Source organism: Vigna angularis, chromosome 9 (genome assembly GCF_016808095.1).
Source record: "Vigna angularis cultivar LongXiaoDou No.4 chromosome 9, ASM1680809v1, whole genome shotgun sequence".
In the NCBI taxonomy this organism is placed as follows: domain Eukaryota; kingdom Viridiplantae; phylum Streptophyta; class Magnoliopsida; order Fabales; family Fabaceae; genus Vigna; species Vigna angularis.
Window position 1 is genome coordinate 14,620,973 of NC_068978.1, and position 72,089 is coordinate 14,693,061.

Genomic DNA, 72,089 nt, shown 5'->3' on the forward strand with positions numbered 1-72,089 from the left:
AGTTTACACCAATATGGAAGATTAAATAATATTGATCGCTTATTCCAAATGTTTTTGTCAACGTTGTTTTATTTATGTTTTCCGAAGACAACATCAATGTTCCTCACCTAGGCATATACTTCTTCCCCATTACGTGGTCCGCATACTACATCATCCTCAGGACTTCCATTAAACGCTTTTTTCAATCTACGGTAAGGGTGATTTCGAGGAAGGAATCTTCGATGTCTTGTGTACACAGTTTTCTGCCCATGCTTCAGTTGAAGATAGCTGGTATTTTCTTCACAAATTGGACATGCAAAATGACCTTTAACACTATAACCACTCAAGTTCCCATATGCTGGGAAATCATTTATGGTGCAAAACAACATTGCACGCAGACGAAATTTTTCTTCCCACAACATTTTTAAATCGTCAATTAACGGTTTTAGATAAACATCAATGTCATTTCCAGGTTGTTTAGGACCCGATATCATCATAGACAACATCACGTATTTTCTCTTCATGCACAACATAGGAAGTTGCCATAAGGATTCATACCATCAGTAGCAAGTGCAAGTCTTAAGTTTCTCGGCTCTGCACTAAATTCGGGAAATGTGCCTGATGATAGATTTATGAACACCAAAAAACGGCGCCACAAACTTGTTTAATAATCCGCAAGTGTGACTGAATCGTATCAAGTAATAAAACTAGGTAAGACCAAGTATCATTTTCCCAAACGACTCACGGCCTAGTTAGTTATCGGATTTGTTGATTATTTAAGACTTGTGAACGATTGATTGTAGGTTTTTAATGCAAAGGACAGTAATTAAATATGTATGCATGAATGTGATCAATGGCAAAAAGAGTAAAACAAACACGGAATTAATTATATGGATGAGTATGTTGTTGGGGTTATCAATTTCATCTTATCCACTCTCATATACTTTAGGAATTCATCAATCTTTTCATCAATGTTAATGCCACTCTCTAAATTACCTTGTCAAGAAGGCCTATCCTTAATTACGAGTTCATACAATTCCTAGCATTCCTAGTAATTAGTTCTAAAGTGCAGGAGCTTAAAGGCAACCAATATGCTATTGGGACAAATTCCCCGGATCTAGACTTCTCCGTACGTTCCCATATCGACAAAATCAATGATCATAGCAATGAATGAGTTAAACAAAGCAAGCATTAAGCAAAGAGGAAAAACCCTAACTAATGATGAAAGAAAGCATGTATCTTAAAATAAGATGTTAAAACATTAATTCCATATATGAGAGTTTCACAAGACTACATTGATTCCCCAACAACAATACAAGATTTAGTTCACCATATTCATGGTGAAACTAGATGAATAATAATGAAAGAATGGAAGATAAAACCCTAGAAAGATGAAAAGGGAGCCTGAGCATCCAAGATCTTCCTTCAAAGGGGTGGAAAAGAGAATGTTTGCTTCGTCCTAGCCAAAGATACAAACCCTAGGAACACCTAAAGCTTATACACTATTCGTAAAATTACAGAAAATTAGGCCCAAGCCCAAAATAGTGTCGCTCAGCGGTAAGTGCGTGAGTTGATTCTTCCCCCTCAACGGCATTTTCACCCCTTAGGAGCCAACGTGAGTTTCTGAGTGCCGCTTAGCGGTAAACTGCCGCTGAGCGGTAATTGCGGCTTCTCCTTTTGCACTTTTTGATGTCTTTTCTGATTCTATTTCTATCCTTCTTTACTTCTTTCACCAAATTCACCTTAAAACCTGCATAAAACACTGAAATCAAGCATAAACCTGTCCAGCTCTCTTATTTCTAAAAATATAACCAAAAGCATGATTTCAAGCTAGTTTCTAAGTGTTAAAGGTTGCTTTTAGTATCAAATTTAAGCATGAAACTAACAGTTTTTAAACTGTTATCAGTGCCGTCAATGTTCTTCCATTGTGGGGAATTAGCTGGGTGTCGAAGAAGATTATCACATTTTCTTCCATCAATGTGCCACATAAGATTCTTCGCATCTTCTTTAGCAGAAAACAATCGTTTCAGCCTAGGTACTATAGGTAAATACCACATGACCTTAGCCGGTGGACCTTCACTGTGTTCATCGTTATTTCCATCAACTTTCTTCTTAAATCGTGACGAACCACACGTCGGACACACCTTCATTGAAGCACAATGATCTCTATAAAATACACAGCCATTGGGGCATGCATGTATCTTTTGGTATTCCAAACCCATTGGACATATAATTTTCTTCGCGTCGTAATTACGCATAGGTAACGTGTTATTTTCTGGTAGCATCTCCTTCAGCAACTCCAACAATTCCGTGAAACTTTTATTAGTCCATCCGTTTCTTGCTTTCAAACAAACAATTTCAAAGTAGCCGATAACCTTGTAAAATTGATGCATGCTGGATACAACTCTTGCTCCTAATTGTTCTTAAGACTATCGTATAAATGAGCTCTTTCAAAATTTTCTTCGCCAACGTCACATACCATTTCGTCTAAATGATCACCCATCCATTCGTCCATGTAATCCGAACCTCTTAAAGTTGTTGGGTTATATAATACTTCCCCATGCCAAGTCCAAACTGTATAACTTCTCATTATTCCATAGATGAACAGATGATCACGGATGTTGTCCAAGACTTCATATACTTGATTGAGACAACAAACACAAGGGCAAAAATATGCCCTGTTCATTGGTTTTGCGTGTTCTTTAACATATTATATGAACTTAGAAACCCCTCTGTCATACTCTTCACTAATACAACGCTGATGAATCCAGCTTCGATCCATACTACTAAACCAAACGAAAAGAATCCACGGTAAAAAAAAACTAACTTACGTAGAGAAACAAAAATAAATACCTATCATACGTTGAAGGAAAAAAATAAACTATCGTAGTATACATACACCAACACAATATATCTATCATTATACATATATCTTACGTCCAGAATCGACAAACACAAACACATATATCATACGTAAGAGATATTGAAGGAAAAAAAATTGAAACTTGAAATGGTGTCACTGGAGAAGATGAGGAAGTTCGTTGACAACGAACTTACATAAATATCATACGTTAAAGAAAAAAAAAACTATCATAGTATCGTTATACATATAGATATCATACGTCCAGAATTCAAAAACACAACACAAACACAAGCACATTGATGGACAAATTTATGAACACCAAAATATGATGTCACAAACTTGTTTTACAATCGGCAAGTATGACCGAATCATTTCAAGTAATAAACTTGGTAAGACCAAGTATCGTTCTCCCAAAGGACTCACGGCCTAGTTTAGTTATGTGATTTGTTGATTAGCTAAAACTTAAGAACAAAATAATTGGATTTTATATGCAAAAGACGAAAATAAACATGTATGCATGAGGGTGATCAATGGCTAAAGCAAAATACAAACACTTTCAATGGAATATATGGATGAGTATGTTGTTGGGGGTCAATTTCATCTTATCCACTCTCATATATTTTAGGAATTCAACATTCAAGTCATCATTGTTAATGCCACTCTCTAAATTACCTTGTCAAGAAGGCCTATCCCCAATTACGAGTTCATACAATTCCTAGCATTCCTAATAATTAGTTCTTTTAGCACAGGAGCTTAACGACAACCAATATACTATTGGGAGTAATTCCCCGGATCTAGACTTCCCCGTACGTTTCCGTATCGACAAAATCAATAATCATGCATTGAATGAGTTAAACAAAGCAAGCCTTGAGCAAAGAGGAAAAACCCTAACTAATGATGAAAGAAAGCATAAGTCTTAGGTTAAGATGCAAGCATAAATTCCATATATGAGAGCTTCAAAAGATTACATTGATTCCCCAACAAACATACAAGGTTTAGTTCACCATATTCATGGTGAACCTAGATGAACAATAATGAAATAATGAAAGATAAAACCCTAAAAAGGTGAAGAGGTAGCCTGAGCATCCAAGATCCTCCTTCAAAGGGGTGGAAGAGAGAGTGTTTGCTTCGTCCCAGCCAAAGATACAAACCCTAGGAAACCCTAAAGCTTATATACTATTCGTAAATTACAGAAAATTAGGCCCAAGCCCAAAAATAGTGCCGCTCAGCGGTGAGTGCGTGAGCTCGGTTCTTCCCCTCAGCGGACCTCCCGTGAGCTTCTAAGTGCCGCTCAGCGGTAAACTACCGCTGAGCGGTAGTTGCGGCTTCTCCATTTGCACTTTTTAATGTCTTTTCTGATTCCATCTCTCTCCTTCTTCACTTCTTTCACTAAATTCACCTTAAAACCTGCACAAAAACACTGAAATCAAGCATAAACCTGTCCAGCTCTCTTATTTCTGAAAATATGAGTAAAAGCATGATTTCAAGCTAGTTTCTAAGTATAAAGGTTGCTTTTAGTATCAATTTTAAGCATGAAAATAACAATTTTTCAACTGTTATCACACATACATCATACGTAAGAGTATTTTAGGAAAAAAAACATACTTCAAATGGTGTCACTTGAGAAGATGATGAACTTCGCTATCCTCGTACGAAAAACAGCCTAAAGATAAACGAAAAACAATCGGTCAACCTTAGAAATGAGAACCAAATGACATTACAAATACAGAAACGACTTAAAACGACCTTCTTTCTTTATCGTAGTCATCCACTAAGAAGAAAGTTCAAGCAGAAATGGAAGCGCGAACAAACAGTGAAACTGTGTTTTGTTTTTACATTCACAAGTACAATTTGACGTTATGTTTAAAAAACAATGTCGAACTCCCAAACCAATTGACGTTTTATCTTAAAATAGCGCGCCTTTTTATTAAATTTTTTCCTATAATTTGGAAAAGTTACATCGAATTTCTAGGGGCTTGGACGTAGTATTGGAAGCCAAAATTTAAAGTTTCTACCTTTTTATTTCTTTTTAGTTTATTGTTTTAAAAAGTGAGCATTAATACAACGTTAGTTTTGTTGGAATGGACGTTTTGTGCCATACTTCCGGATCTTTTTTCTTTTCTGCTTTGCAATAGAACGTCGTAGGCTGCTGGGCTGGGACGTGAAGGGAATTGAAGTACTTGGCAGCATTAATTGTGTGCTTAATTGAACGGCGTATTCGATGGGGATTTGACGTTTTTTTCTGCCACTCTTATGATTTTTTTTCTTAAAAATCAGACATGAAATTTTATTTTTTCTTCTTCCTTAATCGATTCAAGTTAGCAGAGTAATGAAATTTGCACTTTTAATCCAGTGATCAGTTTTTTATCAATATCAGAACTGCATAATCTTCTCTTCTGAACTAGATTGAGGGTTAGTCCACATACAATGCAATCTTCATTCACAATTCACATATCGTTTACTAAAATAAATCTTCATTTCATTTTAAAATAAAACCGGAGCAGTGCCTAAAACCAGAGGTCACTTAATGGCACGATTACAAAATATAAAAAATAAAATGCACATAGAAAAGTAGTCCCTATTCTTACGAAGAATATTACATTCAATCTTCATCAGTTGACTCATCATCAAAATCTTCAGTTTCAAAGCCAATGCAATTCTTGTTTCCCTTCTTCTCCCATCTCAAAAGAGTATCTTCAACTCTCTCATTCCTTTCAGACTTCTTCCTAAATTGATCAACAACATATTTCTCAAAATCAATTTGTGGAATGAAGGCAGTATGATCTGTAGTAGGAGTAGGTGTACTTCCAATAGTTAGATCATCTCTGAAGAACCATCCATTCACAGTCCTTTCCAGCCCAATAGAAAACAGACTTAGTATACCAATTTCTTGTGACTTGTTGCACACAAGTCTGACTTCTTGAGATACATCTACTCCTTGGAGTAAAAGCACCTGGCTGATAAATACACCACATGGCAATTGGTGTGCATATTGATTTCCTGCAGCGATCATGTGTTCTTTGAGTACCGCAACCCAATTGGTTGGGATTCTAGTCTTGATAGCATTCAACAGAAATACATCTTCTGTTGACATTTTGTCTTAGACATATCTTCCAGGCAGTAGTAGCCAAGTTAGGACATAAGCAATCATTTTCTCCTCCTTGTTTAAGCCATCATGTAGGTACTGCTTATCCACCCTGTACCTTCGTGGATATCTTAAGCAGTTTATATAGATAGCTCTCTTTGTTAGCCATCTATTTGACTCAGAATCGCGGACATGAGAATCCAAACCTTCAGCTTTCAGTCCTCTAATATCTAACCAAACATTATCGTCAATAGTAATGTTAACACCTTTGACCCTTGAGTGAATGACCCCATTTACAACCCTTAGGTTTGTGTAGAAAACCTCTACCAAATCTGGATAGCAATCTCCATTCATCTTGACAAAATCAGTAAGCCCTTGATATGCAATCCATTCTTGAAAATGGAACTCTTCTTTCTTAAACATTTGTAGGGCCAGATACTTGTGAGGAACTACATATTTTATAACTCTCCAGTATAAAAACTTTCCTCGGATCTCTTCATCACTTATCCATCCAGATGGGTTTGCGTTTCTTGTAACCCGGGCAACCTTCTCTCTTCTTGTAGATGATGAAGAATCCATGTCTGGATAGAATTCTTGGAACCTCTTTCACAATCTAGTAGTTTTTAATTTCTCAACTTTGAAGCTTAAAATATCCAATGGTTACGTCGAATTTTACTAGGCTTTGACGTACTAATGGTCAACAAGAAGACAAAGAGTTTCACAAAAGACAAAGGCTACTGATGAGTCGTTATTTCTTGAATTATATTTAGTTTATTGCACTTAAATAAACCAGGGAATTGTGTTTAATTGTCTGTTATTTCCCCGTTTTCCGAATTCTGCTTAATTTGGTCAGAAATTCGTAATTGTGCTAATTTGGGTTTTCTGAGCTGATTAAGTGCATTTCTGGTTGCAGGGAAGTTGTGGAAACATCATCTGGAGCATTGGGATATGGCGTGACACACTCAAAGGCTCAACATTTAGTCATTTAGATTCTAATTAAAGTTGTAATTTCGTTTTCTAGAAGCCCTTAATTAGAATTAGGTGTTTTGGACCCTTTTAGGGGCAATTTTGTAAAAAAACCCATTTGTAGGACATGTGCCTTTTAGGTTAGGGTTTTTATTTTATTGTATGGACCCCACCCTTATTAAAAGGATAGCACACTGCCTAGGTCAGCCGCCACTTGATATTTTTCTCGGTTTTGAGTTCTTGAGTCCGAGAATGGCAATGAAAGAAAAACCTTCTCATTTTCTAACGTTTTTTAATTTCTCATGGAATGAAAAATGGCTTTAGCACTTTGCACTGAAGATTTATTTTATTCCAGCACACATTTTTCTTTTCATTGGAACACTCGGTCAAAGAGAATGAAGCGGTGATGCATAGTGTATGAGCTTCAGGCTGATTCATTTAGCAAGCAAGTGGTGTCATGTCCTGATATAGAGCAGCTCATTTAACTTCCTTTAGGCAAGGTGTATTTTAGTTTGCTGGAAGCTGGCACACGGTCACATCAAGGGAGTTAGTTTTCTTTTAAATTAGGGAGAGGTGTTGATTCATTTTAATGTCCAGCAATGTCACGTGAAGAAGAGAGAAGAGCATGAAATGAAAGGTGTTTTTAATTTACAGTTGGTGTGCACGGTTATCGAGAAATGAAGAAGAGAATGGTGATTAACATTGCTGGAATGAACAAGCACAGATTGACTTTGCCTTTAGGTAGCGTGCACACTTTGTTGGAAGGAGAGGGAAAGTGCATTTAATTTAGTTTTGGTAGCAGCAGCACGTTGGGAGTAGTGTGGTGTCACGGAGGAGGTCTTCCATGTTTTGGGAACATTTTTCTTTACCCTGTTACATTGAGATGAAATGGAAAAACACATTTTCTTTTTCTCTTTTAGTACGTTATGAAAGTGGGGGCCGTGAGGAGTTGGACAAAGAGTAGAAACGGGACAGCAGGGGGCTGGCAAATCCAGCAGGGGGCTGGAACGTGAAGAGGAGCACGACACTCGGCACAATGGAAGGATACGGTTGAATGTTGTGGTGTACACACTAGGTTCCAATTTTATTTTCTTGTTTGATGTACTAAATTCATGCACAATTTAAATTCCCAGTTTGGTTTAATTTCCTGTTACTAAAATTCCAGAGCTGTTTACTGTTTTTATTTTGCTGCTGTAATTTAATTTTTGCTGTAATTTAATTTCTGTTGTTGTTTTTCTGCAATTTAATTTCTACTGTTGTTTTTACTGTGTTGTTGATTATTTCACTTTAAATCATTCACTGTAATTTTGTTCTCTGTATTTTGCTGCTGTAATTCTGATTCTGTTTTCATATTTGAAATTTACTGTTTTCTGTTTTTACTGTTTATTGTATTTTCGTTTTCTGTATTTTTGTTTTCTGTTCCAGATTTGTTTTTACTGTTTCATATTGCTGTATTTTCGTTTTTACTGTACCAATTTATTTTTCACTGTTTTAATTTCGTTTTACTGTACTGAAATTTACTTCACCGTGTTTAATTCGGTTTTAGTTAAATTCCAGTTCATTTTAATTTAATTTAAGTTTTCTCCGCAACCAAAAACACTTTCAAACCCCCCCCCTCCCCCACTACGTGTTTGATCTAAGTCTCGAACCACATTTGGTCCTTGAGAGACGACCTAGGAGTCACTTCCTAGCACTATACTGCATTCTTTAATGCACATCAAATTTGATGGGCCGCGATAGCCCGCATCAGCTACGTCCTATTATGCGGATACACGACGCTTTCCTCTTCATTCCTCGCGCCTCTTTTTTCCTTTTTACAACCTCTCATAACATAACCTCCCAGTACCATTATATTTTAATATAAGCTTTACATTTTAAGATAAGCTCCCATTAGAAATGCAATGTTACCGATATTCGATGTTTTCTTCTTCAGCCTCCCACCCTTTTCTATGATTTTTTTCCTTTATAAACCTCCCGTAACCCATTATTACCTTTATATTTTAAGATAAGATTCAATATTATTTTTAATTTTATATTATATAAATTTGTTTAAATTTTTCTTATAATACTTACATATTATAAAATATGAGAACGATTTGTCGGTGAAATTTAAACAGAATAAAATTTTGATTCTTTAAAATATTAATTTTATTTCATATGGAAAAGAATAATAATAATATTTTATGAGAGTTATGTTTTAGTTATTGATGACAAATTTATGAACACCGAAAAACAGCGCCAAAAACTTGTTTAACCCTTGGCAAGTGTGACCAAATCGTATCAAGTAATAAACTCGGTAAGGCCAAGTATCAAATGGGAAAGAAGAACACAAACACTGAACGAATTATATGGATGAGTATGTTCTTGGGGTAATCAATTTCATCTTATCCACTCTCATATATTTTAGGAATTCATCATTCTTTTCATCAATGTTAATGCCACTCTCTAAATTACCTTAAACCCGATGTCTTGGCGAAGAAAGCCTATCCTTAATTATGAGTTCATACAATTCCTAGCATCCCTAATAATTAATTCTGAAGCACAGAAGCTTAAAGGCAACCAACCCTCATATCTCTATGTCTAGGCGATATTCCTTTTGGGAGAATTTCCCCAGATCTAGATTTTACCATATGTGTCCATATCAATAAAACCAATAATCATGACATCGAATGAGTTAAACAATGCATGCTTTGAGCAAAGAGGAAAAACCCTAACTAATGATGAAAGAAAGCATGTATCATAGATATGATGTTTAAACACAAAATTCCATATATGAGAGCTTCAAAAGATTACATTGATTCCCCAACAACAAGAAGAGTTTAGTTCACCATATTCATGGACAAACTAGATGAAATACAATGAAATAGTGAAAGATAGAACCCTAGAACGATGAGTAGGTAGCCTTAGCATCCAAGATCTTCCTCCAAGGGGTGGAAAGGTGTGTGTTTGCTTCGTACTCTGCCAAAGATACAAACCCTAGGAAGTCCTAAAGCTTATATATTATTCGAAATATTACATAAAAGTGGGCCTAAGCCCAAAATAATGGTGCTCAGCGGTAAACTACCGCTCAACGGTAAGTGCGTGTGTTGAATTCTTCCCCTCAGCTGCACTTTCACCCCTCAGCGAAGCCAACGAGTGTTTATTGGTGTCGCTCAACGGTAAACTGGCGCTGAGCGGTGCTTGCGGCTTCTCTTCTTTTGCACTTTTTGAGTTCTTTTCTGATTCCATCCCTATCCTTCTTCACTTCTTTCATCAAATTCACCTTAAAACCTGCATAAAACACTGAAATCAAGCATAAACCTGTCCAACTCTCTTATTTCCAAAAATCTAAACAAAAGCATGATTCCAAGCTAGTTTCTAAGTGTTTAAGGTTGCTTTTAGTATCAATTTTAAGCATGAAAATAACAATTTTTCAACAATTATCACAACCCCAAACTTAGAACTTTGCTTGTCCTCAAGCAAAAAAGATGTAACTCAATCTTCTACCAATCAATACAATGGTTCACTCCATTCAAAAATCCTCTTTTCAAGATAAGTAAGTACTCAATTAAGCTCATGACAAAAACTTCAATCAAGACATGCACATGCTTTAGTATTCACACAATCACCTAGTATCCAACAAATGTTCCTTTTCATGAATGATCAATCAACTAAGCATGGATGTTCATGTGCTCATGGAATCTTTCCTCACTAGATAAAGTGTTTCACTCAAACACACAAGTGTATAAGAGGTATTCACTCATTCATTCTACTATCACAATGTCACATGAATTGACTTTGCCTTTCATTTAACCATAATCAAATACATTCACAGGCATGCATCATCACAAGGACTTTTCAATGGCTTATAATGTGGCTGGGCTAACAAGAAAATTGGTTTTTCTAGATCACAAAACCCTTGAGTTAAGAGAATCATATAAACACAATCATTCTTACTTATTCCCAACTTTCCTTTGCATTGAGCTTAGCTTTTTCTTCTCTTTTCTTTCTTTTTTTCTTTTTCTTTTCACATACTTAGTTCTTATCTCTTAGCTCAATGCTTTCAATTTCCCTTTCATAACTTCCCAACAACCCCAAACTTGAACATTTATCTATACCACAAAATATTTTCTACTTAACTCAAGGTAAAGCTTTTCACAACGGGTTTTCAAATCATGTTCAAGGCTACGGGTTCAAATGATAGAACACATAGTGCTCTCTTTTAGTGGGCTAAATTCATGCATTTGGCTAACAAAAGTGTTACCAACAAATGGCGTTGATCATATGATGCAAACAAGCAAGTGATTCAATCATAGAAAATGGCGTTGATCATATAGGCGTCAACATCATCTTCATCCTTCTCCGTAGCTGAAGCTTCAGCTGCTCCAGCTTTGGCGCCTTGGGCCTGCTCCTCTGGCCAAGCTACCACATTATGGAACTCATCCATAGTTCACATGTGTGCTAGAGGTGTATCATACATTCCAACAATCATCTTAGCAGTGGCCACCTGCCCTCTGTGGATAGACTGCAACTGTGCACCTATAAGAGACATATACATGTCCCTCATTTGGAAAGGCTCTGCTTCATGTGTCTCTACAGATGCCTGACTCTATGCTTGTCCTCTTTCTCTATGAGTACGGTGTGGTGGGACTGGCTGAGCTGCCTCCTCACCTCCACAGTACTGTCTGTAATAGGCCTCATCAATTGCTTTCCTTGGCCTCTCAAATGGTGGAGCAGCAAGATCCACCCCAGCTATCTTGCACAGGTGTGTGATCAAAGAAGGATGTCCTAAGGGTTCTTTGCTGTTTATTGTGTTAGCACACACCCGTATCTCATTAGCTATTACCTGTCCAATATTGACATTCAAATTCCTGATCGCACAGTAAAGGAGGAGTGCCCTGCTAAGAGTGATGTCTGAAACATGAGAACATGGCTGAATGTTGGCATGAGAAAATGCCATCCAATACTTTGCAAGAGGATTCAAATCAGTCCTCCTAATGTTCACCACAGAACTAGTTCTGTTCCTCTGAAAATGTCCTCCAGGTACACATAGAACACTCTACACATCATCAAAATCAATGCCTTCTTCCATACATAGAGCAAATTGGCATTGCTCACTAGCCCATAGAGTACCCAAGAAGCTGTTGATAGAGTCAGGATCATACCTAATAGCGTGGCCTCTGACATAGCCTAGGTAATCCTCAGCCAGATAATCACCAATCTTCCTTGCATTGGTGATTCTTTCACCACAGCTATATTGGCTAGTGCAGGGTATGTGGCTAGCTTCCCCCAATTCCTTCCCAACAGTCGCTCTCCAAACTGTGTGTTTGAGTGAAACACTTTATCTAGTGAGGAAAGATTCCATGAGCACATGAACATCCATGCTTAGTTGATTGATCATTCATGAAAAGGAGCATTTGTTGGATACTAGGTGATTGTGTGAACACTAAAGCATGTGCATGTTTTGATTGAAGTTTTTTTCATGAGCTTAATTGAGTACTTACTTATCTTGGAAAAAAGGATTTTTGAATGGAGTGAACCATTGTATTGATTGGTAGAAGATTGAGTTACATCTTATTTGCTTGAGGACAAGCAAAGTTCTAAGTTTGGGGTTGTGATAACAGTTGAAAAACTGTTATTTTCATGCTTAAAATTGATACTAAAAGCAACCTTTAACACTTAGAAACTAGCTTGAAATCATGCTTTTGTTCATATTTTTAGAAATAAGAGAGTTGGACAGGTTCATGCTTGATTTAAGTGTTTTATGTAGGTTTTAAGGTGAATTTGATGAAAGAAGTGAAGAAGGATAGAGATTGAATCAGAAAAGAACTCAAGAACACATGTTGGCTCTGCTGAGGGGTGAAAGTGCAGCTGAGGGGAGATTTAACTTTGCGCTGGTACCGCTGAGTGGTGGTATTTTGGGCTTAGGTCCACTTTTCTGTAATATTGCGAATAATATATAAGCTTTAGGACTTTCTAGGGTTTGTATCTTTGGCTGGAGACGAAGCAAACACACACCTTTCCACCCCTTGGAGGAAGATCTTGGATGCTAAGGCTACCTACTCATCTTTCTAGGGTGCTATCTTTCATTATTTCATTATTGTTCATCTAGTTTCACCATAAATATGGTGAACTAAACTCTTCTTTTTGTTGGGGAATCAATGTAATCTTGTGAAACTCTCATATATGGAATTAGTGTTTAAACATCTTATTTAAGATACATGCTTTCTTTCATCATTAGTTAGGGTTTTTCCTCTTTGCTCAAAGCATGCATTGTTTAACTCATTCGATGTCATGATTATTGATTTTAGTGATATGGACACATATGGTAAAATCTAGATCCGGGGAATTTCTCCCAAAAGTAATATCGCCCAGACATAGGGATATGAGGTTGGTTCCCTTTAAGCTTCTGTGCTTCAGAATTAATTATTAGGGATGCTAGGAATTGTATGAACTCGTAATTAAGGATAGGCTTTCTTCGCAAGGTAATTTAGAGAGTGGCATTAACATTGATGAAAAGAATGATGAATTCCTAAAGTATATGAGAGTGGATAAGATGAAATTGATTACCCCAACAACATACTCATCCATATAATTCGTTTCGTGTTTGTGTTCCTCTTTTCCCATTGATCAAACTCATGCATACATGTTTAATTATTGTCTTTTGCATTTGAAACTTCTAGAACTTGTTCACAAGTCTTGAATAATCAACAAATTATATAACTAACTAGGCCGTGAGTCCTTTGGGAAAACTATACTTGGTCTTACCGAGTTTATTACTTGATACGATTCGGTCACACTTGCCGAGGGTTAAACAACTTTGTGGCGCCGTTTTTCGGCGTTCATAAATTTGTCATCACATCACAATCAACATTCACAATTCAAAGATCGTTTACTAAATTAAAATATTCATTTCTTTTCAATATAAAACCGAAAGAAATACAAAAACCATAGTTGGCTTACTATCCTTGATTACAAAATTAAAAACAAAAAACATAGAAAAGTAGGCTCTAAATTAATTATCAAGAAGATTTCATTGAATCTTCATCATCAGAATCTTCAGTATGATCTTGATCAAGAGTAGGTGGACTTCCAACAATTTCGTCATCAAAGAAGAACCATCCATTCACAGTTTTTTTCAGCCCAATAGATGATAGACTTGGTATACCAATTTCTTCTGACCTTTTGCAAACATTTCTTTCTTCTTCAGACACATCTACTCCTTGGACTTGCAGCACCTTGCGGATAAATACTTCATATGGAAATTTGTGTGCATAATCATCTCCTGCAGCGATCATGTGGTGTTTGAGTACCGCAACCCAGTTGGTTGGGATTCTAGTCTTGATAGCATTCAACAAAAATACATCTTCTGTTGACATTCTGTCCTCGTTCAATCTTCCAGGCAGCAGTACCCAAGTCAGGACATAAGCAATCATTTTCTCCTCCTTGTTTAAGCCATCATCTAGGTACTGCTTATCCACCCTGTACCTTCCTGGGTATCTTAAGCAGTTTATATATATGACTCTCTTTGTTAAAAATCTATTTGACTCAGAATCACGGACATGAGAATCCAAACCTTTAGCTTTCAGTCCATCAATATGTGACCAAACATTATCGTCAATAGTAATGTTAACACCTTTGACCCTTGAGTGAATGACCCCATTTACAATCCTTAGGTTTGTGTAGAAAACCTTTACCAAATCTGGATAGCAATGTCCTTTCATCTGCACAAAATCAGTAAGCCCTTGATACGCAATCCATTCTTGAAAAAGGAACCCTTCTTTCTTGAACAATTGCAGGTCCAGATACTTGTGAGGAAATACATTTTTTATATGTGACTAGTATAAAAACTTTGCTCGCGTGACTCGATTACTTATCCATCTAGATGGGCTTCCGTTTCTTGTAACCCGGGAAACCTTCTCTTTTCCTCTTGATGATGACGATGGAGAAGCCATTTCTGAATAGAATTCTAGGAACGTCTTTCATAATATCGACTTCTTAATTTGATAAGTGTGAGGAGACGTCGAATTATAGAGGGCAGCGACGTCACAATTGTCAGCCAGAAGACAAAGAGTTAGGAAAAGATGTCACGATTATGGATATTCGACGTTTTCTTTTTCATCCTCCCCCTCCTACTTTTCTTTTTCCTTTATAGAGCCGCTCATGAACTCCCATTACCATTATATTTCAATATAATATTTACATTTTAAGATAACCTCCCCTAATAGAATTGCAATGTTACCAATATTCGAGGTTTTTTTAATCAGCCTCACGCCCTTTTGTTGGTGAAATTTAAAGAGAATAACATTGTATTTGTTTAAATGAATCCAACGAAATTTATTCATTTTTTACTGAATGATGTGTGAGCGTCGAATTCGGTGGGGCTTCGACGTTCATATAAGAAAGTGCAGTGTGGCAGTTACTAATTGTAATTACACGATGTACGTCGTCCATTCATCTATAAATATAGCTTGCATTTCACACAATCCTTGCCTCATGTTTCGGTATTCAACATATTAGGATTCATGTATTTTTCTCCTTTGCATTTTCTTTTCCTTCGATATCTAAGCATTTTTGTTCTTTATATTGCAATTTGATAACTTGAACTTGAAAGTGATTCATTCATCGTCATTTCATATGAAGGAGCCCTTTCAAGTTCAACTTAACAAAATGTTTTTGTAGTATAGAAATGGTTAACATATCTTACTAAAAGGGAAGTTCTTAGGAAAAAGAAATATGGTTCACAATATGTTTGATGCTGAAACAATTTTGATATCTAAAATAATTAGAAAAAAATGTTGTTCAACTTCATCATTTAAAATTGTATGATTCTTTTTTAAATTGTCCATCAGTTACATTCCTCTGTTAGATTTCATAGCTATCTTTTTTTCTAAGAGAGGATGCAACTTATGGACAATTTTAATTTGGAATCAATTTACACAGTTGACGTCGAATGTTGAGTACCCAAGATGGAAAGACCTGGAGTTTATTCATTGTTCACATCTTGTTTCCGTATTTGACATATTAGGATTCATGTTTTTTATCTCCTGTGCATTTTCTTTCCTAAGATATCTAAACATGTTTGTTCTTTAAATTGCAATTTGCTCGGTTGAATGTCAAAGTGCCTCATTCATATCTCAGTTCATATGAAGGTGGCCTTTGTTATTCAAGTGAACAAAATGCTTTTTACAGTAAAGAATTGATTAAGTTATCTTACTGAAAGGAAAGTGCTTGGGAAAAAGAAATATGGTTCACAATATGTTTAATGCTGAAACAATTTTATGATCTAAAATAATTATATAAAGAAGATGTTCACCTTCAACATTGAACTATGTATGAATCGTTTTTTAAATTGTCTTGGAGTTGTCTTCTACCATTAGATTTCAGAGCTATTTGATTTCTTATGCTGGAAACAACTCCAAGACAAATTAAATTTATAAATTTGACGTCGAATGACATGTCTACGTTTAGTCAGCAAGGAGTTCAGAAGAATCCAAAGAGACTTTTTACTTATTCAGTTAATGATGATTGAACGTCAAATTCAGAGGGCTTCGACGTTCAGAAAGTTAATGTCAAATATTTGTGGTTGAGGACGTCCTATATCATTATTCATCATAGTAATGTCTACGTTTAGCCAGCCAGAGGTCTTAAGAATCCAAAGAGATTTTTTACTTTTTCAATGATGTTGGAACGTCGAATTGTGTGGGGTTGCGACGTAAAGGATATTAATCATGTGAAATTCTTTTAAAATGATGTAATTTTGCTACACGACTCATAATTTTTAGTATTTTTTTCTTTTTAATTTTTAATCATTTAGTGGCACGTCCGACTCTTTGGAGCAGTGGGACATTAATGGTGTGCATTTTCCATCGATATTTTTAACGTCTTTTGTTGGGGACGGGACGTCAATATGTTCTTATGGTGGAAACAACTGAAATATAAATTAAATTTATACAATTGACGTCCAGTACATAATGCAAACGATGCAAAAGTCTGGAGATTGGGTCAAATATTTGTGATCAATGACGTCCTATATCATTATTTATCGTAGGATGTGTTCGATTAGTCAGTAAGGAGATAATATCGAGTCCAAAGAGATTTTTTACTTTTTTGGTGAATGATGTTTGAACGTCCCGTAATGCGGGGCTTGGACGTGCATACGATGTGGCAGTTTCTAGTCATAATTACACGATGTACTGTTTTTATAATGATTTAATATTCGTCAGTGGATCATCTAATTTTTAATATTTTTTTTTAACTTTTAATCATTCAATAGCATGTCCGACTCTATGGTGGAGTAGTGGGATCATGTTTCCAACGATGTTTTTCACGTCCGACTCCTTGGCGTCGTCATTTCATCTATAAATATAGCTTAAATTTCGTGTAATCCCTGCCATCCTGTTTCTATGTTGAACATATTAGGATTCATGGTTTTTATATCCTTTGCGTTTTCTTTTCCTTAGATTTCGAAGCATTTATGTTCCTCAAATTGCAATCTGCTCACTTGAATTTCAAAGTGCCGCATTCAGGTCTCAGTTCATATGAAGGTGGCCTTTGAAATTCAAGTCAACAAAATGCTTTTTATAGTACATAAATGATTAATTTATCTTATTGAAAGGGAAACGCTTAGGAAAAAGAATAATGGTTCAGAATATGTTTAATACTGAAACAATTTTACGATCTAAAATAATTATATAAAGAAGATGTTCAACTTCATCATTCAACAATGTATGAATTGTTTTTAAATTGTCTTGGAGTTGTCTTCTACCATTAGATTTTAAGGCTATTTGATTTCCTATGGTGGAAACAACTCCCAGGCAATTTAAATTTATGAAGTTGACGTCGAATATGGGGTGCTAGGACGCAAAGGCCTGGGTATTGATGTCTACTATTTTGGATCACCGACGTCCTATAACTTAGGCTTTCAAAAGGAAATCTCCTCTTACAAAACACTTAATCTAAAATGAAGACCAAAGATGATGGAAGACATTACAACCAAAACCAAGAAGTAAAAAAAAAAACCAAGGGAAAAAGATAACTTGAATTTGGTTGCGGAAGTAATTTAGGATAGGTTTTGAAAGGGTCTACTTGAAATTCATAAGTGTTAACTTTTTTTGTGTTTTCCCCATGCCTTCATGGTTAACAAAGAAATGTCTTCGTTTAGTGAAGGAAAAGAACTAAAACAGTTGAAAAAAGTTAACATGAATTTGATTACCGAAGTTATGTAGGATAGGTTTTCAAAGGGTCTACTTGAAATTCATAAGTGTTAACATTTTCCACTGTTTTAGCCCTTGGCCTTCATGGTTAACAAAGAAATGTCTTCATTTAGTGATGGAAAAAAACTAAAATAGTTGAAAAAAATTAACATGAATTTGATTACCGCCGAAGTTATGTAGGATAGATTTTCAAATGATGTACTTATTTATAAACGTGAAGGGCATTGGAGTGGTTGGGACCATCAATTGTGTGAACAAAATGTTACGTCAAATTCAGCTGGTATATATGTGATAACAGTTGAAAAACTGTTATTTTCATTCTTAAATTTGATACTAAAAGCAACCTTTAACACTTAGAAACTAGCTTGAAATCATGTTTTTGGTTATATTTTTAGAAATAAGAGAGCTGGACAAGTTTATGCTTGATTTCAGTGTTTTATGCAGGTTTTAAGGTGAATTTGGTGAGAAAAGTGAAGAAGGATAGGAATGGAATCAGAAAAGACATTAAAAAGTGCAAAAGGAGAAGACGCAATCACCGCTCAGCGGCAGTTTACCGTTGAGCGGCACTCAGAAACCTACGTTGGCTCCGTTGAGGGATGAAAAGGCCGCTGAGGGGAAGAAATGAACTCACGCACTTACCGCTGAGCGGTACTATTTTGGGCTTGGGCCTAATTTTCTGTAATTTTACGAATAATATATAAGCTTTAGGGTTTCCTAGGGTTTGTATCTTTGGTTGGGACGAAGCAAACACTCTCTTTTCCACCCCTTTGAAGGAAGATCTTGGATGCTCAGGCTACCTCTCTACCTTTCTAGGGTTTTATCTTTCATTCTTTCATCATTGTTCATCTAGATTCACCATGAATATGGTGAACTAAACCTTGTAGTGTTGTTGGGGGATCAATGTAATCTTGTGAAACTCTCACATATGGAATCTGTGTTTAAAAATCTTATTTGAGATACATGCTTTCTTTGATTAATTGTTAGGGTTTTTCCTCTTTGCTCAAAGCATGCAGTGTTTAACTCATTCATTGTCATGATCATTGATTTTGTCGATATGGGAACGTACGGGGAAGTCTAGATCCGGGGAATTTCTCTCAATAGTATATTGGTTGCCTTTAAGCTCCTGCACTTCAGAACTAATTACTTGGAATGCTAGGAATTGTATGAACTCGTAATTAAGGATAGGCCTTCTTGACAAGGTAATTTAGAGAGTGGCATTAACATTGATGAAAAGATTGATGAATTCCTAAAGTATATGAGAGTGGATAAGATGAAATTGATAACCCCAACAACATACTCATCCATATAATTCATTCCGTGTTTGTTTTACTCTTTTTGCCATTGATCACATTCATGCATACATGTTTAATTATTGTCTTTTGCATTTAAACCTACAATCAATCGTTCACAAGTCTTAAATAATCAACGAATCAAATAACTAACTAGGTCGTGAGTCCTTTGGGAGAACGATACTTGGTCTTACCGAGTTTATTACTTGATACGATTCGGTCACACTTGCCGATTGTTAAACAAGTTTGTCGCGCCGTTTTCGGTGTTCATAAATTTGTCATCAAGTTTTTGGCGCCGTTGTCGGGGACTCGTGGTTTAATTAGTTTATTTGTTTGATTATTGATTATCTTTGACTTGTTTTTGAATTTTTAATTTAAATTTGAATTTTTATTTTCTTTTTATATTTTTCAGTTTTTATTTTATTTTATTTTATTTTACTTTATTTTATTTTATTTTTTGGTTATTATTTTATTTTATTTTATTTTATTTTATTTTATTTTTCTGTTTTTATTTTTTCTGTTTTCTGTTTTTATTTTATCTTCTTATCTCTGATCTTATATCTTCTTTTATATCTTTTTGTGCTAACAATTGTTTTTAGGGTTTTGTGCCTAATGTTGTAGAATGTAATTTGGTCAAGAATTTAACTATATGGGCACTCAATTCTACCAATGTAATCTCAACCACTGGTGGGAACCTCACTCAAGCATGGATCAAAGCCAATTTTGGCAAGTTGCCGGACAATTTGAGAACCAACCACAACAACAATGCCAGCAACAAAGCTTTAAAATCAACAAAGGGAAGCAAGAGATCTCTTCATTTAGACAAGGCATGGAGGAAACACTAGGTCATGCATGGGACAGGTACAAAAGCCTATTAAGAAAGACTCCCACGCATGGATTTGACGAAGGAGAAGTAGTCCTAATCTTCCTTGGAGGTCTTGGTTCACAAATCATGATGATGCTTGACACCTCAGCTAGAGGCAATATCAAATGGAAGACTCCAGAGGAAGCCACAGAAATAATTGAAAACATGACTATTAATGACAATAAGTGGAACAGTGAAAGAGGAGCTCTTATTCAACAAAAAAGAGTTCTACAGTTGCAATCCAATTATGCCTTGATAGCTCAAAACAAGTTAATAACTCAACAATTGGAGAATCTCACAAAGATACTTGAACAACTGCCAAAAGAGTTAAAGATTGTTGCACAGGTTCAATCACAGTTCTGTGAATTATGTAGAGGTGATCATATCAATGGTCAATGCGCCTTTCCAACAGAAGCTTTAGAGGATGTTAACTTCATGGCCAATCAATTTCCATACAGTTAGGAGAATTTCAATCAAGGGTGGAAACCACACCCAAGTATTGGTCAAGGACAAAGGGGGCAAGCTGGACAAACTGGGCAATTTAACAAGCAACAACAACAACCAACCTTATGGCAACAGATTTCTATAATTAATGAAAGATCAATAAGGATGGAAGAAACTCTTCAGCAATTTATACAGAAAACTGAATCTTCTCAAAAGAGCACTGAAGTTGCTATTAAGAACTTGAAGATTCAAATGGGGCAGATTATCAAGCAGTTGGAAGAAAGGCCTGACACGGATTTTGGGGCTAATACTGAGGTTAACCCCAGGGAAGAGTGTCAAGAGCTAGTGAGTGTAAATGTTGAAAAAGTTGAGTTGGAAAAAGAAGAGAGAAAAGAGAGAGAAGAGAAAGAAGAAGAGAAAATTTGTGTGAAGATTGAGAAGGTGAGTAGAAAAAGAAAAGAAAAAAAGAAAGTGAGAGAAAAGAGAAAGAGGACGAGAGGAAAAAAGAAAGAATCATATGAAAAACCTCATCCCCATCCAAAGAAGTATCATAGGAAGAAGGAATTTGAGCGCTTTATGGAAATCTTTAAGAAATTGGAGATTAAAGTTCCTATGATTGAGACATTGCAACAGGTTCCTAGTTTGATCAAATTTCTGAAGAAGTTCAGTAGAAAGAAGAAAAAAAAGAAGAAAGAACATGAGCTTGGGTCAAGCTAGTGACGTTAAAAGAGCGCTTGCTGGGAGGCAACCCAGTGATTTAAGAACTTTTAATTTTTGGTTTGGTGATGTAATTTTGAACTTTTGGGTATTTTTGTTTTTGTTATAAGTTTGTTACAGGGTTTACATCTACTGATGGATGTTAGGCGGAAGAGTATCTACTGAAGGATACTATGTTTGTATACACCTACTGATGGGTGTTGGTAAGAAAGATTTGCATCTACTGAAGGATGCTGGAGGATTTTGGGTCAGGCTCGTGACGTTAAACATGCGCTACCTGGAAGGCAACCCAGTTGATTGATTTTATCTGTATTGTTTGTTTTTATTCTGCTTTAGTTGCATGATAGGGATTGAATGTTTGAGTGATCTGAGACCTTAATTGCAGGAAGCCAGTTAGGGGTATGTTTAGGACGCATTTAGGTTAAGCTAAGGAGAAGGAGAGCACTTCCCGTAAGTGCCGCTGAGCGGTAGTGTCGTAGAAGGGGCTTAGGTTGCCCCTCAGCGGAACCCGAGCCCATTAGGGTATTTTTATATCCTAAGCTGCGCCTTAGTTTTTCTTTTCATACTCTTCTCTGCACACACACTCCTACATACTTTTTCAAAGGATCTCTACAACTTTTTCCTCACCCCTCTTGAGAAAATCTTCCTTTCACTCACTTGCTCACTAGTTTTCCATCTAAGTTTGGGGTTGGGAGAGAGCATCATTGATGGGGCTGAGTTTTTCAAAGCACTAGAGCAGGATTTGTTTTATTATTCACTTATTTGTTTTTGTTTAGGGTTTGATGTACTCAATTGGAAACTTTATCTGTTATGATGGTTTGCTGATAATTGTGATTGTTGATAAGTAATGCTTGAATGATGCTTTGATATGGATTGATTTTGAGATATGCATATTACATGCTTATACAGGTGGTTCACAAGCTTTGTGAACAAATGCAAGTTATTATGATTGTGATTGTGATATTAAGCAGGATGTGTATGTCAATTGTGAATGAGCTTTTATGTGAGGTTTTGAGCTCCAGAGTTATTACTTTGAACTTATTACTTTGGAAGCATGAATAACTTTGCCCAGGTTTTCTATGATTGAATTACTTGCTTGTTTGCATTATATGATCAAGGCAGTTTGTTGGAAACCCTTATATTATCCAAATTCAATGAAATAAGCCACAAAAGAGAACACTATGTGTTCTATCATTTGAACCCTTAGCCTTGAACATAAATTTAAAACCCTTGTTGAAAGCTTTACCTTGAGTTAAGTAGAAAATATTTTGTGGTATTGACAAATGTTCAAGTTTGGGGTTGTTGGAAAATAGAAAGGGAAATTGAAAGCATTGAGCTAAGGGCTAAGAATTAAGTATGTGAAAAGAGAAAGAAAAGAAAAGAAAAGAAAAAAAAGCAAAGCTCAATGCAAAGGAAAGTTGGGAAAAATAAGAATGATTGTGTTTATATGATTCTCTTAACTCAAGGGTTTTGTGATCTAGAAAAACCAATTTTCTTGTTAGCCCAGCCACATTATAAGCCATTGAAAGTCCTTGTGATGGTGCATGCTTGTGAATTTATTTGATTGTGGTTAAACGAAAGGCAAAGTCAATTCATGTGACACTGTGATAGTACAGTGAATGAGTGATTACCTCTTATACACTTGTGTTTGAGTGAAACACTTTACCTAGTGAGGAAATATTCCATGAGCACATGAACATCCATGCTTAGTTGATTGATCATTCATGAAAAATAGCATTTGCTGGATATTAAGTGATTTTGTGAACACCCAAAGCATGTGCACATCTTGATTGAAATCTTTGTCATGAGTTTGATTGAAGTTTTTACTTATCTTGAAAAGAGGATTTTTGAATGAGTGAACCATTATACAGATTGGTAGAATATTGAGTTACATTTTGTTTGCTTGAGGACAAGCAAAGTTCTAAGTTTGGGGTTGTGATAACAGTTGAAAAACTGTTATTTTCATGCTTAAATTTGATACTAAAAGCAACCTTTAACACTTAGAAACTAGCTTGAAATCATGCTTTTGGTTATATTTTAAGAAATAAGAGAGCTGGACAGGTTTATGCTTGATTTCAGTGTTTTATGCAGGTTTTAAGGTGAATTTGGTGAAATAAGTGACGAAGGATAGGAATGGAATCAGAAAAGACATTAAAAAGTGCAAAAGGAGAAGCCGCAATCACCGCTCAGCGGCAGTTTACCGTGGAGCGGCACTCAGAAACGAACTCACGCACTTACGGCTGAGCGGTACTATTTCGGGCTTGGGCCTAATTTTCTGTAATTTTACGAATAATATATAAGCTTTAGGGTTTCCTAGGGTTTGTATCTTTGGCTGGGACGAAGCAAACACTCTCTTTTCCACCCCTTTGAAGGAAGATCTTGGATGCTTAGGCTACCTCTCTACCTTTCTAGGGTTTTATCTTTCATTCTTTCATCATTGTTCATCTAGATTCACCATGAATATGGTGAACTAAACCTTGTATTGTTGTTGGGGGATCAATGTAATCTTGTGAAACTCTCATATATGGAATCTGTGTTTAAAAATCTTATTTGAGATACATGCTTTCTTTGATTAATTGTTAGGGTTTTTCCTCTTTGCTCAAAGCATGCAGTGTTTAACTCATTCATTTTCATGATCATTGATTTTGTCGATATGGGAACGTATGAGGAAGTCTAGATTCGGGGAATTTCTCCCAATAGTATATTGGTTGCCTTTAAGCTCCTGCACTTCAGAACTAATTACTTGGAATGCTAGGAATTGTGTGAACTCGTAATTAAGGATAGGCCTTCTTGACAAGGTAATTTAGAGAGTGGCATTAACATTGATGAAAAGATTGATGAATTACTAAAGTATATGAGAGTGGATAAGATGAAATTGATAACCCCAACAACATACTCATCCATATAATTCATTCCGTGTTTGTTTTACTCTTTTTGCCATTGATCACATTCATGCATACATGTTTAATTATTGTCTTTTGCATTTAAACCTACAATCAATCGTTCACAAGTATTAAATAATCAACGAATCAAATAACTAACTAGGCCGTGATTCCTTTGGGAGAACGATACTTGGTCTTACCGAGTTTATTACTTGATACGATTCGGTCACACTTGCCGATTGTTAAACAAGTTTGTGGCGCCGTTTTCGGTGTTCATAAATTTGTCATCAATATGACGTTTTAATCTTCATCCAAAAGCCAAAATTCGCTCAATTTTTTATTACTTTTTCTTTTTGCTTTTAGCCGCCCACTTTAATGTCCAAGCTTTGTAGATCTTCGACGTTGTTTTCGTCAGAAACACAGAGATTTTTTTACTTTTTCACTGAATTTTTTTACGACAATGCCATCGGTTATTGTTTACGTTGCCTGTTATTTTATTTGACGTTGAACGGGTGACGTTGCGCACCCTTATCTACACTAAATTTGAAAATCTTTTGTACACTGTGTTGTTTCTATATTGGTAAACCCTAATACTGAGAAAAATTATCTGTTATCCAAATTCAAATGGCTTCTTCATCACATCCTTCAACAGACAGAGGAAAAGCTGTTGTGGTTGCAAGAAATGCTGATCTCTCCGAGTGGATCAATGATGAGGAGACTCATCTAGAGTTTTTGAGGTGGACGAAGTTTAAACATATTGTTCCTCACAAATATCTGAACCTCGACTTATTTGAAAAGGAGGGATTTCACTTCCAAGAATGGATAGAAACTCAAGGTCTCTCTACACTTGTCCAGATGAAGGGTGATTGGTACCCTGACTTAGTAAGGGTCTTCTACAACAATATGAGAAACATATCGTGTCCTTCATTCTCGAGTAAAAGGAGTAAATGTTCACATTGGCAATGATGTCTGGTTTCAACTTGCTAGATTAAAAGCCGAAGGGTAATTCTCTCACTTACGGTACTAAAAAACAAACAGATGGCTAAAGAAAAAGGTCGTGTACAGTAACTGGTTAAGGTTTCTTGGGAGATACACAATTGAAAGATTATATGTGCATGATGGACTGAATAAAGAAGAAAAGATAACAACACACATTCTTGCCTGGGTGATTTTACCTTCTAGGCCTGTACAAGACAGAATGACAACTGAATATCTTTTTCTACTGTATGCCATCAAGAATGATGTTCCTACCAATTGGGTGAAAGTAATAAAAGATCATATGATTGATGCAGGAACCAAACATGCATGACATCTACCATATGTTGTGTTTATCAGCAAAATCCTGACCCTTCAAGGTGTGGATGTTAGTGGTGAAAAGAAATTCTCTTGTAACTGCTCAAATGTGATAAATCAAAACACCTTGAATTCCATTGGCCTTATGAAGACCACAAAGGGATGGTGCTTCAAGGATGAAGAGAATATGGTTCAAAGTTCTGGAAGCACGCCTGCACTAAATGAAGACTGCATCAACTTCCTCCCTGAAACCAATTTTGAAAGATTTGTTGTTGAAAAACTCATGAGACTCGAACAGAAGATAGACGCTCTACATGAGAAAAAGAATAAAAATGATTCTCCAACTAAAGATTCAAGTGAAGAGTCTAGTGAGGAGGATTCAATGGAAATATTCTGAATGAGAATTGAGGCTTAGAATTTTAGTATGGTGTCGGTTTTGTGTTTCTGTTGTTTCTGTTTTGCTTCTAATCTAATTGTAATCACTATGAATATGAATGAAATTGTACTACTTGAAACGAAACTCAAATCTCTTAACTTATTTCTTATGTTTTCTATAGCTCTTTCATGTGTCACCCTAACTTTTGTGACCTTGAAAGAGCTATGAGGAAACATAAAAAATATGATATCAGAGTGACACGTTACGTAACATTAACTTTTTCCTATTTTTATCTTTTAAAACGTCGACGTTTTTAAGAATTGACGTAAAAAAACTTCAAGGATTTAAAAAAAAACAATAATAACATTTAACAAAGAAAAATATGAAAATATAACCACGAAAAGTACATATTAAAATTTCAAACAGAGTTCAAATATACAAAAATATATTAAAATATTACATTAATTTCAGAAAAATAAACTAAAATGGACTTTTCTTCCTAATCTGAGTCAGATGTCTCCATAGACTCATCTTCTGTTGTGTCGTCTTCATCATCAGATTCACTTGCTGAGGGAGTTATGAGAGCATTGTCTTCATCTGATTTCTTGTGAATCATGATCAGAGATTTTTCAACTTTTGAAATTCTTGTTGAAAGCCTTCGAAATTGATCCATAACAAATTTTTCAAACTCAGTCTGTGGAGTGAAGGTAGAAGGAGTTTCGTCAACATCCTTGAACACCCAACCATCTTTTGTTTTCTTTAGACCATTATGTCTCAATGCCGCTTTTCCTATTTCATTTGATTCGGTGCACTAAATTTTTTTTTCACTAGTAAGATCAACTTGATGATGCTTCAATACACGGCTGATAAAAACACCATATGGCAGAATATGTCCATGACTACTTGCAATTTCAATCATGTGCTCACTCATAACAGCAACCCAGTTAGTTGGTATCCGAGTTTTTATGGCATGAACCAAAAATAAATCTATAGTAGTTAGACGATCACGTAAACATCTTCCAGGTAGTATTACCCAAGTAAGTATAAAAGCACACATTTTTTCTTCCATTTTCAAACCATCAAGTAGATACAGCTTGTATACCTTTAGCCATGTTGGACTTCTCAGATATTCCTTATAAATTTTCTTCTTGTTGGTCCATTCGTTGAGTTCAGAATTTCTTTCATGAGACATGAAGCCTTCTGCTTTGAGACCAGTAAAAGATAGCCATATCTCGTCATCAATTTTAATATCGACACCTTTCACCCGATAGCATATAACACCATCGACAACCTTCAGATTGTGGTAGAAGACCTGTACCAGGTTAGGATAGCAATCACCGGTCATTTCTACAAATTTTAGAAGACCAACATCTACAAGCCATTCTTGAAAGATAAACCCCTCCCTTCTGAATAATTCCACATCCAAGAACTTGTGAGGGACCACCTTGAAGAGTTTTCTATAACATCCAAATTTGTATCGTTCTTCGTCATCATTGATCCACCCATTTGGACTAGAATTTCTTAGAAGGTGTGCAGCCTTGTTTCCACGCCGTGAAGATGAAGAAGCCAACTGAGAACAAGATTTAGAAATTTACAGAAAGGGTTTAAGAATTTTGTTTCTGGCAATGATACATGATAGATTTAATCAAACTATATGACGATTTATTTGCCTGTAGAAGTATTCATTTTTAAACCTTGAAGTTTATTAACTTTTAATTTCCCTGTTAAAGTATGTTGTCCAATTCGATTTCTATTCGACGTCCTATATCTTTTACTTGAACAAGAAACTATATTAAAATATTGTCAACCGCATAATAAAATGTCGTACCCCTTAGAAATTCGTCGCCCATCAAGACAATCCTTATATTGTCAGAGTTCAACTTTAACCACATAATAAAACGTCGAACCCTTTTGACATTCGTCGTTGATGAAATTATTTTAATGGATATATAAAATTGATAATTTTAGTTGGGCCTGAATCTGATAAGAAGTCATGCACAACTTTATAAATACTAGATTTCAACACGCACTTAGTGTTTTCTAAACCGAACAGTTACAAACCCTAGAAATGTGAAAGACGTTCCAGAATCTGATCATAAATGGCTTCTTCATCATCAAGACGAAAATGGAAGGTTGCCCGAAAGACATTCGACGAAAGCTTTTTTGTCTAAGGAAGATTAAAACCGTGGTTTCTCATAGATATCTGAAACTGGTGACCATGTTATACTCCAACTTAAAGATGAGTGATGAAACATTTTGTAACAAAGTCAAGGGGATTGATATGAAGCTCATCAAAGAGGTTTGGATTGGGATTGCCTTTGATCAACCGATCAGTAAAGAAGGCTTTCTCTTTCAGATTTGGATTGGTCATCATGGACTTATTGGATTCATAAGAGAAAAAAGGATGATCATCAACAAGTATATCCCATATCTAATTCTTGGAGTGCAAACAAAACAGATTCAACAAAAACTGAAGAAGATGAGTGAGCTAGATGGTTATGCGGTGAAAATAGATTGTATGTCAGAATCGCTCAAAAAGATTCTTGGGGCTTAAGTAATATGAAAGCTGACTGCAATAAAAGAATATGGATTTTCGTTGTTTGATTTTAATTTTGTAATCAGTGGCTTCTTAAGCCATCTTTTATTTTGCTGGTTGTAATCATCTTTTGTATGTCAGAATCGCTAAAAAGATTCTTGGGGCTCAAGTAAATTGAAAGTTGACACAGTCATTGACAAAAAACTCTTAGGATTGAAAAATCACCGACAAAATGGAAAGGAAGGTGATGTGAACAACCAAAAAGTGATCAACAGTAATTCTGCAACAGAAGAATATGGATTTTCGTTGTTTGATTTTAATTTTGTAATCAGTGGCCTCGTAAGCCATCTTTTGTTTTGCTGGTTGTAATCAATCATCTTTTAAATATAAATAAAATTCTCTTTTGGCAATAACATTAGTCAATGGTGATTGAATTGTTTAAATTGATTAAATCACTTGTATGATTGTAATTGAAATTTTTAATGTTACATCATTACATTGAATATACCCTTGCACTCTTTTTGTTTTTTTATTCTTTTAGAACACCAATAGTACGTCAATTAGTAAAGCTACTTGATGTAATATTAATAGAAATGTTAAGAAACGAAGAGGTTAACGTCATTCTTCAGACTTCGACGTATTATTGTCAAGCACATTACTCCCTTTTCATTTCTTTTTCCTTTAAACCAACAATAAACGTCCGATTTCTCGGGCATGTGACGTATTATTCGTTAACCAAAACCCAAAGGTCTCTCCCTTCTTTTATTTATCCTTTTTAAATTCAAATAGAACGTCCAACTTCATATGGAAAAACTTAGTTTGTTGGGCTTGATAAATGTTGTGTTAGAAACGAAGAGATCCGCGTCCTATACTAACACCACTAGATGTCCACGTATATGGGAAAAGAGTGTTGGTAGGGCATAATAAATGCTACGTTAAAACAAAGAGATAAACATCAAATATTGACACCACTTGACATCCTCATTATTTGGGAAACATTGGGACGTCATTTTTCCTTCAGTATTCGACCTAAAATTATTTGAAGGATTTCTAAAAGAAATCCATTATTATGTAGGTTATAAATGGAAATGAATAAAGGAAAAACATAATAACACTAAACATACAAAAAAAAATGAAAATCAAACCACAAAAAATCTGCAGGATTGTTAAAATGTAGAAGGATTTTTGTGAATGGAGGTTGTAGCGTTTTAAAAGGGTGCAAAATCCAAATATTTCAACCTTTTTCTTTGTTAAAATGTAGAAGGATTTTTTTGAATACAGTCTGTTTTAAATTCATAAGTGTTAACATTTTCCTCTTGTTTGCTACCATGCCTTCATCATTAACAAAGAAATTTATTCATTTAGTAGAGGAATTGACAACAAACCAATGGAAAAAGTTAACATGAATTTGTTTACGGAAGTTCTGTAGTTTAGTGAAGGAGGAGTAGCGTTTTGAAAGGATACAAAATCTAAATCTATCAACCTTTTCCTTTGGTTTTCTATACTCCTTCAAGCTTTTTTGTGTCCTTGAAGGAGATAGTAGAAAACAAAAAGAAAAAAAATTAACAGATGGAGTTCATAGCAGAAATTTTATAAATGGATGAGTACAGGTTATCTAAGGCTCTAAGATGGTATTTATAAAAAAAAAAAGAATGACAATTGGGAAAGGCCTGATGTGGGGTGACCTTCGGCTTCAATAATAATTATTGTTGGGAAAGGTCTGATATGGGCTTCAATAATAAAAGACAGTCTACTTAAAAGATATATGGGAAAATGCAGTTTGCTCCTAGAAACGAAGAGGTTGACGTCAATTTCTTTAGACTTCCAAAGTGTCTTTTTGGTTTAATTCTTTTTTCTTTTAATCCAACAATAAACGTCTGATTCCTTGGGCATCTGACGTATTATTCGTTATCCGAAGGCTAAAGGTCGCTCTTATTTTACTTTTTCCTTTTTAAATTCCCACAGAACGTCTAACTATACGGGCTTCGACGTGAAAGGCATTGGAGTGGTTGTCTTTTTTGTTATGGGACGTTGAACTTTGACGTTATATGCGAGTACGGCACGTCAAAGCCAAATCCCCACATAATTTGACTTCATATCCGCTTAATAAAACGTCAAAGCCACGACTAGAAGGATGTTTTTTCGTTTGGTTTAGAAGAAAAAATTAAAAAGATAATTTATGGCAAACACAACGTCCAACACGAAGAAGAATTCGACGTTCTGTGGTTGGTTTAAAAGAAAAAGAAAAATTAATAAAAAAGGAACTAAATATCAAAACGTCTAAGCCAGTATAAAACTGACATTTTATGGGTTGATATAAATGAAAAATAAACAAATAACTGCTAGGTGTAATACACAACATCGTTCTTTTGTTACGGTTGACGTCATATTAATTAAATCAATATTTAGTATCTATTTATTTTGTATTGGACGTCAATTGCTACCTTATTGACGTTATGTGATTACGACCACCACGTCCAACCCCAACTTGTTTGACGTTCGGTATTGTTTTAAACGTCGACCCCATAAAAAGTAGACGTACTGTTTTGTTTATACGAAAAAAGAAATAAAGAATAAAAAATGGATTCTCTCTTTGGCTTCATGTTGGCATATAAAACGTCGAATATTTGTCATGGTTGAAGTCAAATGTTGGTAAGAGTAATACTGTTGGAAGCAAACCACTATTTCTTTATTTTATTTTAAATTAAACGTCAGATGTTTCTTTAGTTGACGTTATGTGATTCTAAGGTCATTGTTTGACGTCATTCTATGCCTTATTTGACGTGAATACATTTTAGATTACGTCCATATGCTCCTTGTTTGACGTTAATACATTTTAGACGGCGCACGATTTTAGGAAAAGACATGGGGCGATTCAATTTATTTACAAAAATGCCACCGGTCATTTTTAACGTTAGATATTGAGTTTTTTGACGTAGACCGCGTGACGTTATACGCCGTTTTTGTACTAGTGATGCTTTGAGAAAAGAGGAAAAACCCTAACAAATAATGAAAGAAAGCATGTATCTTAAAGAAGATTTTGAAGAACAAATTCCATACATGAGAGTTTCAAAAGGATTACATTGATTCCGCAACAACAATAAATGTTTAGTTCACCATATTCATGGTGAAACTATATGAATTACAATGAAAGAGTGAGAAGATAAAACCCTAGAAAGTTGAGAAAAGAGCCTTAGCATCCAAAATCCTCCTCCAAGGGGTGAAAGAGTGTGTTTCAGCTTCGTCCCAGCCAAATATACTTGACCTAGGTTAACTAAAACCTTATATAGTATTCTAAAAATTACAGAAAAGTGAGCCCAAGCCCATCAGAATGCCGCTCAGCGGTAAGTGTGTGTCTTCTATTTCACCCCTCAGCTGCACTTCTGCCCCTCAGCGGTGTCAATGAGTCTTGAAGAACACTACTCAGCGGTAATTTCCGCTAAGCGGCACTTGGTTCTTCTCTTCTTGTGCACTTTTTTGTGTCCTTTTCTGATTCCATCTCTTTCCTACTTCTCTTCTTTCATCAAATTCATCTCAAAATCTGCAAAAACAAGGAAATCAAGCATAAAACTTGTCCAACTCTCTTATTTCAACAAACATAAGCAAAAGCATAATTCCAAGCTAGTTTCTAAGTCATAAAGGTTGTTTTTTATATCAATTTGAAGTATAAAAATAATAGTTTTTCAACTATTATCACAACCCCAAACTTAGAACTTTGCTTGTCCTCAAGCAAACAAGATGTAACTCAATTTTCTACCAATCAATACAATTGTTCACCACATTCAAAATTCCTTCTTCCAGGACAAGTAAATACTCAAATTGGCTCTTCACAAAGACTTCAATCAAGATGTGCACATGTTTTTAGTGTTCACTCAATCACATACTATTCAACGAATGCTATTTTCATGAATGACCAATAAACTAAGCATAGATGTTCCTATGTGTTCATGGAATCCTTCCTCACTAGATAAAGTGTTTCACTCAAACACAAAAGTGTATAAGAGGTATTCACTCATCCACTCTACTATCACAATGTCACATGAATTAACTTTGCCTTTCATCGAACCACAATAAAAAATACTCACAAGCAAGCATCATCACAAGGTCTTTTCTATGGCTTATAATGTGGCTGGTGATGACAAATTTATGAACACCGAAAAACAACGCCAAAAACTTGTTTAACCCTTGCCAAGTGTGACCGAATCGTATCAAGTAATAAACTCGGTAAGACCAGGTATTGTTCTCCCAAAGGACTCACGGCCTAGTTAGTTATATGATTTGTTGATTATTTAAGACTTGTGAACAATTGATTGTAGGTTTTAAATGCAAAAGACAATAATTAAACATGTATGCATGAATTTGATTAATGGAAAAGAGGAAATCAAACACTTTAATGTATTAGATGGATGAGTATGTTGTTGGGGTAATTAATTTCATCTTATCCACTCTCATATACTTTAGGAATTCATCATTCTTTTCATCAATGTTATTGCCACTCTCTAAATCACCTTGCAAGAAGACCTACCCTTAATTACGAGTTCATACAATTCCGAGCATCCCTAATAATTAATTCTGAAGTGCAGAAGCTTAACGGCAACCAACCCTCATATTCCTATGTCTAGGCAATATGCTACTGGGAGAAATTCCCCGGATCTAGATTTCCCGGTACGTTCCCATATCGACAAAATCAATAATCATGGCATTGAATGAGTTAAACAATCCAAGCTTTAAGCAAGGAGGAAAAACCCTAACTAATGATGAAAGAAAGCATGTATCTTAAAATAAGATGTTAAAACCCAAATTCCATATATGAGAGTTTCACAAGACTACATTGATTCCCCAACAACAATACAAGGTTTAGTTCACCATATTCATGGTGAAACTAGATGAACAATAATGAAAGAATGAAAGATAGAACCCTAGAAAGATGAGAAGGTAGCCTAAGCATCCAAGATCTTCCTCCAAGAGGTGGAAAGGTGTGTGTTCACTTCGTCTCCAGCCAAAGATACAAACCCTAGGAAGTCCTAAAGCTTATATACTATTCGTAATATTACAGAAAAGTGGGCCTAAGCCCAAAATACCACCGCTCAGCGGTAAACTGCCGCTCAGCGGTACTAGCGCAAAGTCAATTTTCCCCTCAGCTGCATTTTCACCCCTCAGCGGAGCCAACGGGTGTTCGTGAGTGCCGCTCAGCGGTAAACTGCCGCTAAGCGGTACTTGCGGCTTCTCCTTTTGCACTTTTTGAGTTCTTTTCTGATTCCATCTCTATCCTTCTTCACTTCTTTCACCAAATTCACCTTAAAACATGCATAAAACACTGAAATCAAGCATAAAGCTGTCCAGCTCTCTTATTTCCAAAAATATGAACAAAAGCATGATTTCAAGCTAGTTTCTAAGCATGAAAATAACAGTTTTTCAACTGTTATCACAACCCCAAACTTAGAACTTTGCTTCTCCCAATCAATACAATGGTTTACTCCATTCAAAAATCCTCTTTTATAGATATGTAAATACTCAATTAAGCTCATGACAAAAATTTCAATCAAGACATGCACATGCTTTAGTGTTCACACAATTACCTAATATTCAACAAATGCTATTTTTCATGAATGATCAATCAACTAAGCATGGATGTTCATGTGCTCATGGAATCTTTCCTCACTAGATAAAGTGTTTCACTCAAAAACACAAGTTATAAGAGGTAATCACTCATTCACTCTACTATCACAATGTCACATGAATTGACTTTGCCTTTCATTTAACCACAATCAAATACATTCACAAGCATGCATCATCACAAGGACTTTTCAATGGCTTATAATGTGGCTAGGCTAACAAGAAAATTGGTTTTTCTAGGTCACAAAACCCTTGAGTTAAGAGAATCATATGAACACAACCATTCTTACTTATTCCCAACTTTCCTTTGCATTGAGCTTTGCTTTTTCTTCTCTTTTCTTTTTCTTTTCATATACTTTAGTTTTTAGCTCTTACCTCAATGCTTTCAATTTCCCTTTCATAACTTCCCAACAACCCCAAACTTGAACATTTATCAATACCATCAGATATTTTCTACTTAACTCAAGGTAAAGCTTTTCACAAGGGGTTTTCAAGTCATGTTCAAGGCTAAGGGTTCAAAGGATAGAACACATAGTGCTCTTTTTTGGGGGCTAAAATCATGCATTTGGCTAATAAAAGGGTTACCAACAAATGGCCTTGATCATATGATGCAAACAAGCAATTAATTCAATCATAGAAAACCTGGGCAAAGTCATTCATGCTTTCAAAGTAATAGCATTCAATCACAAAAATTCTGGAGCTCAAAACCTCACATATAAGCTCATTCACATTCCACATGTACACATCCTGCTTAGCATCATAATCACAATCACAACATCATGCATTTGTTCACAAAGCTTGTGAATCACCTGTATAAGCATATAATGTGCATATCTCAACATCAATCAATATCAAAGCATTATCAAGCATTACTTATCAAACAACAATCGTACGCAAACCATCATAGCAAACAAAGTTTCCAATTGAGTACATCAAACCCTATTCTAAAAACACAAGTAAATAAGTTCAGAACACTGGGTTGCCTCCCAGTAAGCGCTTGTTTAATCTCACGAGCCTGACCCAAAATTTCCAAGATCAACCAACTGCATCATTGTGGACAAGTGTTGCACTTCTCCCCCTAAATAAGGCTTGAGACGTTGACCATTCACCACCCAACTTTTCTGTGGATCATTAGCAGTTGGATTAAATATTTCAATTGCTCCATGTGGATGCACTCCTTTTACTACAAATGGTTCTGACCATTTTGTCTTCAACTTCCCAGGGAATATCTTCAATCTTGAGTTGAATAATAGTACCTGTTGTCCTGTATTAAAGACTTTATTTACCAACTTCCTGTCATGATAAAATTTAATTTTATCTTTGTAAGCCTTGGATGAATCATCTGAAAAAGATTCCCAGATTTCTGATTCCTTACTAGTGACCTCCTTGTTGATTAACCGTGACAAATGATCAACAATCAAATTCTCACTCCCTTTCTTATCACGGATCTCCACATCAAATTCTTGCAAGAGTAATACCCATCTCATCAGACGTGGCTTAGAATCTGGCTTTGTCAACAAGTATTTGATAGCTGCATGATCTGTATAAATAATCACCTTAGACCCAATAAGATAATGTCTAAATTTCTCTAAAGCATACACTATAGCTAGAAATTCTTTCTCGGTAGTAGCATAATTCAACTGAGCATCATTCAGAACTTTGCTGGCATAATAAATTGGATGAAAAATCCGTTCTTTCCGATGGCCAAGAACAACTCCTATTGCATAATCACTTGCATCACACATTAGTTCAAAATTTTTATCCCAATCTGGAGCTACAATTACTAGAGCTAACACTAATTTGCTCTTCAATATGTCAAAAGCTTTCAAACATTCTTCATTCATCACGAAAGGAGCGTCCTTCATCAGAAGATTACTCAATGGTTTAGCAATTTTTGAGAAATCTTTAATGAATCTTCTATAAAATCCAGCATGACCTAGAAAACTTCTGATGCCCCTTACATTTGTTGGTGGAGGCAGTTTCTCAATGACTTCTACTTTGGCTTTATCTACCTCAATTCCTTTAGCAGAAATTTTATGACCCAGCACAATTCCTTCGGTTACCATAAAATGACATTTCTCCCAATTAAGAACAAGATTTGTCTGAACACATCTTTTAAGAACAGTATTCAAATTCGCCAAACACCTTTGGAAAGAATTTCCAAAAACTGAAAAATCATCCATGAAGACTTCAATGCACTTTTCTAAGAGATCTGCAAAAATCACCTACATACACCTTTGAAATGTAGCTGGAGCATTACATAACCCAAATGGCATCTTTCTATAGGCAAAGATACCGAAAGGACAAGTAAAAGCTGTCTTCTCTTGGTCTTTTGGATCTACCACAATTTGATTGTATCTAGAATATCCATCTAGAAAGCAATAGAAAGCTTGACCTGCTAATCTTTCTAACATCTGGTCCATGAAAGGAAGAGGAAAATGATCCTTCCTAGTGGCTTTATTTAGCTTCCTGTAATCAATGCACATTCGCCATCCAGTAACTGTCCGAGTGGGAATAAGTTCATTATGCATACAAGAAGTTGGGCTAATACCTTTAAGATCTGATATTGACCACCCAATCGCTTCTTTGTTAGCTTTCAAAATTTCTATCAATTGTTCTTCTTCTTGTAGAGACAAAGAGTTGCTAATGATAACTGGCTTTTTTTCATCTTCTTCTAGAAATACATATTTCAGATGTGCTGGTAGTCTTTTTAATTATAGTTTCTTTGCTTTGACTTCTTCTTCTTGATTAATTATTTCAAACTTTGTATCCTCCACTGGAATTTTTTTCAATGTTTCCAAGTCCATCAGATATTCTTCAATTAATTTCTCTTCTCCTTCATCTAAATCTTCACGAGCTTCAATAAGAGTTTTCTCTAATGGAGAAACATACCGCACCATCCTTTCTTGCATCATACAAACTTCTTCAAGTTCGTCAAATTGAAAACACTCTTTATCATCATTCGAATATGTCATGGCTTTGAATACGTCAAAGGTGATTTCTTCATCATGAACTCTCAATTTAAGCTTACCATTCTCCACATCAATTAAAACTCTAGCAGTCTTCATAAAAGGTCTCCCAAGAATGAGAGGTACATCATTATTCCCTTCTATCTCCATTACAATAAAATCTACTAGGAATACAAACTTGTCAACCTTCACTAAAACATCTTCAACCACTCCATATGGATATTTAAGAGACCTATCTGCCAGTTGAAGAGCCATTCTGGTAGGTTTGATTTCCAAACCCTCAATTGTTTTACACATGGATAGCGACATTAAATTAATGTTAGCTCCCAAATCAATTAATGCTCTTCCAACTTCCAAATCTCCTATAGTGCATGGAATAGTGAAGCTTCCTGGATCTTTAAACTTAGGAGGTAATTTTTGTATGATTGCACTACAGTTACCCTATATCTTGATAGTTTCCTTCTCAATGTATTTGTTTTTCTTTGTAAGAAGTTCCTTCAAAATTTTTGCATATGATGGCATCTGTTGCAATGCTTCAGAGAATGGTATAGTAATTTCCAGTTTCTTAAACAACTCCATGAATCTTTCCAATTGTTTTTCTTTCTCCTTCCTTGAATAGTTCTATGGATAAGGAAGTGGTTTTTCAAAGTCTCTTTCTTTTTGTCTCTCATCTCTCTCTTCTCTCTTTTTTTTTCATTCTTCTCATCTTCTTCTTCTTTCTTTTTTTCTCTCTCAACTCTTTCTTTCCACTCATATGTTTCTTTTTCACTTTCATATTCTTTCTCCTCTCTTTCTTTTTTTCTCTCCTCTAACACCTTACCACTTCTGGTCACAATAGTTTTACACTCTTTTCTGATACTATCATTTTTCATCTTGTCGACTATTCGCTCAATATGGATCTTCATATTTTCAAATGCAACTTCCACATTCTTACAATAAGATGCATTCGTCTTCAAGAATTTTTTGAAAGTCTCGTCAAGTTTTGTTGTCTTCTCAGATGGAGTAAATTGCATTTGCCATTTTTGCTGTTGCCATTGGACCATTGAAACATTTTGTATTTCTTGTGGTAATTGAGAAAGGTTCGTAACTACTTCTTCCAACTGTTGAGAAATAATTTTATTTTGAATAAGCAGGGCATCATTGGATTGTAGCAACTCCTTCTGACTAGGATCTCCTCTTTCACTGTTCAGTTCATTATCATTTGTAGCCATGTTTTCAATTATTTCTGTAGCTTCCTCTGGAGTTTTCCATTTGATATTTCCTCCAGTTGAGGCGTCAAGCATCATCTTGGTTTGTGAACCAAGACCTCCAAGGAAGATCAGGACTACTTCCACTTCGCCAAAACCATGCGTGGGAGTTTTTCTTAGTAAGCTTTTATATCTGTCCCATGCATGACCTAGTGATTCCTCCATACCTTGCCTGAAAGATGAAATCTCTTGCTTTCCTTTATTTACCTTTGATTGTGGAAAGTATTTGTTTAGGAACTTTGTCACCACTGCTTCCCACTCTGTGAAGCTTCCTTCTGGAAAAGAGTTCAACCAAAGCTTAGCGTTGCCTCCTAATGAAAATGGAAACAGGCTAAGTTTGATTGCTTTGTCCGGCACCCCATTTATCTTTACTGTGTTGCAAATCTCGTTAAACGTTGTGAGGTGCTCATATGGGCTTTCGTGAGACAACCCATTAAATTGGTTACTCTTAACCAATTGGATTAATGCTGGTTTCACCTCCATATTAGCCGCATTGACTCTTGGTCTTGCTATGCTATTGAAATGCTGAGGTCCAGCTTGTTCCCAATAAGGAGTATTGGTAAATCTTGAAGAAAATTATTTTGATGATGCTGCAAGAAGTTTTAGTTGAATAAGATATTAGAATTATTTAAAAGCAATTTGTAGAAATTAAATATAGTAGGAAAGTCTTGTAAACTTTGTAAAACTTGCATTTTTAACTGCAATAATCGATTATGGAATGGCAATAATCGATTATCACAAAGTCATTCAGGAATAATCGATTATCACCTCATATAATCGATTATCACACTTTTGAAAAACCTGTAACGGACTTGAATAATCGATTATCACTTACAATAATCGATTATTCGTGGCAGTTGGGACTTAACCTTAGATATTCAGAACAACTAGCTATATATTGGGTTTCTGTGAAGTTCAAAAAGAGATAGTTGTTGAACAGAAGCTCTTGCAGAATACTGTTTGTCAGAGGAAGTTCTCAGAAGCTATAGTTCAAGTTCCCTTGCTTGGTCTCGTGAACAGGAGAGGCTTGCGTTTCGTGTGTCGATAGTCGGAGCAAGCTCTCTTCGAGTTAGCAAGGTGCTCTGCCTGGTCTCGTGAATAAAAGAAGCTCGCGTTTCGTTTGTTGATAGTCGGAGCGGTTCTCTTCGAGTTGGCAGAGTGTTCTTCTTCCGGTTCGTTCGTCGAAGGAATGTTTATTTATCTGTTTTATTCACTATTTGTTGTAATCTGTGAAACATCTTTTTAGTGGAACTGTTAATCACTTTTTATAGTGATTAACAACTAGACGTAGATTCTGTTGAATCAAACCAGTATAAAAATTACTCGTGTGATTTTCTATTCCCTACATTTTTTATCTTTTACGCATATCAACTGTTCGATAAATTTTCTGAAAGAAAATTGGTTTTCTAAAAATAGACCAATTTATTTTAAAAAAGTGACCGAACACGCTTTCTGCTACTCTAAGCTTTATTCCGCTGTGTTACACTCTGTCTGGTACCAATTTACAATTGGTATCAGATCTTGCTTTGATAGTTTTTCAAAATTTGCGAAAATGGCCGATGACAACCAACACCTTGTATATGCCGAGGGTGCTTCTATTAACAGACCACCACTTTTTACTGGTGATAACTATGCGTTCTGGAAAGTCAGAATGGAAATTTTTATGGGGTCTGTTGACAAAGGCATCTGGAAGCTGTATAAAATGGTCCTTATATTCCTAAAAACAGAGTTGAAGGTGTAGAAGTAGAAAAACCATTTTTTGAGTGGACTAATGAAGAAAATAGACGAGCCCAGTTTGATATTAAAGCTTGTAATATTATTTCATTTGCTGTTGTGCTTGATGAATTTTATAGAATTTCAGTGTGTAAGACAGCACAGGAAATGTGGGAAGTTCTCAGAGTCACACATGAAGGAATAGAGGACGTGAAACGTGCAAGGAAGAACACTCTCATTCAGGAGTATGAGATGTTCAGAATGCAACCTGGAGAAACAATTTCTGATGTCCAAAAGCGTTTCACTCACATAGTGAACCACTTGACAGGGTTGGGTAAGACTTTTGATACTGATGAATTGAATGTAAAAATTTTGAAATCATTGGACAGGTCGTGGCAACCAAAGGTGGCTGCCATCTCTGAGTCTGAAAATCTCACTCAAATGTCGATGCCAATTTTGTTTGGGAAACTCCGTGAGCATGAGCTTGAGTTGAGAAGATTGATGGCTGAAGAAGATCAAGGCAAAAGAAAGACACTAGCCTTCAAGTCCGAGATCTCCAAAGGAAAGAACTCTAAAAGGATTGAAGATGATGATTCTGATGATGAGGAGAACATGAGCCTCATGATAAAGGAATTTGCCAAGTTTATGAAGGCAAAAGGAAAGGACAAATTTCCTAAAGAAAGGAGAGAAAATCAAGAATCTCCTTCAAGTGTTAAATGCTATGGATGTGGAGAAAGAGGGCACATGAAAACTGGATGTCCAAAGAACAAGAAAAGTGAAGAAAAGAAAGAAAGGAAATTCCCAAAGAAGAAGAAAGCTTACATAGCTTGGGAAGACAATGCATCTAGCTCAACAAGCTCAAGTGATTCAGATGAAGAAGCCAATATTTGTCTAATGGCTGACTCAGAAGATACTGGAAGCCAAGTAAGTGATTCCAGCTTTCAATCTAGTGAATTAGACTTGCAAAAGGCCTTCTTTGAATTGTTCATTGAATCTGAAAAACTTGATGTTGCACATAAAAAACTTAAGAAAGAGCACAATGAATTAAAATTGAATTATGAAAAGTTGCTTGATGATGAAGTTGTCTTAAGAAATAAAGTTAGTACTTTAGAAACAAAATTATCTTATGCAAATGCTACTGTTGAACCTGTTGAATGCTTGTCTTGTAAGAGTCATATGTTTGATATTGACATACTTGAAAACTTACTTGCAAAGGCAACCAAGACAAATTCACATGCTAAGACAAACCTTAATAGAAGCAATGTTGAAAATAGAAATATGCATCAAATAAATAAGTCCAAAGTAAGAAGAACTCGTAGAGTTCGGGTTGAAAAAGGGACTTTTGTTAAAAACAAAGTAAGTAATGCTTGTTGTTTTTACTGTATGAAGCATGGACACACATCAAACAAATACAACATTAAACATTTTGGTGTTCCAAATGGTAAATATGCATGGGTTAAAGTTGTGAAATGATTTATACTCGCATGAACTAACCCCAAGGACCCATAATTAGATTGGGGACCTAAAACTCTTGCTAATTTGTTTTGTAGGAATCTACTAAGTCAAAGAAGTCATTGTGGTATCTTGACAGTGGATGTTCAAGACACATGACCGGTGACAAGAAAAGATTCATCGCTTTTGAGAAGAAAAAGCAAGGATTTGTGACTTATGGGGATAACAACAAAGGTAGAATCATGGGTACCGGAGACATTGGAGGAGGAAATACATTGACTATAAGAGATGTGCTATATGTTGAAGGCCTCAAGCATAACCTCTTAAGCATAAGTCAATTATGCGACAAAGGTCTCAAGGTAACTTTTGAAAGTGATAAATGCACTGTTTACTTTAAAGATTCTGCTGATATTGCTTTGCAAGGTGTTAGGCATAACAATATTTATTTGATTGATATTGAAAGTGCATCTAATCATAGTATAACATGCTCAGTTGCTAAAGAAGAAAATCCTTGGCTATGGCATAAAAGAGCTGCACATATTCATATGCAACATTTGAATAAATTGATTTCAAAAGATCTTGTGATTGGTTTGCCTAAACTGAAATTTGAGAAAGACAAATTATGCACTGCATGTCAAAAAGGTAAACAAACCAAATCTTCATTTTCATCCAAAAGCATGATTTCAACATCAAAACCTTTAGAACTTTTGCATATGGACTTATTTGGTCCATCTAGAATTAAAAGTTTTGGTGGAAATTACTATGCTCTTGTAATTGTTGATGATTACACAAGATTCACTTGGACCTTATTTTTAAATTTGAAAAGTGAAGCTTTCAAAGCCTTTAAATCTTTTGCAAAACGTATTCAAAATGAAAAAGACTTGAAAATCAAAACATTGAGAAGTGATCATGGTGGAGAATTTGAAAATGAATCTTTTGAAAAATTTTCTGAAGAATATGGCATAACACATAACTTTTCTACACCTAGAACTCCCCAACAAAATGGTGTTGTTGAAAGGAAAAATAGATCATTAGAAGAATTAGCTAGAACCCTTATGAATGAATCTAATGTGCCAAAATATTTTTGGGCTGATGTAGTTAGTACTGCTTGTTATGTGTTAAACAGGATGCTTATTAGGCCAATTCTGAAATTAACTCCAGATGAACTGTTAAATGGTAGAAAACCAAATGTATCTCACTTGAAAATATTTGGGTGCAAATGCTTTGTCTTGAACAATGGAAAAGATACTCTAGGTAAATTTGATGCAAAATCTGATGAAGCAATTTTCCTAGGATATTCTTTGACCAGTAAAGCATATAGCGTATTTAATAGAAGAACTTTGAAAATTGAAGAATCAATGCATGTTGTCTTTGATGAGATTGTGGACCTTGAGGAAAACCTTCTTGAGTCAAAAAAAACCTATTGCAGGTGATGAGGATTATTTGAGGGAAGCTCTTGAAGAGATGTATCTAAATGAGAACTATCCTCCAGAACTTCAAAAAACACCTCAAGCTGTTGATTCTAAAAGCTATCAACAACCAAGAGGACTCTCCTTGGACAACATCATTGGAGACATTTCAAAAGGAGTAACTACTAGACATAATCTTAATAATTTTTGTCTAACTGTAGCTTTTGTGTCTCAGATAGAACCCAAGAATATAAAGGAAGCTCTTCAAGATGATAAGTGGTGCGTTGCTATGCAAGAAGAGCTAAACCAATTTGAAAGGAATGAAGTCTGGGAACTTATTCCAAAGCAAGATAATTATCAAGTCATAGGAACCAAATGGGTATTCAGGAACAAGCTTGATGAGGATGGAAACATCACAAAGAACAAAGCAAGGCTAGTTGCAAAGGGCTACTGTCAAGAGGAAGGTATAGACTATGATGAAACATATGCACTAGTGGCCAGGTTAGAAGCAATTAGATTGTTGCTTGCATATGCATCTTTGATGAAATTTAAATTGTATCAAATGGATGTGAAAAGTACGTTTTTAAATGGTTTCATAAAAGAAGAGGTATATGTTAGTCAACCTCCTGGTTTTGAGGATTTCAATTTTCCTGATCATGTTTATAAGTTGAAAAAGGCCTTGTATGGTCTTAAACAGGCACATAGGTCTTGGTATGAAAGACTTAGTACCTTCTTACTTGATAATGATTTTTCTAGGGGTAAGGTTGATTCAACCTTATTTATAAAGAAAGTAGGAAAACACATCTTGATTGTACAAGTTTATGTAGATGATATTATCTTTGGGTCAACTGATGACTCCTTATGTGAAGAATTTGCAAAAATAATGCAATGTGAGTTTGAGATGTCTATGATGGGTGAGCTGAATTTCTTTTTAGGACTACAGATAAAACAAATGAATGGAGGTACTCTTATTTCCCAAACAAAATATTGTAGAGAAATTCTTAAGAAATTTGGTATGGATACGTCCAAAGAAGCTAGTACACCTATGGGTACTTCATGCTATTTAGATAAGGATGAATCTGGAAAAGGAGTAAATGAAACTATGTTTAGAGGCATGATAGGATCTTTACTGTACTTAACTGCTAGTAGACCAGATATTATGCAAAGTGTATGTGTGTGTGCTAGGTACCAAGCAAATCCTAAAGAATCTCATTTGACTACTGTCAAGAGAATCTTAAAATACCTTAAGGGAACCACTTCTTTTGGACTTTGGTATCCATCTGATGCTTCACTTAGTTTAATAGGTTATTCTGATGCAGACTATGGTGGTTGTAAAATTGATAGGAAAAGTACTAGTGGTACTTGTCACTTTCTGGGCTGTTCTTTGGTGTCCTGGAATTCAAAGAAACAAGCGTGTGTAGCCTTGTCTACCACTGAAGCTGAATATATTACTGCTGGAAATTGTTGTGCCCAAATTTTGTGGATGAAACAACAATTGGAAGACTTTGATATATTCCTTGATAATATTCCTTTAAAATGTGATAATACTAGTGCTATAAATTTAACTAAGAATCCCATAATGCACTCAAGGACTAAGCACATTGAGATTAAACATCATTTCTTGAGAGACCATATTCAAAAGGGGGATTGTCAAATTGAATATGTTGATACCTTACATCAATTAGCTGATATTTTCACCAAGGCGCTACCTAAGGATAGATTTTTTGAGCTTAGAAGAGAGTTAGGAGTATTAGACATGTCTTAGGATCAACGCTTATGAAAATTTTCACATTTTCCTAAAATTAACGCTTCATAATCGATTATCAAAAGGCAATAATCGATTATTCAAACTTAAAACTCAAATCTGGGAAATTTTGAACGAATAATCGATTATCATCAGGCATAATCGATTATCACGCTGACAGTTTCAAAAATAAAGTCGTTGGAGCATCCCATAACGGCTATAAACGGCCATAAATGGCTAGTTTTTTCATTTTTCTTATAAATAGCCTTCTATAATCGATTATTAGACACTTCTTTGCACCCAGAAACTGCTAAAAACAAATCTTGAGCTCAAAACCTCTCCATTTTTATTCACTTTCTCAAAATCTCACTACCTCAAACTTTCTCCATGGCGGTTTCAAGAAGACATCGCCGCAGAGCTGCTGGAGCATCCTCTTCCTCTCAACCACGTCCTGCAACCATTGATGGGTGGATTTCAGATCAAGGAAAACATGTGGACTATATTAATTCTTGGCAAGAAAGAAGAATCATGGCGGTAAAGTATATTTGCCTTGATTTTTTCCGTTTCTATGGATTTCAATTTCCAAATCTTTTTGTTGTTCAAGGACTCACGAATCTGGTGGAGCAAAAAGGTTGCATTTATCCCGATCTCATAAGAGTTTTCTACTTCAACTTGAGATATCGAGATGGGATTATATCCACTAAAGTAAAGGGTGTCCGCATAATTTTAGATGATGATGTGTGGACCAACGTTGCCCAACTTACCATCTGGGATGATGCTTTAAAAGTTCATCTAGGACTTCAAGATTTCAATAGGTTGATGACTTTCAATCCTTCTTGCGTCACCCTGAACAGTAGACTAATCGAAGGCAATTGCTTGTTGGAGGTTTCAAAGTTGAAGAACGGATGATTCACTACTTGATTGTCTGGATACTATGTCCTAGAGCAACCAATCATGCTCAATGTTCTAAGTAGGATCTACTTCTTCTGTATGGGATCCTAAATCACATACACATCGATTGGCCTGCTCTCATTGCTGACACAATGATAAAAGCTAAGAAATCCCATTCTTATCAATTTCCCTATGCTCTTCTTATTTCTAAGATTTTGGAGTACAAAGGTGTAAATGTTGAAGGAGAACTTGTCCAAGCCATTCCAGCTGTTGGCTCGAAAATTGGAGATACTACCTTTCGTCAGATGGGATTCATTACTAGAGGAGGAGTTCTCATTCACAAAGATGATGACATCCTGATGAAGATGAAGATGATGACATCGATACTCATATGGCAGAACCAGTTAGTGCTGCTGCTCCTTCTGATGCTGGTCCATCTACCATGCCCTCATCCTCCTCACTCTCCATGGAAGAACATTTTGCTAGATTATCTAAGCAATCAGAGGATATGAGTCTAGCACAAAGAACACACTTTGAGGAGATTTATGAGTGGCAACAATCTATTGATGAGTACATGGTTGATCAATTTCTTGATCTTGATGTTCGCCTATCTAACATCAAGAATCATCTCAACCTTCAACCTCCAGAAAGATCTCCTAGTCCCGAGTTTTAGATATAGGTTCTATGTTAGCATGTTTTGTTGTTTGCTTGCTGATGACAAATTTATGAACACCGAAAAACGGCGCCAAAAACTTGTTTAACCCTCGGCAAGTGTGACCGAATCGTATCAAGTAATAAACTCAGTAAGACCAAGTATCGTTCTCCCAAAGGACTCACGGCCTAGTTAGTTATATGATTTGTTGATTATTTAAGACTTGTGAACAAATGCTTGTGGTTTCAAATGCAAAAGACAATAATTAAATATGTATGCATGAGTTTGATCAATGGAAAAGAGGAAAACAAACACGGAAAGAATTATATGGATGAGTATGTTGTTGGGGAAATCAATTTCATCTTATCCACTCTCATATATTTTAGGAATTCATCATTCTTTTCATCAATGTTAATGCCACTCCCTAAATTATCTTGCGAAGAAAACCTATCCTTAATTACGAGTTCATACAATTCCTAGCATCCCTAATAATTAATTTTGAAGCACAGAAGCTTAAAGGCAACCAATCTCATATCCCTATGTCTAGGCGATATTACTTTTGGGAGAAATTCCCCGGATCTAGATTTTATCGTATGTGTCCATATCACTAAAATCAATAATCATGACATCGAATGAGTTAAACAATGCATGCTTTGAGCAAAGAGGAAAAACCCTAACTAATGATGAAAGAAAGCATGTATCTCAAATAAGATGTTTAAACACAAATTCCATATATGAGAGTTTCACAAGATTACATTGATTCCCCAACAACAAGAAGAGTTTAGTTCACCATATTCATGGTGAAACTACTTGAACAATAATGAAATAATGAAAGACATAGAAAAAAACCCTAGAAAGAGAAGAGGAGAGCCGTCACCATCTCCAATTCTACCCCCAAGGGGTGAAAAATGTGTGTTTTGTTTGTACTCTGCCAAAGATACAAACCCTAGGAAGACCTAAAACTTATATATTGTTCGTAATAATACAAAAAATTAGGCCCAAGCCCAAAATAATGCCGCTCAGCGGTAAACTACAACTCAGCGGTAAGTGCGTGAGTTGATTCTTCCCCTCAGCGGCATTTTCACCCCTCAACGGATCCAACGTGAGTTCCTGAGTGCCGCTCAACGGTAAACTGCCGCTGAGCGGTAGTTGCGACTTCTCCTTTTACACTTTTTTGATGTCTTTTCTGATTCCATTTCTATCCTTCTTCACTTCTTTCACCAAATTCACCTTAAAACCTGCATAAAACATTGAAATCAAGCATAAACCTGTCCAGCTCTCTTATTTATAAAAATATGACCAAAAGCATGATTTCAAGCTAGTTTCTAAGTGTTAAAGGTTGCTTTTAGTATCAATTTTAAGCATGAAAATAACAGTTTTTCAACTGTTATCACAACCCCAAACTTAGAACTTTGCTTGTCCTCAAGCAAACAAGATGTAACTCAATCTTCTACCAATCCATACAATGGTTTACTCCATTCAAAATCCTCTTTTCAAGATAAGTAAAATCTTCAATTAAGCTCATGACAAAGACTTCAATCAAGACATACACATGCTTTAGTGTTCACAAAGTCACTTAATATCCAACAAATGCTATTTTTCATGAATGATCAATCAACTAAGCATGGATGTTCATGTGCTCATGGAATATTTCCTCACTAAGTAAAGTGTTTCACTCAAACACACAACTGTATAAGAGGTAATCACTCATTCACTCTACTACCACAATGTCACAAGAATTTACTTTGCCTTTCATTTAACCATAATCAAATACATTCACAAGCATGCATCATCACAAGGACTTTTCAATGGCTTATAATGTGGCTGGGCTAACAAGAAAATTGGTTTTTCTAGATCACAAAACCCTTGAGTTAAGAGAATCATATGAACACAATCATTCTTACTTTCCCAACTTTCCTTTGCATTGAGCTTTGATTTTTCTTTTCTTTTCTTTCTTTTTTTCTTTTTCTTTTCACATACTTAGCTCTTAGCTCAATGCTTTTTATTTTCCCTTTTTCTAAATTTCCCAACAACCCCAAACTTGAACATTTATCAATACCACACAATATTTTCTACTTAACTCAAGGTAAAGCTTTTCACAAAGGGTTCTCAATTTATGTTCAAGGCTAAGGGTTCAAATGATACAACACATAGTGCTCTCTTTTGTGGGCTAAAATCATGAATTTGGCTAATAAAAGGGTTACCAACAAATGGCCTTGATCATATGATGCAAACAACCAATTGATTCAATCATAGAAAACCTGGGCAAAATCATTCATTCTTTCAAAGTAATAGCATTCAATCACAAAAACTCTGGAGCTCAAAACCTCACATATAAGCTCATTCACATTCCACATATACACATCCTGCTTAGTATCATAATCACAATCATAACATCATGCATTTATTCACCAAGCTTGTGAATGACCTGTATAAGGATATAATTTGCACATCTCAACATCAATCAATATCAAAGCATCATCAAGCATTACTTATCAAACAATCACAATCATAAGCAAACCATCATAACAGAAAAAGTTTCCAATTGAGTACATCAAACCCTAATCTAAAAACACAAGTAAATAAGTTCAGAACACTAGGTTGCCTCCTAGTAAGCGCTTGTTTAACGTCACGAGCCTGACCCAAAATTTCAAGGATCAACCAGCTGCATCATTGTGGACAAATGTTGCACTTCTCCCCCTAAATAGGGCTTGAGACGTTGACCATTCACCACCCAACTTTTCTGTGGATCATAAGCAACGAGATTAAATATTTCAATTGCTCCGTGCAAATGCACTTCTTTTACTACAAAAGGTCCTGACCATTTTGTCTTCAACTTCCCAGGGAATATCTTCAATCTTGAGTTGAATAATAGTACCTGTTGCCCTGGATTAAAAACTTTATTCACCAGTTTCCTGTCATGATAAAATTTAATCTTATCTTTATAAGCCTTGGATGAATCATATGCATGTAACCGTATTTCTTCAAGCTCCAGAATCTGCCTCCTATGTGTGCTCTGAGTTTCATAAGGATCAAAATTCAAGAATTTTAAAGCCCACAAAGCTTTATGCTCCAACTCTACTGGCAAATGACATGCTTTCCCATAGACTAATTGAAAAGGTGATATACCCATGGATGTCTTCATTGCCGTTCTATAAGCCCAAAGAGCATCATCCAATTTTAGTGACCAATCCTTTCTTGATGAAGTCACGGTTTTTTCCAAGATCCTTTTTATCTCTCTGTTAGATACCTCAGCTTGTCCATTGGTTTGTGGATGATAAGGTGTAGCTACCTTATGTCTCACTCCATAATGTTTAAGTACTTTTGCTAACTGATAATTGCAAAAAGGAGATACCCCATCACTAATTAACACTCTTGGAGTTCCAAAACGTGAAAATATCTGCTTCTTCAAAAATTTAATTAGTGTGCTAGCATCATATTTAGGACAAGCTAACGCTTCCACCCATTTACTCACATAATCCACTGCTACCAATATGTATTCATTGTTGAAAGATGGAGGAAAGGGTCCCACAAAGTCAATACCCCAGCAATCAAAAACCTCAACCTCTAAAATGCCCTGTAATGGCATCTCATGACGTCTAGTAATCGTCCCTGCTCTTTGACACTTATCACAACTTCTAGCATGATTATGAGCATCTTTAAATAAAGTTGGCCAATAAAACCCTGATTGGAGAACCTTTGCTGCTGTTCTTTCTCCATTAAAATGTCCCCCATAAGGTGAATCATGACAATGCCAGAGAATTCCTTCTACTTCTTCATTGGTCACACATCTCCTCAGAAGATTATCTGCTCCAATCTTGAACAAATAAGGATCATCCCAGACAAACTGCTTGGCATCATGCAAAAACTTCTTTCTTTGTTGCCAAGTTAAATCTTCTTGCATAACCCTTGCAGCTTTGAAATTAGCCATATCAGCAAACCATGGCCTCTGTTGAATATACATGAGTGCTTCATCTGAAAAAGATTCCCAGATCTCTGATTCCTTGCTAGTGACCTCCTTGTTGACTAACCGTGACAAATCATCAACAATCAAGTTCTCACTCCCTTTCTTATCACGGATTTCCACATCAAATTCTTGCAAGAGTAGTACCCATCTAATCAGACGGGGCTTAGAATCTGGCTTTGTCAACAAATATTTGATAGCTGCATGATCTGTATAAATAATCACCTTAGACCCAATAAGATAAGGTCTAAATTTCTCTAGAGCATATATTATAGCTAAGAATTCTTTCTCCGTAGTAGCATAATTCAACTGAGCATCATTCAGAACTTTGTTGGCATAATAAATTGGATGAAAAATCCGCTCTTTTCAGTGGCCAAGAACGACTCCTATTGCATAATCACTTGCATCATACATTAGCTCAAAATTTTTATTCCAATCTGGAGCTATAATTATTGGAGCTAACACTAATTTTCTCTTCAATGTCTCAAAAGCTTTCAAACATTCTGCATTTATCACAAAAGGGGCATCCTTCATAAGAAGATTACTCAATGGTTTAGCAATTTTTGAGAAATCTTTGATGAATCTTCTATAAAATCCATCATGACCTAGAAAACTCCTGATCCCCTTTACATTTGTTAGTGGAGCCAGTTTCTCAATGACTTATACTTTAGCTTTATCTACCTCAATCCCTTTAGCAGAAATTTTATGTCCCAGCACAATTCCTTCAGTTACCATAAAATGACATTTCTCCCAATTAAGCACCAGATTTGTCTGAACACATCTTTTAAGAACAATATCCAAATTAGCCAAGCATCGTTGGAAAGAATTTCCAAAGACTGAAAAATCATCCATGAAGACTTCAATGCACTTTTCTAGGAGATCTGCAAAAATTGCCTGCATACACCTTTGAAATGTAGCTGAAACATTACATAACCCAAATGGCATCTTTCTATAGGCAAAGATACCAAAAGGACAAGTAAAAGTCGTCTTCTCTTGATCTTTTGGATCTACCACAATTTGATTGTATCCAGAATATCCATCTAGGAAGCAATAGAAAGCTTGACCTGCTAGTCTTTCTGATAACAGTTGAAAAACTGTTATTTTCATGCTTAAAATTGATACTAAAAGCAACCTTTAGACTTAGAAACTAGCTTGAAATAATACTTTTATCCATATTTTCAGAAATAAGAGAGCTGGACAGGTTTATGCTTGATTTCAGTGTTTTTGTGCAGATTTTAAGGTGAATTTAGTGAAAGAAGTGAAGAATGAGAGAGAGGGAATCAGAAAAGGAATCAAAGAGTGCAAAAAGAGAAGCCGCAACTGCCGCTCAGCGGCAGTTTACCGCTGAGCGGCACTCAGAAGCTCACGGGAGGACCGCTGAGGGGCAAAATGGCCGCTGAGGGGAAGAACCGAGCTGACGCACTTACCGCTGAGCGGTAGTTTACCGCTGAGCGGCACTTTAATGGGCTTGGACCTAAAATTTTGTAATTTACGAATGATATATAAGCCTTAGGGTTTCCTAGGGTTAGGCATCTTTGGCAGAAAGGAGGCAAACACTTTCTCTTCCACCCCTTTGAAGGAGGATCTTAGATGCTCAAGCTACCTCTTCACCTTTATTGGGTTTATACTTTCATCTAGGTTCACCATGAATATGGTGAACTAAACCTTGTATGTTTGTTGGGGAATCAATGTAATCTCTTGAAGCTCTCATATATGGAATTTATGCTTGCATCTTAATCTAAGATTTATGCTTTCTTTCATCATTAGTTAGGGTTTTTCCTCTTTGCTTAATGCTTGGATTGTTTAACTCATTCGATGCATGATTATTGGTTTTGTCGATACGGGAACGTACGAGGAAGTCTAGATCCAGGGAATTTCTCCCAATAATTTGTTGGTTGTCGTTAAGCTCCTGCACTTATGAACTGATCATTAGGAATGCTAGGAATTGTATGAACTCGTGATTAGGGAGAAGCCTTCTAGAAAGGTACTTTAGAGAGTGGCATTAACAATGATGATTTGAATGTAGAATTCCTAAAATATATGAGAGTGGATAAGATGAAATTGACCCCCAACAACATATTCATTCATATATTCCATTGAAAGTGTTTATCTTTTGATTTTTGCCATTGATCAAAACTTCATGCATACATGTTTATTTTCTGTCTTGCATATTAAACTCCAAATATTTCGTCTTTAAGTCTTAGCTAATCAAGAAATCACATAACTAAACTAGGCCGTGAGTCCTTTGGGAAGAACGATACTTGGTCTTACCAAGTTTATTACTTGAACGATTCGGTCATATTTTGGTGCTCATAAATTTGCCCATCAATCGTTCAAGTAATAAACTTGGTAAGACCAAGTATCGTTCTTCCCAAAGGACTCACGGCCTAGTTTAGTTATGTGATTTCTTGATTAGCTAAGACTTAAAGACGAAATATTTGGAGTTTAATATGCAAGACAGAAAATAAACATGTATGCATGAAGTTTTGATCAATGGCTAAAACAAAAGACACACACTTTCAATGGAATATATTAATGAATATGTTGTTGGGGGTCAATTTCATTTTATCCACTCTCATATATTTTAGGAATTCAACATTCAAATCATCATTGTTAATGCCACTCTCTAAAGTACCTTTCTAGAAGGCTTCTCCCCAATCACGAGTTCATACAATTCCTAGCATTCCTAATGATCAGTTCATAAGTGCAGGAGCTTAACGACAACCAATATCATATTGGGAGAAATTCCCCGGATCTAGACTTCCCCGTACGTTCCCGTATCGACAAAACCAATAATCATGCATCGAATGAGTTAAACAATGCAAGCATTAAGCAAAGAGGAAAAACCCTAACTAATGATGAAAGAAAGCATAAATCTTAATTAAAAGATGTAACAAACAGATTCCATATATGAGAGCTTCAAAAGATTACATTGATTCCCCAACAAACATACAAGGTTTAGTTCACCATATTCATGGTGAACCTAGATGAACAATAATGAAAGAATGAAAGAGATAGAAAAACCCGAGAAAGAGAATAGGAGAGCTGTCACCATCTCCCAATCTACCCCCAAGGGGTGAAGAGAGAGTGTTTGCTTCGTTTTTGCCAAAGATACAAACCCTAGGACGTCCTAAAGCTTATATACTATTCTAAAATTACAAAAAATCTAAGCCCAAGCCCATAAGTGTGCCGCTCAGCGGTAAAGTACCGCTCAGCGGTAAAGTACCGCTCAGCGGTAAAGTACCGCTCAGCGGTAAAGTACCGCTCAGCGGTAAAGTACCGCTCAGCGGTAAAGTACCGCTCAGCGGTAAAGTACCGCTCAGCGGTGAGTGCGCGTCTCTTTTCTTCCCCTCAGCGGCCATTTTGCCCCTCAGCGAACCTCCCGTGACCTTCTGAGTGCCGCTCAGCGGTAAAGTGCCGCTGAGCGGTGCCTTCGGCTTCTCCTTTTGCACTCTTTGATTCCTTTTCTGATTCCATCTCTCTCATTCTTCACTTCTTTCACTCAATTCACCTTAAAACCTGCACAAAAACACTGAAATCAAGCATAAACCTGTCCAGCTCTCTTATTTCTGAAAATATGGATAAAAGTATGATTTCAAGCTAGTTTCTAAGTCTAAAGGTTGCTTTTAGTATCAATTTTAAGCATGAAAATAACAGTTTTTCAACTGTTATCACTTTCTAACATCTGGTCCATGAAAGGGAGAGGAAAATGATCCTTCCTAGTGGCTTTATTTAGCTTCCTGTAATCAATGCACATTCGCCATCCAGTAACTGTCCGAGTGGGAATAAGTTCATTCTTATCATTATGAATTATTGTCATTCCGGCTTTCTTTGGAACCACCTGTATTGGACTCACCCATTCACTGTCAGAGATTGGATAAATGATACCAGCTTCTAAAAGTTTCAACACTTCTTTTCTAACCACCTCCTTCATTACAGGGTTTTATGATAACAGTTGAAAAAATGTTATTTTTATGCTTAAAATTGATACTAAAAGCAACCTTTAACACTTAGAAACTAGCTTGGAATCATGCTTTTGTTCATATTTTTGAAAATAAGAGAGCTGGACAGGTTTATGCTTGATTTCAGTGTTTTATGCAGGTTTTAAGGTGAATTAGGTGAAAGAAGTGAAGAAGGATAGAGATGGAATCATAAAAGACATAAAAAAGTGCAAAAGGAGAAGTCGCAACTACCGCTCAGCGGCAGTTTACCACTGAGCGGCACTCAGGAACTCACGTTGGATCCGCTGAGGGGTGAAAATGCCGCTGAGCGGTAGTTTACCGCTGAGCGGCATTCTTTTGGGCTTAGGCCCACTTTTATGTAATTTTACGAATAATATATAAGCTTTAGGTGTTCCTAGGGTTTGTATCTTTGGCTGTAGACGAAGCAAACACTCACTTTTCCACCCCTTGGAGGAAGATCTTGGATGCTTAGGCTACCTTCTCATCTTTCTAGGGTTCTATCTTTCATTCTTTCATTATTGTTCATCTAGATTCACCATGAATATGGTGAACTAAACCTTGTATTGTTGTTGGGGAATCAATGTAGTCTTGTGAAACTCTCATATATGGAATTAATGTTTTAACATCTTACTTTAAGATACATGCTTTCTTTCATCATTAGTTAGGGTTTTTCCTCCTTCCTTAAAGCTTGCATTGTTTAACTCATTCAATGCCATGATTATTGATTTTGTCGATATGGGAACGTACGTGGAAATCTAGATCCGGGGAATTTCTCCCAATAGCATATTGCCTAGGCATAGGAATATGAGGGTTGGTTGTTGTTAAGCTTCTGCACTTCAGAATTAATTATTAGGGATGCTAGGAATTGTATGAACTCGTAATTAAGGATAGGCCTTCTTGACAAGGTAATTTAGAGAGTGACATTAACATTGATGAATTCCTAAAATATATGAGAGTGGACAAGATGAAATTGATAACCCCAAGAACATACTCATCCATATAATTCATTACGTGTTTGTTTTACTCTTTTTGCCATTGATCAAACTCATGCATACATGTTTAATTATTGTCTTTTGCATTAAAAACTTACAATCAATCGTTCACAAGTCTTAAATAATCAACAAATTAGATAACTAACTAGGCCGTGAGTCCTTTGGGAAAACGATACTTGGTCTTACCTAGTTTTATTACTTGATACGATTCGGTCACACTTGCCGAGGGTTAAACAAGTTTTTGGCGCCGTTTTTCGGTGTTTATAAATTTGTCATCAAGTTTTTGGTGCCGTTGCTGGGGACTCGTGATTTAACTAGTTCATTTGTGTGATTATTGATTATTTTTGACTTGAATTTTGAATTTTGAAATTTGAATTTCTGTTTTTATTTTCTGTTTTTATTTTTCGGTTTTTATTTTATTTTATTTTTTTTTTTTATTTTTTGGTTATTTTTTTTTCTGTTTTTATTTTTACTGTTCTCTGTTTTTATTTTATCTTCTTATCTCTGATCTTATATCTTCTTTTATATCTTTTTGTGCTAACCAATTCTTTTAGGGATTTGTTTTCTTGTGTATGCAGGAAGCAATCCGAACCAGGCGCAAGAAAACTACAGAACCTCTTCTTGAAGGTTTGCACGAGAGTAGACGGAGGAGAAGAATCTGTACATCTAGAGAACTCTTTCCTTCTTCGGAAACTCTGTTACAACCATCACCACAAAATTCTGACCATAGCATTGACGAGATGGAGAATAATAATATCAGACGAACTCTTGCAGATTATACTAATATAGCTGGACCTTAGCATTTCAATAGCATAACAAGACCAAGAGTCAATGCGGCTAATATGGAGGTGAAACCAGCATTAATCCAACTGGTTAAGAGTAACCAATTTAATGGGTTGTCTCACGAAAGTCCATATGAACACCTCACAACGTTTAATGAGATTTGCAGCACAGTAAAGATAACTCATGCATACATGTTTCCAAGTCCATCAGACATTCTTCAATTAATCTCTCTTCTCCTTCATCTAAATTTTCATAAGCATCAATAAGAGTTTTCTCTAATGGAGAAACATACCGCACCATCTTTTCTTGTATCATACAAACTTTATCAAGTTCGTCAAATTGAAAACATGCCTTATCATCATTTGGATATGTCATGGCTTTGAATATGTCAAAGGTGACTTCTTCATCATGAACTCTCAATTTAAGCTTACCATTCTCTACATCAATTAAAACTCTAGCAGTCTTCATAAAAGGTCTCCCAAGAATGAGAGGTACATCATTATTCCCTTCCATCTCCATTACAATAAAATCTACCGGGAATACAAACTTATCAACCTTCACTAAAACATCTTCAACCACTCCATATGGATATTTAAGAGTCCTATCTGCCAATCGAAGAGCCATTCTGGTAGGTTTGATTTCCAAACCCTCAATTGTTTTACACATTGATAGCGGCATTAGATTAATGCTAGCTCCCAAATCAATCAATGCTCTTCCAACTTCCAAGTCTCCTATGGTGCACGGAATAGTGAAGCTTCCTGAATCTTTAAGCTTAGGAGGTAATTTCTGTATGATTGCACTGCAGTTACCCTGTACTTGGATAGTCTCCTTCTCAATGTACTTGTTTTTCTTTGTAAGAAGTTCCTTCAAAAAATTTGCATATGATGGCATCTGTTGCAATGCATCAGAGAATGGTATAGTAATCTCTAGCTTTTTAAACAACTCCATGAATCTTTCCAATTGTTTTTCTTTCTCCTTCCTTGAATAATTCTTTGGATAAGGAAGTGGTTTTTCAAATTCTCTTTCTTTTTGTCTCTCATCTCTCTCTTCTCTCTCTTTTTTTTTCTTTCTTTTCATCTTCTTCTTCTTTCTTTTTTTCTCTCTCAACTCTTTCTTTCCACTCACATGTTTCTTTTTCACTCTCATTTTCTTTCTCCTCTCTTTCTATTTTTCTCTCCTCTAACACCTTACCACTTCTAGTCACAATAGTCTTACACTCCTTTCTGAGATTACCATTTTTCATCTTGTCAACTATTCGCTCAATATGAATCTTCATATTTTTAAATGCAACGTCCACATTTTTACAATAAGATGCATTCATCTTCAAGAATTGTTGGAAAGTCTCGTCAAGTTTTGTTGTCTTCCAGGATGGAATAAGTTGCCTTTGCCATTTTTGCTGCTGCCATTGAGCCATTGAAACATTTTGTATTTCTTGTGGTAATTGAGAAAGTTTCATAATTACTTCTTCCAATTGCTGAGAAATAATCATATTTTGAATAAGCAGGGCATCATCTAATTGTAGCAACAACTTTTGACTAGGAGCTCCTCTTTCACTGTTCAGCTCATTATCACTAGTAGCCATGTGTTCAATTATTTCTGTAGCTTCCTCTAGAGTCTTCCATTTGATATTTCCTCCAGCTGAGGCGTCAAGCATCATCTTGGTTTGTGAACCAAGACCTCCAAGGAAGATCAAGACTACTTCCACTTCGTCAAATCCATGCGTGGGTGTTTTTCTTAGTAAGCTTTTATATGTGTCCCATGCATGACCTAGTGATTCCTCCATACCTTGCCTGAAAGATGAAATCTCTTGCTTTCCTTTATTTACCTTTGATTGTGGAAAGTATTTGTTTAGGAACTTTGTCACCACTACATCCCACTCTGTAAAGCTTCCTTCTGGAAAAGAGTTCAACCAAAGCTTAGCGTTGCCTCCTAATGAGAATGGAAACAGGCTAAGTTTGATTGCTTCGCCCGGCACCCCATTTATCTTTACTGTGTTTCAAATCTCGTTAAACGTTGTGAGGTGCTCATATGGGCTTTCGTGAGATAACCCATTAAACTAGTTACTCTTAACCAATTGGATTAATGTTGGTTTCACCTTTATATTAGCCGCATTTACTCTTGGTCTTGCTATGCTGTTGAAATGCTAAGGTCCAGCTATATTAGTGTAATCTGCAAGAGTTCTTCTGATATTATTATTCTCCATCTCCTCAGTGTTATGGTCAGAACTTTGTGGTGATGGTTGTAACAGAGTTTCCGGAGAAGGAAAAAGTTCTCTAGATGTACGAATTCTTCTCCTCCGTCTACTCTCGTCTAAACCTTCAAGAAGAGGTTCTGCAGTTTTCTTGCTCCTAGTTCGGATTGCTTCCTGCATACACAAGAAAACAAATCCCTAGAAAAATTGGTTAGTACAAAAAGATATAAAAAAAGATATAATATGAGAGATGAGAAGAGAAAAACAGAAAACAAAAAAGTAAAAACAGAAAACAGAAAATAAAAAACAGAGAATAAAATAAAATAAAAACAGAAAATATAAACAAAAAATAAAAACAGAAAAAAATAAAAACAGAAATTCAAATTTCAAATTTCAAGTCAAAGATAATCAATAATCAAAGAAATGAACTAGTTAAACCACGAGTCCCCGGCAGCGGCGCCAAAAACTTGATGACAAATTTATGAACACCGAAAAACGGCACCAAAAACTTGTTTAACCCTCGCAAGTGTGACCGAATCGTATCAAGTAATAAACTCGGTAAGACCAAGTATCGTTCTCCCAAAGGACTCACGGCCTAGTTAGTTATATGATTTGTTGATAATTTAAGTCTTGTGAACAAATGCTTGTGGTTTCAAATGCAAAAGACAATAATTAAATATGTATGCATGAGTTTGATCAATGGAAAAGTGGAAAACAAACACGGAATGAATTATATGGATGAGTATGTTGTTGGGGAAATCAATTTCATCTTATCCACTCTCATATATTTTAGGAATTCATCATTCTTTTCATCAATGTTAATACCACTCCCTAAATTACCTTGCGAAGAAAGCCTATCCTTAATTACGAGTTCATACAATTCCTAGCATCCCTAATAATTAATTTTGAAGCTTAAAGGCAACCAATCTCATATCCCTATGTCTAGGCGATATTACTTTTGGGAGAAATTCCCCAGATCTAGATTTTATCGTATGTGTCCATATCACTAAAATCAATAATCATGACATCGAATGAGTTAAACAATGCATGCTTTGAGCAAAGAGGAAAAACCCTAACTAATTATGAAAGAAAGCATGTATCTCAAATAACATGTTTAAACGCAAATTCCATATATGAGAGTTTCACAAGATTACATTGATTCCCCAACAACAAGAAAAGTTTAGTTCACCATATTCATGGTGAAACTAGATGAAGAATAATGAAATAATGAAAGAGATAGAAAAAAACCCTAGAAAGAGAAGAGGAGAGTCGTCACCATCTCCAATTCTACCCCCAAGGGATGAAAAGTGTGTGTTTGCTTCGTACTCTACCAACGATACAAACCTTAGGAAGACCTAAAGCTTATATACTGTTCGTAATAATACAGAAAATTAGGCCCAAGCCCAAAATAATGCCGCTCAACGGTAGGTGCGTGAGTTGATTCTTACCCTCAGCGGCATTTTCACCCCTCAGCGGATCCAACGTGAGTTCCTGAGTGTCGCTCAGCGGTAACCTGCCGCTGAGCGGTAGTTGCGACTTCTCCCTTTACACTTTTTTTATGTCTTTTCTGATTCCATTTCTATCCTTCTTCACTTCTTTCACCAAATTCACCTTAAAACCTGCATAAAACACTGAAATCAAGCATAAACCTGTCCAGCTCTCTTATTTATAAAAATATGACCAAAAGCATGATTTCAAGCTAGTTTCTAAGTGTTAAAGGTTGCTTTTAGTATCAATTTTAAGCATGAAAATAACAGTTTTTCAACTGTTATCACTTGCTATTTCATCTATGTTATAATTCTGTCTTTTATGTTTCTTCTTATAATATAATCCTTCTTTTCATAAATAAAATGATCTCTTGATTATATGCATACTTTGTTTAATTGAGGAGGAGATCATATTTAGGGGGAGCTTTTTACATCAAATCTTTTTGGTTATGATCAAAAAGAGGGAGAAGAATAATATAAGGGGAGAATTACAAATTAATACAGGTATTGCTAACTCTGTTATTGTCTGTTAGCTTGTATGTTTTGCAGGTAAGCCAAAATTGCTTTTAAAATTGAATTTTTTGATCATCATAAAAAAGGGGGAGATTGTTACCAATAAGGAGTATTGGTAAATCTTGAAGAAAATTGTTTTGATGATGCTGCAAGAAGTTTTATTTGAAGAAGATATTAGAATTATTTAAAAGCAATTTGTAGAAATTAAATATAGTAGGAAAGTCTTGTAAACTTTGTAAAACTTGCATTTTTAACTACAATAATCGATTATGGAATGACAATAATCGATTATCACAAAGTCATTCAGGAATAATCGATTATCACCACATATAATCGATTATCACATTTTTGAAAAACCTGTAACGAACTTGAATAATCGATTATCACTTACAATAATCGATTATTCGTGGCAGTTGGGACTTAACCTTAGATATTCAGAACAGCTGGCTATATATTGGGTTTCTGTGAAGTTCAAAAAGAGATAGTTGTTGAACAGAAGCTCTTGCAGAATATTGTTTGTAAGAGGAAGTTCTCAGAAGCTATAGTTCAAGTTCCCTTGCTTGGTCTCGTGAACAGCAGAGGCTCGCGTTTCGTGTGTCGATAGTCGGAGCAAGCTCTCTTCGAGTTAGCAAGGTGCTCTGCCTGGTCTCGTGAATAGGAGAAGCTCGCGTTTCGTTTGTTGATAGTCGGAGCGGTTCTCTTCAAGTTGGCAGAGTGTTCTTCTTCTGGTTCATTCGTCGAAGGAAGGTTTATTTATCTGTTTTATTCACTATTTGTTGTAATCTGTGAAACATCTTTTTAGTGGAACTGTTAATCACTTTTTATAGTGATTAACGACTTGACGTAGATTCTGTTGAATCGAACTAGTATAAAAATTACTCGTGTGATTTTCTATTCCCTACATTTTTTATCTCTTATGCATATCAATTGTTCGATAAATTTTCTGAAAGAAAATTGATTTTCTAAAAACAGACCAATTTATTTTAAAAAAGTGACCGAACACGCTTTCTGCTACTCTAAGCTTTATTCCGCTGCGTTACACTTTGTCTAGTACCAATCTACACAACTATATTAGTGTAATCTGCAAGAGTTCTTTTGGCATTATTATTCTCCATCTCCTCAGTGCTATGGTCAGAACTTTGTGGTGATGGTTGTAACAGAGTTTTCGGAGAAGGAAAAAGTTCTCTAGATGTACGGATTCTTCTCCTCCGTCTACTCTCGTCTAAACCTTCAAGAAGAGGTTCTGCAGTTTTCTTGCTCCTAGTTTGGATTGCTTCCTGCATACACAAGAAAACAAATCCCTAGAAGAATTGGTTAGCACAAAAAGATATAAAAGAAGATATAAGATCAGAGATAAGAAGATAAAATAAAAATAGAAAAAATAAAAACAGAAAAATAAAATAAAATAATAACCGAAAAATAAAAACAGAAAATAAAATAAAATAAAATAAAAACAAAAAAATAAAAACAGAAAAATAAAAACAGAAATTGAAATTTCAAAATTCAAAATTCAAGTCAAAGATAATCAATAATCACACAAATGAACTAGTTCAACAACGAGTCCCCAGCAACGACGCCAAAAACTTGATGACAAATTTATGAACACCGAAAAACGACGCCAAAAACTTGTTTAACCCTTGGCAAGTGTGACCGAATCATATCAAGTAATAAACTCGGTAAGACCAAGTATCGTTCTCCCAAAGGACTCACGGCCTATTTAGTTATATGATTTGTTGATTATTTAAGACTTGTGAACAATTGATTGTAGGTTTTAAATGCAAAAGACAATAATTAAACATGTATGCATGAATTTGATCAATGGAAAAGAGGAAATCAAACACTTTAATGTATTAGATGGATTAGTATGTTGTTGGGGTAATTAATTTCATCTTATCCACTCTCATATACTTTAGGAATTCATCATTCTTTTCATCAATGTTAATGCCACTCTCTAAATCACCTTGCAAGAAGGCCTATCCTTAATTACGAGTTCATACAATTCCTAGCATCCCTAATAATTAATTCTGAAGTGCAGAAGCTTAACGGCAACCAACCCTCATATTCCTATGTCTAGGCAATATGCTACTGGGAGAAATTCCCCGGATCTAGATTTCCCCGTACGTTCCCATATCGACAAAATCAATAATCATGGCATTGAATGAGTTAAACAATGCAAGCTTTAAGCAAGGAGGAAAAACCCTAACTAATGATGAAAGAAAGCATGTATCTTAAAATAAGATGTTAAAACCCAAATTCCATATATGAGAGTTTCACAAGACTACATTGATTCCCTAACAACAATACAAGGTTTAGTTCACCATATTCATGGTGAAACTAGATGAACAATAATGAAAGAATGAAAGATAGAACCCTAGAAAGATGAGAAGGTAGCCTTAGCATCCAAGATCTTCCTCCAAGGGGTGGAAAGGTGTGTGTTAACTTCGTCTCCAGCCAAAGATACAAACCCTAGGAAGTCCTAAAGCTTATATATTATTCGTAATATTACAGAAAAGTGGGCCTAAGCCCAAAATACCACCTCTCGGCGCTAAACTTCCGCTCAACAGTACTAGCGCAAAGTCAATTTTCCCCTCAGCTGCATTTTCATTCCTTAGTGGAGCCAACGGGTGTTCCTGAGTGCCGCTCAGCGGTAAACTACCGCTGAGCGGTACTTGCGGCTTCTCCTTTTGCACTTTTTGAGTTCTTTTCTGATTCCATCTCTATCCTTCTTCACTTCTTTCACCAAATTCACCTTAAAACCTGTATGAAACACTGAAATCAAGCATAAACCTGTCCAACTCTCTTATTTCCAAAAATATGAACAAAAGGCATGATTCCAAGCTAGTTTCTAAGTGTTAAAGGTTGCTTTTAGTATCAATTTTAAGCATGAAAATAACAGTTTTTCAACTGTTATCACAACCCCAAACTTAGAACTTTGCTTCTCCCAATCAATACAATGGTTCACTCCATTCAAAAATCCTCTTTTCAAGATAAGTAAATACTCAATTAAGCTCATGACAAAAATTTCAATCAAGACATGCACATGCTTTAGTGTTCACACAGTAACCTAATATTCAACAAATGATATTTATCATGAATGATCAATCATCTAAGCATGGATGTTCATGTGCTCATGGAATCTTTCCTCACTAGATAAAGTGTTTCACTCAAAAACACAAGTGTATAAGAGGTAATCACTCATTCACTCTACTATCACAATGTCACATGAATTGACTTTGGCTTTCATTTAACCACAATCAAATACATTCACAAGCATGCATCATCACAAGGACTTTTCAATGGCCTTGATTGGGTTAAAATCATACATTAGGCTAACAAAAGGGTTACCAACAAATGGCCTTGATCATATGATGCAAACAAGCAAATACTTCAATCGTAGAAAACCTAGGCAAAGTCATTCATGCTTTTGGAGTAATAGCATTCAATCACAACAACTCTGAAGCTCAAAATCTCACATATAAGCTCATTCACATTCGACATACATATCCTGCTTAGCATCATAATCACAATCACAACATCATGCATTTGTTCACAAAGCTTGTGAACCACCTGTATAAGCATATAATGTGCACATTCTCAACATCAATCAAGATCAAAACATCATCAAGCATTACTTATCACACAACAGTCACAAGCAAACCATCATAACAGATAAAGTTTCAAATTGAGTACATCAACCCTATTCTAAAAACATAAGCAAATAAGTTCACGAATTTAAAACACTGGGTTGCCTCGCAAAAAGCGCTTGTTTAATGTCACGAGCCTGACCTAAAATTCTCCTTCATCCATCAGTAAGTGCAAACAAGCCTAGTATCCTTCAGCAGATACTTCTCCACATAACATCCTTCAGTAGATGTAATCCCTGTAAATAGTTTATAACTAAAACAAGAATAACAAAAGTTCATAATTACATCACCAAACCAAAAACAACAGTTTTCAAATCACTGGGTTGCCTCCCAGCAAGCGCTCTTTTAACGTCACTAGCTTGACCCAATACAGTTCAAGGATCAGTCAACTGCATCACTATGGACAATCGCTCTACTTCTCCTCCGAGATAATGCTTGAGAAGTTGACCATTCACCACCCAGCTTCTCTGTTGATCACTAACAGCTGGATAAACTAATTCAATTGCTCCATGTGGACGCACATTCTTTACTATGAATGGCTCGGACCATTTTGACTTCAACTTTCCAGGAAAGAACTTCAATCTTGAGTTGAACAATAACACCTGCTGCCTTGGATTAAAAATCTTCTTTATCAACTTCCTGTCATGATAGAATTTTACCTTTTCTTTGTAGCTTCTAGATGAATCATATGCATGCAACCACATCTCTTCAAGCTCCAACATCTGCCTTCTACGCTTATTTTTGAGTTTCAGAAGGATCCAAATTCAAAAGTTTAAGTGCCCATAAAGCTTTGTGGTCCATCTCCACTGGTAAATGACATGCTTTCCCATAAACTAGCTGATAAGGTGATAAACCCATAGATGTCTTCATTGCAGTCCTGTATGCCTAGAGAGCATCATCAAGTTTCTGTGACCAGTCCTTTCTTGACGTAGCAACTGTTTTCTCCAAGATCCGCTTGATCTCTCTATTAGACACTTCAACTTGCCCATTAGTTTGTGGATGATAAGGTGCAACTACCTTATGTCTCACACCATAATGTTTGAGTACCTTGGCTAGTTGATAATTGCAAAAATGAGATCCTCCATCACTAATAACTACTCTAGGAGTTCCAAAGCGTGCAAAGATTTGGCTCTTTAGGAATTTAATCATAGTGCTTACATAATTTTTAGGACACGCCAATGCTTCTACCCATTTTCTCACATAGTCCACTGTCACCAAAATGTATTCATTGTTGAAAGATGGTGGAAATGGTCCTACAAAATCAATGCCCCAGCAATCAAAGATTTTAACCTCTAAAATGCCCTGTAATGGCATCTCATGACGTCTTGAAATAGTTCCAGTTCTTTGACACCTATCACAATTCCTGGCATGATTATAAGCATCTTTAAATAAAGTAGGCCAATAAAAACCTGACTGGAGAACTTTTGCAACAACAATTCCCATCAAACTCTTGCAACAACAATACCCATCTAATCAGCCGTGGCTTAGAATCTGGCTTTGTCAACAAGTATTTTATGGCTGCATGATCTGTGTAGATAATCACTTTAGACCCAATGAGATAAGGTCTAAATTTCTCCGAAGCGTAAACTATAGCTAGAAACTCCTTTTCAGTAGTAGCATAATTCAACTGGGCATCATTCAACACTTTGCTAGCATAATAGATGGTGTGAAATACCTTCACTTTTCTCTGACCAAGGACAACTCCTATTGCATAATCACTAGCATCACACATTATTTAAAAATTCTGATTCCAATCTGGAGCTACAATCATTGGAGCCGAAATCAATTTGTTTTCAATATGTCAAAAGCTTTTAAACATTCATCATTCATCACAAATGGTACATCTTTAACCAACAGATTACTCAAGGGCTTTGCAATTTTTGAGAAGTCTTTAATCAATCTTCTATAGAATCCTACATGACCTAAGAAACTTCTGATTCCTGTCACATTTGTTGGTGGAGGAAGTTTCTTAATAACCTTTACTTTGGCTTTATCTACTTCAATCCCCTTAGCAGAAATCTTATGCCCTAACACAATTCCTTCTGTTACCATGAAATGAAAATTTTCCCAATTAAGCACCAGATTTGTCTGAACACATCTTTTGAGGACAATATCCAAATTCGCCAAGCACCTTTGGAAGGAATTTCCAAAAACTAAGAAATCATCCATGAAGACTTCAATACATTTCTCTATTAGATTTGAAAAAATTGTCTGTGTACACCTTTGAAATGTAGCTGGGGCATTACATAATCCAAATGACATCTTTCTGTAGGCAATAAAACCAAAAGGACATGTGAAGGCCGTCTTCTCTTGGTCTTTTGTAAGAGTGTTTCTAGAGGAGGGAAAAGTTCTCTAGATGTACGGATTCTTCTCCTCTGTCTACTCCTGTCCAAGCCTTCAAGAAAAGATTCTGAATTTTTCTTGCTTCTAGTGAGAATTGCTTCCTGCATACACAAGAAAACAAGTTCCTAGAAATAATTGTGGATACAAAAAGATAGAGAATAAAAAATAGAAGATAGAAAGATAAAACAAATAAAATTAGAAATACAAAAAGATAAAAACAAAAACAAAAAAAAAGATAAACTTAAAGATACAAAAATAAAAAAATAAAATCACAAATATACAAATCCAGTCAAAGTAAATCAAAAATCACACAAATAGACTAGTTAAACCACAAGTCCCCGACAACAGCGCCAAAAACTTGTTAAAACCCTCGGCAAGTGTAACCGAATCGTATCAAGTAATAAACCTAGTAAGACCAACTATCGTTCTCCCAAAGGACTCACGGCCTAGACAATTGTGTGGTCTGTTGATTACTTAAGACTTGCAAAACTGATTGATTAAGATTTAAATGCAAATACTCAAAAGTAAATATGAATGCATGGATTGATCAATGGTAAGAAGAAACAAAACACGTGAATTGAAATATATGGATGATTATGTTGTTGGGGTTTATCAATTTCATCCTATCCACTCTCATGTATTCAGGAATTCATCTTTCTTCATTAATTGTTAATGCCACTTTCTCAATTACCTTAAACCCGATGTCTCGGCGAAGAAAGCCTAATCATAATCACTAGTTTACAATGTCTTGTCTCCCTAGCAATTAATCATGCATTATAGTGAACAGAAGCTTAAAGGAAATCAACCATCATACTCCTATGTCTAGGTTTATACTACTATTGGGAGAGATTCCCCAGATCTAGATTTCCCCGTATGTGTCCATATCGACAAAATCAATGATCATGACATCGAATGAGTTAAACAATGCATGCTTTGAGCAAAGAGGAAAAACCCTAACAAATAATGAAAGAAAACATGTATCTTAAAGAAGATTTTGAAGAACAAATTCCATACATGAGAGTTTCAAAAGGATTACATTGATTCCCCAACAACAATAAATGTTTAGTTCACCATATTCATGGTGAAACTATATGAATTACAATGATAGAGTGAGAAGATAGAACCCTAGAAAGTTGAGAAAGGAGCCTTAGCATCCAAAGTCCTCCTCCAAGGCGTGAAAGAGTGTGTTTATACTTTGTCCCAACCAAAGATACTTGACCTAGGTTAAATAAAACCTTATATAGTATTCTTAAAATTACAGAAAAGTGAGCCAAAGCTTATCAGAATGCTGCTCAGCGGTAAAATACCGCTCAACGGTAAGTGCGTGACCTCTATTTCACTCCTCAGCTACACTTCTGCCCCTCAGCGGTGTCAACGAGTCTTGAAGAACACCATTCAGCGGTAATTTCTGCTGAGCAGCACTTGGTTCTTCTCTTCTTGTGCACTTTTTGTGTCCTTTTCTGATTCCATCTCTTTCCTACTTCTCTTCTTTCATCAAATTTATCTCAAAATCTGCAAAAATAAGGAAACCAAGCATAAAACCCATCCAACTCTCTTATTTCAAAAACTTAAACAGAAACATGATTCCAAGCTAGTTTCTAAGTCATAAATTCAAAACTCCTTCTTTCAAGACAAGTAAGTACTCAAATTAGCTCATCACAAAGACTTCAATCAAGATGTGCATATGCTTTAGTGTTCATGCAATCACACGATATCCAACAAATGCTATTTTCATGAATGACCAATCAACTAAGCATAGATGTTCCTATGTGTTCATGGAATCTTTCCTCACTAGATAAAGTGTTTCACTAAAATACACAAGTGTATAAGAGGTCACTCATCCACTCTACTATCACAATGTTGCATGAATTAAATTTGCGTTTCATTTAACCACAATAAAAAACATTCACAAGTAAATATCATCACAAGGACTTTTCTATGGCTTGTAATGTGGCTGGGCTAACAAGAAAATGGGTTTTTCTAGATCACAAAATCCTTGAGTTAAGTGAATCATCTAAACCATTCTTCCTTCTTCCCATCTAAATCATAATCACAATCACAACATCATGCATTTGTTCACAAAACTTGTGAACCATCACCTGTATCTCAGCATCTAATGCACAATCTCAATATCAATCAATATCAAAGCATCATCAAATAATACTCATCATGCATAAGTCACAAGCAAACCATCATAACAGACACAATTTCAAATTGAGTACATCAAACCCTATTCTACTAACAGAAGCAAATAAGTCCAATAATACAAAACAAAAGATAGAAAAGATCCTTCTCTAGTAATGATAACATCCATCAGTAGATGTTATCTCATCCCATGCTATAATTTGTATCTTCCTCCTCTTCATCATCCTCAGCATCTTCAAATGCGTCCTCCTCCTCATCATCTTCATCTTTTAATGTCACTGGCTTGACCCAGTAAAGCTCAAGTTCCATCTTCAATGTTGGTGCTTATGTTACTGTCGTCACACCAAATCATCAATTGCTTCTGGTCCACCTTCTTGACTCTCCTTGACTGTGGAGATTCAATCTCTATCACTCCATTATCTTTATATTCTTTCGCAACCCACAACTTGTTTTTGAATTTTACATGTTGATAACGGTTGAAAAATCGTTATTTTTATACTTAATTTTGATAATCAATCAACCCTTTTTGACTTAGAAACTTGCTTTAACTCATATTTTTGCTTTAGTTTTGTGAATTTAATGGTTTTGGGCTAAATCCCTTTGATTTTGTAGGTTACTGGATTGATTTGAAACAAGAGTTAAAGTACCAAATGGTTGGAATGCAGAAAAGTCAATGAGAAACCAGAAAAGTCAACCAAAAAAGTCAACTAGTCAACTAGAATGCAGAAAAGTCAACTAGAGTGTAGAAAAAGTTGCGCTGAGCGGTAAATTCCGTTGAGCGGCAGTTTTGAAGTGCCAAAATCACCGTTGAGCGCCAAATTCCGCTGAGTGCAAGTGCCACACTTACCGCTGAGTGCTAAATTCCGTTGAGCGCCATTTTAAGTGGACTTGGACCTATTTTTTGTTATTCTTATGGGCTTAGACCTAATTTCTGTTATTTTTATGTTCTATTTAAGGACTTACACGTCCTAGGTTTTGTATCTTTTGATGGCTTAAGCACAGAAACACACTTTTCATCCCTTGGGGGTAGATTTGGGGATGGTGACGACTCTCCTCTTCTCTTTCTAGGGTTTTTCTATCTCTTCCATTCTTTCATTTCATTGTTCATCTAGTTCTTCCATGACGATGGAGAACTAAACCTTATTTGTTGTTGGGAAAGATGTAACCTCTTAAACTCTCTTGTATTTGGATTGATTCTTATTATTGATATATGCTTATTTCATTAATTGTTAGAGATATTCTTCTTTTCTCAAATGCTTGTGATGTTTTATTCATGTATGGCATAAATCTTATGATTTGTAAGTATTAGGAGATTTCGTACTCCTAGGGTTGGACGATTTGGGGATGTGACAACTCTTCTCTTCTCTCCCTAGGATTGTTATTGAGAGATATCTTACAAATCACAATCTGGGGAATTCTCCCAATAGGAGTATAACTCTAGACATAGGAATATGATGGTTGGTTTCCTTTAAGCTTTTGTGCGAATTAATGCATGAATAATTGCTAGGGAGACAAGACATTGTAAACTAGTAATTAGGATTAGGCTTTCTTCACCGAGACATCGGGTTTAAGGTAAATTAGAAAGTGGCATTAACATTAATGAAGAAAGATGAATTCATATATGCATGAGAGTAAAGTAGGTGAAATCTAAACCCCAACAACAATATCATCAACTTCATCAATTTTTTCTTGTGTTTAACCTCAATTGATCAAATTGCATTCATGTTTATTTTATTGCGTTTGCATCTAAAAACCCCAAATTTTGTTCTTTAGAGTCTTAATTAGTTGAGTAATCACATAACTGTTTAGTGTCGTGAGTCTCTTGGGAAACGATACTTGGTCTTACCATTTATTATTACTTGATACGATTCGGTACACCTGCCGAGGTCTTAACAAGTTTTTGACTCTGTTTTCAGGGATTAAAAATTTGTTTATCACATGTTTACCAAGTTTGAGTTGTGCTTGCATCAAGCATCATGAACCGTGCTTTCTTTGCCATCTTTTTCATCTTCCCTAACCTGTGACAAGAAACAATTTTTACCTTTGAAGCCCGGCTTTGCAGCTTTAAAGCTAGTCATGGGTACATCTTGACATGTAGCTTTATGATTAGCCTCTTCCTTTTGCATTTGTTGCTCCTCTTTGAAGACATTAAAAATCACCCTTTCTTCTTGGTCTTGAAGCACTATCATCTCTTCATCTACATTGATGATGACCTTGGCCGTTTTCATAAACGGTCTTCCAAGAATAATTGGAGTCAAATTCTCCTCCATCTCCATCACCACAAAGTCCACCAAGAATTTCAGTTTGCCCAAACAAATCATAACGTCTTGCAATACACCATAAGGCTTCTTTGAAGATCCATCCGCCATTAGCAAAGTCACCTTTGTTGGCTTGACTTCAAGATCATCAATTCGCTCAAATAAAGATAAAGGCATCAAATTAACACTTGACCCTAAATCAAGTAGGGCTTTCCTTATCTTCTCCTTCCCTATGATGCAAGGAATGGTAAAACTTCCTAGATCTTTCACTTTTGGAGGAAGTGGCTTCTTCTGAATAGCTTTGCACTCATCAATCTCCTCATCTAAATATCTTTTCTTTGCGGAGACTAGCGTCATATGCTTCGCGTAAGCTAGAAATTGTTGCAATGCTTCATTCAAAAGTAAATCAACCTCCAATTGATTGAAGATATCTTTAAAACGCCCAAATTGTCTCTCTTTTTCTATTCTCTCACAACCTTTTGGATAGAGAAGAATTTTTTCAAATTTTTCAAAATTTTTCTCTCCTATCTTTTCTTCTTTTTCTTTTCTCTCATCCTTTCTTTTTCTCTCTTCTTTTCTCTCTACTCTCTCTTCTTCTTCTTCTTTTCTCTCTAACTAAACTCTTTCAACATCCACACTCACTAAAACTTTACACTCTTCCTTAGGGTTAACCTTAGTATAAGCCCCAAAACTCTTATTAGGCATATCTTCCAACTTCTTAACTATTTGGCCTACTTGCATCTCTAAGTTTTGAATGGCTGCTTCAGTGCTTTTGTGGTTGGAAATAGTCACATCCATAAATTGTTGAAGAGTCTCTTCCAACTTTGTTGATGTTTCATTGAGTGAAGACACTTGTTGCCATAATGATGGTTGTTGTTGTGGCCTGTTGAATTATCCTGATTGCCCAGCTTGTCCAGCTTGTCCTTGACCTTGACCCATGCTTGGGTGAGGTTTCCACCCTTGGCTGTAATTACCTTGGCGGTATGGAAATTGATTGGCCATGAAATTTACATCTTCTAAAGCCTCCACTGGAAAAGCACATTGACCATTGATATGGTCACCACCACATAGTTCACACGTTTGTTGTTGTTGAACCTGTGCAACTCCCTTTAGCTCCTTTGGGAATTGAGGAAGTGTCTTTGTTAAATTCTCCAACTGTTGCGTTATGATCTTATTCTGAGTGAGCAAGGCATCATTTGATTGCAATTGTAGAACCCCTTTCTGTTGAATTGGAGTTCCCCTTTCCCTGTGTAACTCATTATCATTAGTAGCCATATTCTCTATCAAGTCAGTTGCTTCCTCTGGAGTCTTCCATTTGATATTACCTCCAACTGAGGCATCTAACATCAACTTGGTTTGTGAACCAAGACCTCCAAGGAAAAGAAGGACTATTGCTGCTTCATCAAAGCCATGCGTGGGAGTCTTTCTCAATAAGCTTTTATACCGATCCCATGCTTGACCTAATTCAATAGACCACAACAACCATCAATATGGCAACAAGTATCTGCATTGAATAAGAAATCATCAAAGCTTGAAGAAACTCTTCAACAATTTATTCAGGTGACTATTTCCACCCATAAAAGCACTGAAGCTACCATTAGAAATTTAGAGATACAGGGTGGTC